A 72,089-nucleotide genomic window follows, 5' to 3' on the forward strand; every position below is an offset into this window, starting at 1 on the left:
TTGCTCATGGACCCCAGTCTAAGACATATGACGATACGTCATGCTGTCATGTCATTTATACACAAATCTGACCCGCAGACATACATACATACTTTACATACATACATACAAACATACATACATAAGGCGATACGATACGTGAAAAGCTTTCCTTTAAAAAAAAAAAAAAATCATCAACCACCTCCTGCCGACATGGTACGACAACAATAGCTACAAACGACGCTAGAAGGCAAATTACAAACACGGTTAAATACTATCATTAATATAAGCATGCTATGCACAGTTTAAAATATAACATGCAGCAATGTGTTGATAATATTAAATAATTCTTTAGTGTTCTCTCTTAGCTGACCTTCTGCTACATTCACATATGAAAAAAGAGGGGGCTCTTTACCTTTCTACCTCTAATGTAAAAAGGGGCGTGGTGTTTCGATACAAAGGGGGAAAAACACACTCAGCAGAAAAATCCCTTCACAGGGAGGGTGTCTACCCTGAGATTGGAAAAACCCCATAAAAATAGATAATGGAGTGCACACATGAACAAGAATCTTGCAGTTTGTAGGTGGGAGGACACCTCTTATTTGGAAGGGTATAACATCCCAATAATTTCATGATTTTTTTTTTTTAAAGGCAAAGATTTGATTTAGCATTTAAGCGAAGTATTTCATTTTATGACAATCATGGCTGTTGTATGACTCATTGAACACAAAATGTTAGAGTTTATATTTCATTTTTCACTCTTTACAAAAATTCATTACTGGTATTAATTTACTTTATTCTCCTTTGCTCAGTGTATTCCGGATGAAGCATATGACAAGAAAACAAGCTAGCACTTCAGTGGACATACATGTACTTATTTCCTGAAATGATATAGCCCACTTTTTCTCTTCCTTTATCCATAAAGAAACTGGGAATTTTAGGGGGGGGGGGGGGGGGTTAAAACAAACATAATGTAAACTTAGCATAGATTTGATACAGGGCTGATATTTTCTCTCACACATGAATTTCATTTTTTCATAATAAGTTATTAAATTATCTGTTATACATATACCTCATTTATGGTTAAAAAAAGATGATAATAATAATAAAATCTTTGTTATAGCATCTAACTAGTTCAATTTTGCATTGGTATTCATACATTAACAGTTCCTTTTGTAGCAAGAATCATATCACATATATGCAACTCTACAGCCAGGGCCTGAAATACTGCACACAATAGAAAATGCAAATAGCTCCTTATGTCTTCAATTTTCAGGAAAAGTGAAGCTTCAAAGGTCTATCTTTTAGCACCTGTGAAAATAGATTGTTTCAGGTGGGTTTCCTCATCACTTTTCTCTTCCAAGCAAATCCACCGTTTCATTTCAGCTAAACCTCACCTTTAATTCAATCCTTCATTAAAAAGAAAAAAAAAATACTATACATTCTTTAGGAACAAATGTAATCATCTGATGTTTAAATGCCATATACTCGAGCAAATGTCTGCAAAATCTTGATGGTTTATACACGGTTATGTAAATGACTGAACATTAGAAATATCAAATATAAAATGACAAAAAGCTATCTGTAAAATAAGCTGATGAATACGACATTCACGCACTGACAGAAATACAACTCGAGTATCTTACAGCACATGACGGTGAATCTGCGATCCTTCTAAGCCAACAGAGAAGAGTAGATAAACAGGCAAGGTCCTCTAAAACAATGCCAGGTACATAGCTCAGTAAAATATTGATATCTCTTGTCAGAATCAAATAAATAACCAACAAACGGAAGCATAACTATCTACACCTGCTGCAAGATCGACAATCTTGCCTGAAATAGAACACATAGTTGTACACTTAGAAGTTTACTGAATCCAGCCATCGAGAGATTACCATTGCTTGCTATAAATATTCATATCATTTGTACAAATCAGTAAAGAAATTTCACATAATTTGTTACAGACCTTTTTTTTTTTAACATACACATCAACATAATGTATAGGCTCAAGTAACAAAGTTAATCTTGCTTTCTGTCAAATTGAAATTTTACATTGAATTTCAGTCATTTACAGTTTTCTTGTTTCTCTATCAGCTACCAAATTCCTCTGTGTTTTCTTTCCACGCAAGCACATCTTCATGAGACAAAAAGCGCAACACACAAATAAGAGACAAATGTATCAATCGACCGACTTGGGGACACAAAAGCAACAACACAAAATATGCTGATTGTGGCAAAAAAAAAAAGAGAAGAAGTTTAACTGAGGTAGTCCCAAAGAATTCTCCTTTTATCATTACATTAAAAAAAAGAAATATGACATTAGGTAAAACTACCGGACTTATGGAAACATAGATGAAGAAAATTCTTTTTACTTGACTTTTTCATTCTTCGTGCTTGACACCACCAGTACATAATACGTTGATGGGAAGCCATTTCTTAATTGGAAGGGTTCAAAAGCCGGCATAAATATTCCATCTCCATTTTTATAAGCAGCATGTATAAGAAATGGAACCAAAAAAAAAAATGAGAGCAAAAACCAAAAATGTTTGCTGTGATTGATCAAACATATGACTAAGCCTGAGAATGTAATGTTTATTTCCAAGTAACCTACTTACTGTAAACCTTACCCAACTAGGTGCACTAGTGCGAAGCACAACTCGCATATGGAGAAAAAAAAAACAGAAGAAAGAACCATGAATATATAAATATATATTTCATATGGAAAATACTGAACCTGGGCAATCCACTAAAAACCACTTTGAATATCAGGATATGATTTATCTCCATGCCCTATAAAAGCCCATTTTGGTAGATACTGTTTGCATTTTACATTGCATATCAGAGCATACCAAAGGAAAAGAATGTAACCTGAACTATTTTAGCCGGATGATCAGAAAGCTACGAGAAAGAACAGGATATTCCATTGTCCGGTATTTATGACAGCTGACTCTCATTGAAGCCATTTATCATTTAACATTGTGTATCAGTATAATGAAACATACAGTATGTTCTTCGAAAGTCAACATTAGGCATAAAATATTCTTCTTATATAACCAACACAACTTACAGTGCTTGACTGATCAAAAAGACGTACATGAGAAAGCACATTATGTTGCAAAAGACAACCGCAGTCAATTCCCTAGTCTGCTGAATTTCACCTACATGCTGTACCTGTGTCAAAAAAACTTTATTAGCTTGGAGGAAACACCTTCTTTTTCATATTTACATTTGTCATGCACCAGATAAAATTTCAGTCGATAGTTACCGCTTATTTCTAAATCACCGTCAGCTCTTTACAAGCATCAGAACAGATGCTTTGCTTGATCTAGATTTCATCTATACTAGCTCATTTCATTAAAAGCACTATATAGAATGCCAAATATTTCTCGGTGACTTGGAGTCACTTGCCAAAGACTATCTAGCTAGTGACACCTGCTTGAACATTCTTTACTACGGGATAGATTGGTGTACATCGGGCAAATGAGATCTATATCGAGTAAAGTTTTTATAGGCGAGGGCCACTGTCTCGTAAGATATACTATGTGTGAATGAACATTTTGAGGTTAGATGTGACTTTTTCACTACATCCTACTTTAGCACACACAGAAGATGATGGGTTTCTCTAACCACAGTATTCTATCTAACCAGTCCACATGCCATGCATGGCATTTTGCATGCAAATTATAAGCACAACTTTGTAAATGGCAGTGCACTGACCTTTGTATTGAAAATGGGGTGCAAATTTTGCCTCAAAAACCCCCCAAGAGGAGGGACAGTTGTTGTTAAACCGTTTACATGTTGCTTGTGTATTTCTGCCCATGCGTACTCTGATAGCCATTAAAACCACCAGTACAAAGTGATGGTGTTTGGCTCTACATGATCTAGTGCGAGAGCCATCACACGTCGTGAAGAAGAACACAAGTGTGTTGTATCTGATAGTCATAAAGACAAACCATCAACGTATGTGTGGTGGTCTTGTATTCATAGTGGAAGCATTTCATTTCATGCATCTTTTGTCAAAATTTGATTTCAAGCAAGTCCTGGAGATGCAAATACTCTAGCAGCCAACAGTATCGCATTTCCTACTGACCTTACGATTTGGCACTTTTTTATTTCACAACACGAGTGCGGGAAAACAAACATAAGAATCTTATGTGCATTTACATAATTATGTAAATGTTTATATGGATGTGTGGAGTGTAATCCTGCACAACTCAAGAGGAATGGTAAAATAAAAACCCAAACAACTTGCACACAAAATATGATCATGGGTGAACGGAGAAGTAATCTCCTTTTATGATTATCATAAAATTTAATGCTGAGGATGAAACTGGCAACTTAATGCCACAAATTTTAACATTTTGCAACATGTTACAAAAAGCACACAATTCACGTTGCTATGGCCTATTGGCATCAGCTATTAAAGCTACGCAAGAGTGTAACACACCTGCGTAATTACTTATATGCACTAAATGATTATTTATATATATATATATATATGTGTGTGTGTGTGTGTGTGTGTGTGTGTGTGTGTAATACTTCAAAATGTTATAAGTGAAGCTGCTTAGAAATCCCATGATGTTTTTATAACAGAGTACACGGGCAACGAGTCTGTCCTGACAACACACGGGCAGGAAATTTGTGCGCAGACGTTTAAGCAGCTTTCTCGATACCTATTGCTTGCTACCTTTAGTTCTGCCCGATGAGCTGTTGGATACTTCGTTGATAAAATGCTACCACCTTCCTGATTCAGCTCTCATGCGCACAGAGCTCACACCGCTAGCGTTTGTTACACGGCCAGCTACCACAAACCGTTTGAAGCATCGATACAATATAACTGTACTTTTAACCTTGTTTTTTGTTTAATTCTCTTTACAGAGACATACAAAACAAAAATTATTTTTCATTCGTGAGGAGGACGACGTTCTGCAATGGTTTGAGATCATCAACTCTGTTGTTTCTTTTCTTTTTTCTTTAAACCCCGGATCAAGATTCTCACGATCACGTCTCTTCGCTGCCTTTTTGCTGTGGGTTGCTGTCGGCATTTGGCACGCCGTTGTCCTGGCAACCGTTCTCTCCGAGCTCTTGCTCCGAGGGTCCGTTCTCCCCCTCCGTGCTGCGGCCACAGTCCGAGTTCCGCTCCTCGGAATCCTCCCGAATCGGGGCCATCGATTTCACGGACTGCTCCACGAGAAACAAAGAGAGACAAGAAAATGTGGAAATGTACATCAGTTTTTGTATAAACCAAAGGCAAGGTGGCATACTGTTTCTTCAGCAAACCCCACAGAATTTTCATTCAAGCTTGGATATGGATGACCAGTGTCGAATTTAAGACTATGAATGAGTTTAGCTGCAATATATGAGAGTTTGCTCCTCAAAAGTCTGCCTATACATTCAGACTGCTTTCTGGTTGCCTAACTGTGTATTACACTTTGTAATGAATGACGATATAAATGGGATTCTGCCTAAAATATGAATGCCTTGAGACTTCTGTACATGCTGCGGTGAATTGATTTCTGTTATAAATCCTCCCTTCATGATATTTCAGGACATAAAATCTACCATCTCCAAGAAACCATATGTTCATATTCGTGTAGGTGGCAGAAAAAAAATTGTACTTTCACGCTATTCAGATTTTTACCAAGTATAGTTTATACAAAGTCTTATAATAAAGTTTTGATACTGAGAGTACATGTGATATAGTGTTATTGAAACCCACGTAACTTCCACCACCTCTATAAGAACAGATTTTTGTACCTGAGTTTGGTATAACTATGACTTTGAATTAATACAGTGGCATGATATGAAAGTGAATCTAAAGCTTCAAGATCATTAATGTGGCAGTACATTTGTATATGGCATAGTATACTGGCTAAGCAGATGATTTGATGGGTGATTACTTTCAAAATATATACATATGGTATGGGCTACTGGTTATTTGATAAGGCACCATCACACACACAGACCCCATCACCAGTGTAAATCACAGTCAGTAGAATGATATCATGAAATGCCTGTAAACACTATCTGTTCCAATTCGCATGCTTCAAACTAGTCTAGAATGTGAAATTTATGATAATGACCTGAATTACATATCAGCATCAAGTTAATGTCATTGCAAATGTTTGATCATACAAGAGGCTGAAATATGCTTTCAGTGAAAATTCAACAAACTTCTCACATACCAACCCAACCCCCCCCCCCCCACCAAAAAAAAAAAAGGAAAAGAAAAAGAAAAGGAGGGTGTTACATGTTGTTGGGGTATTAAAGTACACTGTTAACTGTTATGCAGTAGATATAAATCACACTATAAAGTACACATCTAAACTCCACAGTATTACTTGATGAGACCAATGTCTCCATGTCGACTACGACACACAGTAAGGCTTCACAACACACCAGAGCAAGAAATTGAAAAACAGGAGTAAACTTAGAATATCCACAACAACAAAAAACTACATGTTTGCAAGCATGCACAATAGACTTCATCTGTCTTTGAATAGTGTGAAATTGTAGTTCATGATGTATTTCAATTTACTACCAGTGTTACAGATGACAAGAAGAAGAAGAAGAAAAAAGAAGTAAATGTGAAACTTATATTTCATTGCAAACTTTATGCAGCTTCAAAACTGACACCAGAATGATTTTTACAAACATTTCATTTCTCTGAAGGCAAATTATGACTCATATTCGATAAAGATAAAAAGTTTACTGTAATTTATGAAAAAAATCACAAGAGGCACAAACCCACACGAACCACATCATAATTAATGAAACATACTCTTACAATCAAATCTGATAAGTATTATCAAAGATAATAGGATAAACAGGTCCTTTTCATGCACATTAAATGTAAAATGACTTCACCCATTATTTTGTTAAAATGGCTTTTAAAAGAGTTAGTGAAATTCATTAAGTAAATGTACATTGTACCATGTACAAGCAAGGTCAGAAATAGGTACACAAAGAAACTAAATATAAAACCACAAAACACAGAGGAAAGATTAGGAAGTATAACAGTGTTTTGTAAGAAACATATTCTGAGATAATCAAAGATAACATAGATCCCCAAGTATAATTAAGATAATGTGGAATCTGCTAGGAAGAAAATTCTTAACACTTGACAAAGACTACTATGGATTATACTACAATCTTGATACACATGTATTATGAAAGCGTTACTATTCTTTACAGATGAGGATCAGCAAAAATGTGGTATGTGAGCCTCAACATCAAAATGCATTTTCTCAAGTCTTCATTACAAAAAGAACACAAGAATCATATCTTGTACATGATGTTATTGTAATTGGCCTGAAGTTTGTGAGATACTTCAAAATTTCGCCCAATGATACAAACTTGGAGTGTAGATACCATGTTCCAGATGCCCTGATTTTGATGATAAATTGACATTTCCTGGCAAAACTGTGACTAACAATAGATACACGTATGAAACAAACAGAAAAGGGGCATTGAAGTAGATGGGGATGTAGAAAATATCGCACCACATCGGTGACATGATTGAAAACAGCGTGAGAATGAGTTTCCTGAGAAAATACACAACACATACCATGAAATCAAACAGAACAAAGACTCCAAGAGAGATGAAAAAAAGCTAGAATTGAATAGTCTTTGAACAACATGCTCAGGTTTCACGTCAATCTGCACAAGGAGACCCCCCAATTTAATCATGATCAGAAGGTTTGGAACAGTTTTGAGTACACAACAACGAGTCAATGCCACCGAAATGTCATTTTTAAAATAAAAAGTCCACAATAGTCTTTCCATTAGACGAAATTGATGTCAAGACATGTTTTAAAATCAGGAATGGGATATTGCATTTGGATCAACTTGAATGGAAAGACAAAGAATTAATCCAACGGTTAGAAAGGAGTGACAGTTGGTTGTTAAGATTAGAAACCCAAACGTCACTGCAAGTCGGTACAGCAAAGGTATCACAAACCACGGATAAAGAAACGGTGTAGTGTACTTTTTTTTTTTTTTGGCTTGGCTGTAGATGGGATTCTATGACTCGGCATCCATTGAGTGTCTCCTTCTTCTCGTCCGAGATTCCTCTTCTTCCTCCGCCTCCTCCTCTTCCTTCTCCATAGTTGTGTCCAGTTTGTGCTCCCCTATAGGTTCCTCTGCTGTTGCAGACTCGCACCGCACAGCCTTATTGGCAAAATGCGTCAAGTACGGTGCAAACGAAATCATGATATTCAAAATTAGGTACAGTCTGGAACTTGACTTTCATGAGCAGCAAACTTGACAACAGTTCAGGCTTTTTCTATTATCACAGACAAAGACACAGTCTAGAGACACATGCCTCATGTTGTAAACATACTGACTTTAAAGGAAATGTACAAATTCTAAACAACAAAACATGCACTAGACCAACTTGTATTATTAACATTGGGCCATATTTGGCAGTCCTGCACAGGTGGTAACTTGAATGATAAAAACTGTGCACAAGTAACAACTACATGAAGGAGAAAATTTGGAATGCCAAGAAAAAGAGCAATCAAGCCAGAGAACTATAATGGCAATTGCTACAAACAAAACACAATTATTCATTCTATCATCCCCAAAAGATAACCACCCAACTTCCTTTGTTCTTACATTTTTGCACATTTAACCATTGAGAGTACTTACAAGATTAATGAAATGTGTATGACCACATAATTTTATCAAAATCACAGCAATAGTTTTACCACATAATGATGTCTTATTATAAACACACTTTACATTGTTATTCAGTTTCAAACAGAAGTACATTTCAAATATAGTTCTTCAGGGAGCCATTGGATTTTGAAAGCATTTTTCCCCATGAATGGATTTTCATCAAGAATTTGACAAAGCCAAAAGATAGAATACAAGCCTACATCGAATAGATAAGCTGAAACTGCTTGGTTTGACTTGATCATTGACAGTGATTAATTTATGCAGACCTTTTTCTGAAATTACGGCATCTTTCTGTGAAAAATGTCACAGTAGCACTCTAAAACTGAATATGAACAAGTCCTTGACTTCCTTTTCTTAGATCCAATGTTCCATGGCCCGTCTCTGCTCTATACTTCCAAAATGGCTGGCAATACGATGAGTAATTGTCAATTCATGAGTCATTCAAGTTTGCATTGAATTAATTGGCAAGTTTCAAGCAATGCTCTAAATTCTATCAAATGACCATCATACATATGTCTTCAATGGCACTTCCTTTATAAATAGTTTGATACAGACATCACATATGAAGGCCTCGTTTGCACTACGTCACAACAAGCACCTCACATGCACAAAATGCATGGCTGGATTAGCTCCCTCTCAGTTGGCTCATCACGGTATATAAAATGCTGGCAAGATTTCTGACTTATCTCAAGAGCTTTTATAACTTCAAGCTTTAACTTCAAGCCTCTTCATCTTCCATCATCACATCACATCAAACCAAGGCAAACACCATTCCGGCCCCTGCTTTCGAACCAAAATGCTCAAAACACAAAATATACTGGTAGTCAGATTTGAATAAATACATGTGTGACATGCCAATGCTGACCACAATGTCCGCTACTGGGAAATATTTTGAGGAAATCAAAACCTATCTGTGAATCTGAAGCAAAAGCATTTGGGTCACTGCGCCATCTAAGTTTATTTGGAATTCTCCTGGATTCAGACGTGCCAATTTAGTGTACAGTGATACTGGGTACCACTCCCTGCAACTTCTGTAACTCATCGGCTCTAAATCGAATGGGTTAAATGCATGTTCAAGAATGCACAATACTTGAATTTGTGGTTTGGGGGTATCTAGTGGTAGAAGGTTAGGTTTATCTTGTGACAAAATCTTAGAACAAAACTTGATATAACTTTAGAGAAAAGTGGCTTCTCCCATTCGCAAGTACCATAAATCGTTCATTACATGAAACTTCAAATGCGTTTTTCTCGGAAGTAACTTCTGCACTCTCCATGGAGGACTTGGCTGGTTTGATATATCGCCAACGATTTGTGAGTCTAACATAGGCTAAACTGCCATACTTCGTAATAATGACCAAACTTCTTGTAGTACGGTCACCTAGTTAGAATTTGAACCGAGTCATGTTGACTGATAATAACATAAAAACAATCACATGAGAAAAGACGAATATTAATTTTTCTTTATAGTTCAATTTTGTTTTGTTACTACCTGTACAACAAAAATGTGTCAGAGCTTTCTGAAATTAATGATGCATGGTGACTGTCATACTGCAGCTTTGAATGAATTGTATGAACAGAGTATGTGGCTATTAAGTTCCATGAAGCATAAGCTATTCAAGCGACAGGACTACATTCGCTAAGGATGAAAATTGATGAATGCTACACGAAACTAATATGTCTTTACAAATCTGGAAGAGTAGTAGGTAAAGAAGAAAAGTGATTTTGTATCACTATATGGGTATGAAACAAAAATTATGATATTACGTAGTTTCCATGAGATTCTAGTGGCTAAGGTCAAGCACATAAGTGACTGCGAATGTAGGATGTGTCTTTTCTTGATTTGTTTGCAACACGCATCATTCACACATTTAAGGTTCTACCACTACATATGTAACAAATGACCCCTGAGTACTAACAGTGACTGGGAATGTGGCATTCCACACATTTTATAACTGATTGTGTATTACATTTGGAGGCTTATTACACACTGGCAAGAAAGTGTAGTTGCATTTGCAATGTTGGCGTTACCTTTACCGTGCAGGAAGCCAGTCCACATCAAAGTGGAGTTTCAACTACTATGGCACACTTCAATTAAAATTAAGCATTGTTGACAGACGCAAGGCTCGACATATAGTAAGCAGTGGGCCGGAGCCATTGAATATTTATGTTGGGCCACCAAATTTCCCAAAAGGCTGTCTGTTGGTGGTGCAATCGGGCAGCTAAAATCTAATATGAATGTTTATATTTCCTTACATTTTGGCCACTACATTTCTTTTTTGGGCCACCAAAATTTCAAAGTGAAATATTTCAGCGGTCCTAATGGGCCACCAGAAAAAACCGTTAAGTGTCGAACCCTGCAGATGGAAATAGCTGTAACACAATAATTTTGAGCTGCTTTGATCATTGCTGACTGCAAGACTTTTCCTCCAACAATCAACCCATGAACAAGTATCTCATTAACTTTCTAGAAGGTTAAAGTACAGTTTTGGCGAGCTGGGAAAGAAGAATAGAAAATAAAACATGCAAACCTGCTCCTACTGAATATTTACGACAACAGAAATCCTGTTTCATGTAATCATGTTCGTATTGTTTATGTAGGAAAAACTGCTTTCAGACGTGAGATAAAAAATTTCAATTACTGCCACATCACTTGAAGACAAAATCAAACTGAGCTCATCTTTGCAACGCATATATATTCATCCTTCATGATCAACAGCAAGTTTTTATATCAATCATTATGGCAAAATACCTACTTCCTGAAAGAGGAGTATCCAATTGTGTTTCATCTGTGAAATATCAAACCATTACAGGGTCCAAAACACTCAGATTTCATATTGGAGAGGCTAGCAGCCATGTAACTTAAAGGACAAGTTCACCTTCATAAACATAAGGATTGAGAGAATGCAACAATATTAGTAGAACACATCAGTGAAAGTTTGAGGAAAATTGGACAATCGATGCAAAAGTTATGAATTTTTAAAATTTTTGTGTTGGAACCGCTGGATGAGGAGACTACTACAGCTTGTGAGTTATATGCGTACAACAGTATAAAGAAAATGTAAAAGAAAATTCAACATATTTTCACTTTTTTCGCATAATAAAAGAGCTCTTGACTTGCCTATTTCTAAAGGCAGGGGGAATAATATTACCCATAACATTTGTCGGTAACGAGTCGGGGGAATGTGTACTTTTTTCAAAAGATGGCATTTGGTGAAATTCTCTTTATATTTTCCTTATATTGTTGTACGCATGTGACATCTAAGTTATTCTTACACTGCAGTAGTCTTCTCATCCAGCGGTTACTACACAAAAACTTTAAAAATTCATAACTTTTGAACGGATTGTCTGATTTTCCTCAAACTTTCAATGATGTGTTCTACTAATATTGCTACATTCTCTCAATCCTTATGTTTATGAAGGTGAACTTGTCCTTTAAATCATACTTCCCACACAAACTCCCATTATTAATACTTTTCCCCATGCCTTTCTTACCAAACTTGTCAGTCAACCACAAACCAGGTTTAGTTATATCTAAGAACTTTCAGTGCTACCGTTTGCCCCCGATGATTGAGGGAGACGCCCCCTCATGTAAAGACGTGTAAGGTGACGCAGCAACCAGCAAACTCGGTTAAAATGTCAGTCAGCATGGTTTAAAGGCAAAAACCAATCCCATTTTAAAGCCAAAGCATGGTTCTCAGAAGGGCTCAAAATTCATCTTCCATCATTTGGACTTTGGTTACAATACATCGAAAGGGTCTACCAAGATACTTGTCGGGGTGACACAATTTGCCTGGATAATGAGTTGCCTTGGAGTACCTTGAGATTGAAAGTGTAAAAAAATTTCAATCATATGCATATGACTTTTATTCCTAAAGCACTCTCCCAATTCAGCAACGGGTCGGTAGAATGTTACGTGATGATTGATCATGCCCAAGTAATTCTACTCTCCAACAAGCTGCATGTGATTTACTCAAGCGCAGAAGATTGGAGGATACTGCTGTGGCCTAATATGTCGATTATCGATAATCAATCCTAAAAACTTACATAGCAACCACGATTGGGTATGCTCTCAGACTGGAGCACTTCCAGTGAACCTTTGTGGTTGATACATGTATTTCACATTTTTGTCGTAACCCAAATGAAATCGTGTTATCGTATGGCGTTCTTTCACTCTTGTTTTAAGCATAAGTGTACATTTTAGAGCAAAAATCAACAGTTCTGCAGGCACATGAGAACTATGGTTTCTTTAAAGGACAAGTTCACCTTTACAAACATAAGGATTGAGAGAATGTAGCAATATTAGTAGAACACATCATTGAAAGTTTGAGGAAAATCAGGCAATCCGTTCAAAAGTTATGATTTTTAAAAATTTTTGTGCAGCAACCGCTGGATGAGAAGACTACTGCAGTGTATGAATAACTTGCGTACAACAATATAAGGAAAATATAAAGAGAATTTCACAAAATTCCATCTTTTGAAAAAAGTACACATTCCCCTGACTCGTTACCGACAAATATTATGGGCAATAGTATTCCCCCTGCCTTTAGAAAGAGGAAAGTCAAGAGCTCTTTTATTATGCGAAAAAAGTGAAAATATGTTGAATTTTCTTTTACATTTTCTTTATACTGTTGTACGCATATGACTCACAAGCTGTAGTAGTCTCCTCATCCAGCGGTTCCAACACAAAAATTTTAAAAATTCATAACTTTTGCATCGATTGTCCAATTTTCCTCAAACTTTCACTGATGTGTTCTACTAATATTGTTGCATTCTCTCAATCCTTATGTTTATGAAGGTGAACTTGTCCTTTAAGCAGTTACCATCTCAATTTGATGCCACTAATATAACCACTGCTGTCTGAGCCCTTAAATGTATTGATTCAGCTGTACCCTAAATGTCACTTTCATATCACCAGACACTTGGCGGTGCAATGCATTTTTTGTGTGAGTTTAGTCACAAAGCATCTCTTATGGTTAATTTCAAAAGCTTAATCCACTGCAAATGCTTTCTTTCTCTTTGTTTCTTTTTTTTTGGTTGAAATTCTTTTCTTTGAGAAAAAGGGGCCTTTATCGTGCTTTAGTGGTGCACAATATCATATTGCTTCTTTGTCTCATAAATCACACAGGTAAATTTGTTTCAACTATTTGAAATCTAATGGTCATGCCACGGCAAGAAAAATTTGCAGTACGCATGAATTGGAACGGCACACTAAATTCTGCAGACACAATACCTATAATGCATTGCACACTTTGGGTTTGTGCTACATGCTTTCTCCTATGCCAATTATTATACAACTTTATTTTCACACCTTTGCTTTATTAAACCAGCTCACACCTACTGAACGACTGTTTATATTAAAAAAACAAAAACAAAACAAAACAAGAAAATTCCACGCATTTTTCCACTTCCTCAATCACATGACAAGAAATCATGAGACAGAAATATTACGCAACTTTGCAAATTTATCTAATGGCTATTACCCAAGCCCAAATACAAAAGTGTATACTACTGATACATTCCTGACCAAAAATTTCGACAATGATGAACTGTTAACATACAAATAATGGGAGAAGAGTTATGCAGATATCTGAATGCAGTTGCTTTGCGTGTCATTAAGGAAACTTCTATGGAAATTATAGAAAACCTGATAGTAGATGGCACAGCATTTATTTTGTCATAAAAATGATTATACATACATATAGGATTATATAGAAAGCATGGAGACACTGCCACAAATTGGAAATGTTGGCTTGTTTTGGCTTGGTGAAGACTGAGCAAAATGAAATATACAAATGGCAAAAATCAGGATTTTACTTGGCTCTTTTGCATGGCAGAAGCTGATTATGAACAAACATAACCTTGCATTATTTGTTCTCTTCCCCATTTGTTAGATGTCCCAAGCATTACAATGTTAAAAAAAAAAAATTAAAAATTTTTAAAAAATGGCCAAAATTTACAATTAGCCAATAACCATTCTCCAAAAGATTTAAAAAAAAAGAAAGAAAAGATCTCAGCACATATCTAACTCAAGTAAGCACTGCAACTCTCTTGCTTCAAGGCTGAACCTAGTAGAACTCTTCTCCATTGCAAATATTCACACCATCGCAAGCCAAGCTGGAACTGAAAGGGAAGTTTGCCCAAACATCCATGCGGATTCAGCGAATGTGGCAAAATTAGGGTAGCAGCAGGTGAAAGTCTGAGATAAAATCTGACAATCCCTTCTAGAGTTTTGAGTTCTTAAAGTTTTGGTCAATTCCATGAACAACTCTCTCTAAACGAGAACTGTACAACAAGATGTAATGCCACAGTTGAACAATGACATGAAAAACAAGAATTTCACCCCCCCCCCCCATTCTTATTTTCTTCTAGGATATCCAAAGAGCATATGACCTAGGTCCTATATAAGGCACAGAGAATGATATTTGCCATAACACAATATAATCTCAGTCACAGGTTGAAGTGAAGGTGAACTTTTCATACTATACCAGTATCATTTTACTAGCTGTGACAGCAGGTAAGGTTTCATCTACAGAGGGAAGCACATAGAATTGACCCAAACTTATTGGTTAATTTCTACCAGCTCTCACCGAGTGTATCAATATTCCTTCTGTAATCACACTGAATCCGCATACACGTTCAGGGAAACTTCCCCATTCATATGAAACGAAGATATGATGATATTTTGTTCTGCTTTGAAGTTTTGGCAAACTTTGATGATGATAAGGGAAAAATTGCGAAAACGAAAAACAAACCAAATCGTTAGACGTTGACTCTACCTGGAACCGGGGGAAGAAAACTTGCTGAATGATCTCCGGTTTTTGTGAAACCACACCTTTCTTTTGAAAGTGAAATAAATAACAAATGAATAAATTAAAAAGCAAAATCAAATAAATCAATATAGAAAAAAAAAAGGATCGACTAATATGATGAATAGAAATATCTACAATGAATGTGCAGATATGTAAAACATTCTATGTGACTTTTTTCTTACTATGATGTTGAAATCATGAGGAAATACTCAAACCTATTTTTAACCTAGAGATAAAATAACTTGTCCTCATGATCGAAATGAAAATAACAATAATAAAAAGGGCCAGTGTCACAATGACATTTGCTTTAGATCAACCATAAATCACACGTACTGGTCTGTCTTCATAATTACACTTATATTTCATTTTTTTAAATCCAACTTTGCTGCTTACAAAAGCACCGACAGCACTTTGACAGATGTGACCAACACTGGCAGGTAGCTTGTTTGAGTGTGTGCGTGAGTGTATGTGTCTGGAGTTTGCATCTTTTACATCTTGCAAGATCTTGCAGTTTGCAATTTGATTCCGCAGAGAGAGAGAGAGAGAAAAAAAACCAACTTAATTTCCAAGAGTGACACATAGATTTATTTTGAGCGGAAATTTTACCTAAAGACGAGGAGTCCAGTATCCGAAGTGCATAATTTGGCAGAGGGGCTATTAGCAAGCAACTCAAAGAAAATGTTACTTTGGAAAGTCAAAAGCAATCCTGGGAAAATGGGTGATCACACTTTTTTGATCTCTACGGTATTCTTCTACTTCAAGCACCATCGCAAGTTGTGCTCTCGCACAGAGAATGGTGTTTTGCAGGCTTTTTTCCCCACAGAAGTGAGACATTTTTCTACACCTGCCTGACTTTGCACAAAACTGTCATTACAGTTCCAGAAATACCAGAACACAGGTACTGACAATGTGTATCACAGACAGAAAGTCACATAAAGTGAGATGACAAATGGTACAAAACAAATAAACCATATATTGTAGGCATAGGTGCGAAACAACACTTAAGAATGGCTTTTCTTCTTCTTTTCTTGGTTTGTGATACAATCTCTGCTTTTCGCGGATCTTAGTTCCATCAGCATGAGCAAAGCCTGCGTCACTAAGAGTTCCTGTGAATACAAAACTCATAGTATTCTTAAAACATATCGGCTCAATCACTCTGCGACAGGTGAATGCCAATCATTTGCAAGATACCATGAGGATACTGGTAGAGGAAAGATACAGAGCACTCCCGTTACAACGAACACAGATATGCGGAATACTTTTTACATCAAAGTGGAAATTCACGTCCCAAAATTATCATCTATATACAACCTGTAAATGCTTTACTGTTCGGCTAAAACGAAATGTCGATATGGGGAAAGAAAACTGGCAGTCCTGAAGACTTCATTATAACGAGAGTCGCCTGTAAAGGGGAATAGAAAGGAATAGCCAACTCTCAAGGGACTCTCACCGTGGCGTCCTCCTTCTCCTTGGAGGTCGGCGATGGGGGCAGTCCGTCGGGGTTCTCCGCCCGTCGTTTCTCCTCCTCCTCCTCCTTGAGCACCTTCAGCCACATCTCATGGTTCTCCTTCAGGTGCTTGGTCAGGATGCTCACCATCTTCCTAGTCTTCTGCTGGCCGGCACTCTTCAGCCGCAGCTTGGTGTCACCTGCAGGGGGATTACGTGGAAAGTCACGTGACAAGATCTTAAAGGGATGGTACAGTTTTGTTTTGATGATTTTTTTTTTCAGGTAATGAGAAACCTCTTATGAAATATGAAAGAGCACATAATTCTAAGAGAATTCACAGTTTATTAAATGAAAATTGGTTTTGAAATGGCTGAGATATCCAAAACAAAGGGATCCTAATAAAAGGTGGGACCCACCTTTTATTAGGATCCCTTTGTTTTACTGTTTTTGAAGTTTTTGTTTTTAATCTTGGAAGTCCTCTTAGAATTGCAGGCTTCTTAACATTTCATCACATGGTTTCTAAATATTTAAAAGTTAAACACTGAATTCTAACCTCAACCAATACCATACCATCCCTTTAACGCATCCATTCGGAGGGTCTAAAAATTGGCCCTATCTCAACGTTAACCCGTTGAGGACGAGACCCGAGTATACTCGCGGAAGTGTCTATGGGAAATGCATGTTGTAGCAAGATCAGTCCGTCCTCAACGGGTTAATGGCCATCTCTTTCATTCCCCCCCCCCCACCCCCACGCCCCTGCCACAATCTCATTTGCCCAAGCCATTCACAAAAAACTATCTACAATGTGTTGTTTGAAGGTATCTACAATCTTTTTAAATTTCCTGCCCTGATTAACTCTACTTCATCATGTTTGTAAAGTGTGCATATTCTTGCACTGAACACAAACTCTTAAGCTTGGAAAATTCTCGGTCAGGAAAGAAGTCTGCATTTTTTATATGAATAAAATGTCTTTAGAAAAGCTCATAATCATAATTTTTCAGGAAAAAAAAAACCATCCTGCTGTGCATTCCTGTTAATTTCTCATTTTATCACAAAGTTATTCGCAAGTTTATCCATAGACATTGAAGAGAGGAACACTCCTTTGGTTTTAAGGTCGTTGACTAATTATCTCAAGGTTTGTGGTTTGAGGCCCATGCATGAGCACATCCACAGATTTGCACTGACTTCAAAAGTTAAGAAAATGGCGGTTGCCATGGCAATGACCTAAATACTCCCAGCTGACTAGTTATTGGCTGGCCGCCAGCACTCTAAACATCAATATCATCACATGACGCAATTCTGGGAAACTGCTGGGTGAACCGAGACCTAGATATCTAAATTCGTTCACGAAGGTTGCCACCCACTCTGATTCATACCATCATTGGATGTGTCATCATTGTCGTTGTCGTCATCCTCGTCGTCTTCCTGCTCCTTGTCGCTGAAGTTGTTTTCACTCTTAGTCTCCGGCTTGGGTGTTCCTGTAAGCAGGGGAAATGATACCGAGATATTAGGCAAGCTGTTCCCATGAAGTGCCACAGAATACAAAGTCTTAGAGTAGCCTGAAACTTCAATTTCTACAGTTTCAAACTTGTTGCATCTGTTTGTAGAGATTCCTTGTGTAAACTAAAGCAAAGTGTACTGACAGGATACACTACATAATGGATTATCCTATTTTTTTCCCCCTACACTATTTGATACTGTCCAATACGTGCAACCTTACACTACAAAAAAAAGGAGGTTTTAAATACTAAGTGTCAAGAAAGTCACCCTTCGATATGAAGAAGAAATATGTATGGTCTACAATAGGAGGTCATCCACCTTTTCCTCCCATAAACTCTCTCTCCTCTCCAAGAAATGATTTCCAAATTTCTTCTCTTTCCCATTCTCGTCTCTCTTCCATCCCTTTCTCAACATGCCCTTTCAATCTTGAGTGTTCCTTTTCTTCTTTCCTCCTTTCTTTCCGTCCACCTTTTTGTTACACTCTGCCTTTGTCATCTGTCTATCTATCTATCTATCTATCTATCTATCTATCTATCTATCTATCTATCTATCTAGGTATCTAGCTATTTCTCCATATGTGTCTGATTTCAACAATCCCTCTATCACAAATCATAACTGCAGTCTGGAGTCTTTCTTTCTTCTTTCCTTCTTTCTTTCTTTCTTTCCATCTTTTTGTTTTTGTTCTTTCTCTGTAATCTATTTATCTACACTGTACCTATCTAGCTAGCTAGCTACATATATGTCTCCATATATCTCTGATATTACCCATCCCTCTATCCACTTGGGCATCCACCCCATGCCAGACAGTCTACAGTCTGCCTGTCAACTCATTATCCTCCTCCTTGTCTATCTATCTATCTATCTATCTATCTATCTATCTATCTATCTATTCATGCTTTTCTGATTTTAACCCTTCCTCTATCCCTTTGAACATTCATCCCATGCCAGACAGTCCAGTCCGCCTGTCAACTCACAATCTTCCTCCTTGTCTATCTATCTATCTATCTATCTATCTATCTATCTATCTATCTATCTATCTATCTATCTATCTGTCTGTCTGTCTATCTATCTATATTTCCATATATCTCTGCATTTGAACCATTCATCCCATGCCAGACAGTCTGCCTTATTTATCTACTGTAAACGTGGAAATTTTCGCGGTACATTAATTTTCGCGGATTTCGCGCTATGTTCGGCTAGCGCGAATTCAAAAACGCGCGAATATATCTTCACAATTTTCTATGCACATTTTGAACGGGAAGAATTGTGTGCGCTTCATCGATGATACTGCTACGTAGTACAATGTACAGGCATGTTTACGCTACTACAGGTTGTAGTACTGTGCGAAGAGACGATAGATTGCTGTGTACTGTAGCATGCATGACTTTTGTGTGCACCGCACGCACCGATGCTACATTCCCCCGTGACTACGGTACTACAGTCACAGCTGTACTACATATTTGAGTGCTTTACTCGCAGTCGAGCCGCTCGCTATGTCGCTTATCGTACGCTGGCATAGCAAGCTATGTAGCAGAGGCTTTGGATGAAAGCAGTGAATGTGTACTACAGTAAAGTAACCTGCTGCGGAGCGCGAATTTAAGAACCCGCGAATACGTTTTCGAGCTGCTCAGCGCGAAAAATTAATCGCGCGAAAATATTGACGTTTACAGTATCTGTTTATCTATCCATTTATACATTTCTGATTTAAAACCCTCCCTCTACCGCCTTGGACATTCATCCCATGCCAGCCAGTCCAGTCTGCCTGTCCACCTACCATCCTCCTCCTCGTCCAGCCACCTGCCGGGCAGTAGCCCCGCCGAGCCGTACGCGTTGCAGAGCGGCGCCACCAGGTGGTTAATGAAGCCCTCCTGGAGTTTGGCCAGCTGGGGGGCGGCCCGGTCCATGTAGGGGGACACCGGCAGACCCAGCTGCCTCTCCTCATCACCCTGGCGATGGGATGGAGGGAGGTAAGAGAAGACATCAGATGCGTGTCAGGAGAAGAACACATATGCATGCACACACACACACACACACATTTTGAAAATCAGTTGCACTAAAATGATTGAGTGAATGAGTTATTGTAAGGCCGTGTATTTAGCAATTCTAATTTTTTGTGAATCGGGACTTCATGACAATTTCACAAGTAGTTAAATTAGTGATCGTGAAGAAAAGGAGATATGTACACATGCAAGTTACATTCATGAGAAGGTAAGAGATAATAATTTTGAGTGGTTTTAAATTGGCAAATAGTACCGAACTCACAAAATATGTGACAATAAAAACCTTGTAAAATATAAGACGTATACAGTATTGAGGGTGAAGGAACATAGTTGTGAGAAAGGTTCAAGAGTGTAGCCAATGGAAAACACATAGTCAGGTTAGGTGTCTGTCTTATTTTTTTTGACATACACATTTTTTTTTTGACATACACATATGCAGTGCTGTGGGTTGCGCAGCACACTCACCACACTATCACTGGCAAACCTGACCTCATTGTACAAATTGAATAAAACTTTTACATAGGACGGTGCTATAACTAAATCTCCCACATAGCCTGTGGATATGCACATTATATGCTTTGTGTGTGCAATTTGCACATGATCAAAATTTGGCCCTTGGCATCAAAGTGGGTTTATTTTAGACTCGATTTGTACAATATTTGATATTGGTATGCAGTATACCATTGATAGTGAGCTGACAGAATATGTTTACAAGGTACACTTGTAATGCAAATACCGAACGAAGTACAAGTGAAGCTATGGCAAAATAACTTTGACACACATTCAAGCAAAAAAAAAATGACTCTGATGCAAACACACAAATGTAAATTCCTGTACACGTGTGCCTCATGGCCCCATCACACTCTTGACTGTACACTGTTCGTATAACCACCACCATCGTGTACCTGCTCATAGAACTCCTCCGAGATCCGGTAGGTCCAGTTGCAGTGGAGGTCCTTGACCTTGGTGGGGCCAGAGATGTCCGCCAGCTTGATACACATCTGGCAGACCAGCAACCTGTCGCTCTCCGACGCCCAGTTGATGCCCGGCGCATCCACGTCATTCACCTGAAGGGGCGGAGGCAGAGAAGGTCACAGCTTACTAAAAGAGATTACTCTTTGAGGTCAAAGGTCATAAGGCAAGACAGATGACACCTGCAGGATACCAATGATGGAATCCTTATCAACTTTTAGAACTGGCACTCATTACATGTTTGGATTTAAGAAATGTGAACACTGTTAAGTAAAAAGGACACAGTAGGAGCCCTTTACATACAGCATCAGTGCTTCCCACTTTTCATTTGAGAAGTTTAGAATGGGGTGAGATCCTCGACAGATGACATTTATCGAGGCTCTAGTGTTGCTCTTGGCATATCCTCTGTCGCATCAATTCAATGAATGCTTGCTGAAACTCTATGAGCTTACTTCACTTTATTTCTGTCTGGGCATTGTCGAGGTATTCATTTTTAATATAAATGTCACGTCAGGCAACTGCAGTTCTGATGATTAAGATGAGATGGCGGTTTAGCAGGAATAACCACAAGGCTTCAGAATATTGTTCGTGTGTTTTTCTCAAATGTCGCTGATGGTGGCAGGATGAACAAATATTGGCACAGTCATTATCATCGAGTCTCTGTAAAGTTCCTCTTCCACAAGGCCGGTGATTTTGAAATTCACTTATCTCTTTCCCCTCGCTCTATCCTTCATCAAAATCGTTGTCTCCGCGTCTCTTTAATCAGGAACTTGTCTGCGCTCTACTGTGATGTTGAGAGCTGCCCCGCCCCAAGGTATTCTGCTGACTACTGTTGATGAAAATGACTGTGCCAATATTTGTTCATCCTGCCACCATCAGCTACATTTTGTTGGGGGGGGGGGGGGGAGGGAGAAGCCCAAAACATATGAATGCACTGAACCCCTCTGGTTATTCCTGTTAAGGTCGTGCATCCTTACTTTATATACACACACAAGAGACTTAACCCAACACATTCCCCTCAACCCAGATGAAAACATCGGTACCTACATAGTAATACACTGCTGGTGAATTGCTAATGGCAGGACCCTCTACCGGAATGGTATTGTAAGCACTGTAAATGTTATCATGAATACAATTAGACACTATACCATTGACAGAACACTCTTACATAATATGTTTTCTGAGTGGTGTGCTTATGACTGACAATTAAAGACATCATATGACCCCTCCCCTACCCCACCCCCCTTGAAAAAGTCTGGTGACTGCGCAAATGCTGTTACACCATGTACCCTCCAGGTATTCATCATAGATTGAGCCTAAAGACATGACATGACCTCTATAAACTTGAAAATATTTCTCTTTTTGTAGGTGAAATCATTTCAACAGGTGTAGCCATTCCTTCCTTGGCCCTCATGTGACCTTTTCCTCAAACAAAGCTACGAACATCCATCTTGCACTCAGCAAGAGCGCCGCAAATTGGAAAATTCCACAGCAGGCATAGCAGCTGATTGTAAAAGGTTGAGGGGGTAGGACACTATGTTCCATCATGCTACTGTTCGACCTCCAGAAAAACAACAGATGACATGCTCAAGGAGAATGACTTATGTGTTCTCTTTCTCTCTTGAGGACCGATGGACAATGCATGACCGCACAGCAGTAGACTGGCCTCACTAGCCTTTGGCAAGCTTTGAGGTGAGGTGCTGTGTCCACTAAGTATGGCCTGTCCTTTGCTCATGGCTAGCCTCAATTCAAGCATTTTTCTCTCCAACATTATTGGTGATAGCTGTAACAAGCCAATAGGGCCTCCCAAAGGTACACTTAATTTCAATGTTTTCCCATCACTTATATTCAAAGACAATATCTATCTTTGATATTTCCCTTCAAACTAGTTCCCTTCTCCTGAAACGTTTCATTATATCATACTTAGACCATGCATTTCATGAAAGAATACGGCTAATCTGTTGTCTCACAAAGCGAGGTAGGCCTTTGCCAGACGAAGGTCAGCAGATTTTCTGGTAGAAATGTCATAACCATTTTCGTGTTTACCTTGCTTGTGAGACAGAAGATTAGCCTTATTCTTTCAGTTACTACTACGATAATGAACATCTTCCATACTAATGCATTTAATATTGCAACAACATGTGCAATATTTCAGCTCTAAAATCCTCTGGGTTTTGTATTGGGAAGTAACATCCATTATTTGAGTATAACCCCTCCCCCCCCCCCCATTCTATACACTTTTCTTAAAGCTGTCAGGTTTATGTTTACCTTTAATATCAATTGATAAGTCTGCCATGAAACAAGAAAATACTTCAGTTCTCGAAGGACATGCACAGAAAAGATAAACCACGCCAAATAATAAAGCACTATTTCACATATAAATTTAAAAAATTTACTTGAAGATCCATCCTGGAATCCTAGTCTTTTGTAATTTAACAGATATTGCCGTCTCACATCGGAAAACAAAAAATATGAACAACAACCAAATAAGAAATCTACGTAAAAAGAAAAATAGTGCATGTTAGTCTTGATCCAGACTAGCCCACGGCACACATTCATGTGTGCACAAGTCTTGCATTCCCTTTAGCAGCGCCTTGCCGCATTCCTGGCCCAGCAGCTGTGGCCCCAAAGACTAATTCACCTGCAAGGTTTTCTCGTCTTACTGAGGACCCTCGTCTCTTGATATAACCAGGTGTCAGAGGGGGAGAGATAGAGTGGGGGAGGGGGAGGAGGGAGGGAGGAGGGAGGGAGAAGGGAGGGGGGGAGGGAGGGGGAGGGGGAGGGAGGGGAGAGGTTGGCACAGAGAGGGAAGGGGGAGGATGAGGTAGATGAGGGATGAGGTAGATAAGGCAGATAGAGCAAAACAGACAAATGAAGAGGGGGGGGGGGGGGGGGGGGGAGGGGGACGGGTAAACGGACAGGTGGACAAATACAGGTGGACATTTGGACAGCCATATATAAAGGAAAGAAAACCAGACAGGGTGACCCACGTATAACATTAGGCCTGTATCTCAAAGAGCACAGTGCTATTCTATGCAGGCCAGATACATCAGATACATCAGGCTCTGTTTCAGGACCATCAAGAGAATCGGCCGCTCTCTACTTAAAGGACAAGTTCACCTTCATAAACATGAGGATTGAGAGAATGTAGCAATATTAGTAGAACACATCATTGAAAGTTTGAGAAAAATCAGACAATCCGTTCAAAAGTTATGAATTTTTGAAGTTTTTTTGCAGTACCCGCTGGATGAGAAGACTACTGCAGTGTATGAATAACTTAGATGTCACATGCGTACAACAATATAAGGAAAATATAAAGAGAATTTCACAAAATTCCATCTTTTGAAAAAAGTACACATTCCCCTGACTCGTTACCGATAAATGTTATGGGTAATATTATTCCCCCTGCCTTTAGAAAGAGGCAAGTCAATTGCTCTTTTATTATGCGAAAAAAGTGAAAATATGTTGAATTTTCTTTTATATTTTCTTTATACTGTTGTACGCATATGACTCACAAGCTGTAGTAGTCTCCTCATCCAGCGGTTCCAACACAAAAATTTAAAAAATTCATAACTTTTGCATCGATTGTCCAATTTTCCTCAAACTTTCACTGATGTGTTCTACTAATATTGTTGCATTTTCTCAATCCTTATGTTTATGAAGGTGAACTTGTCCTTTAATGCACTGCAGTTTTCATAGGGAATGCTATCAATGGGTATGGGGGATATGAAATGAATCTGATAAGAATGACAGACAGAAATGCAACGCAAAGTGTTAACACGAGAAAGCTTGAGAGATCCGACATATGCTATGAACAGTGTTCAGAAAGGTGATATGAATGAGCCTATATCACTTCCTTGAACACTTGCTCAAATCTTTTGAACTTGGAGGTCAAGTGTCGCATTTCATACTACAGTATGAACAATGCATCATATATGACATTCATAAAACAGCTAGAAAAATAAAATGGCCTTGTTTTTGCGACAACATTTAGGGTAGGCATACGTCTAATCTGGAGCTGTGAAACCATCTGTGCATTTCCTGTGATTGGATTTCGGCCCACAAGAAAACCAACCTTGGCGTTGAACTCGACCAGGAAGTCAAAGTGCCTCTTGAGGTCGGTGGCGAGGATGAACTCGACGACGAGGAAGCGGAAGCGTTTGAACTCAGCCACGTCCAGCGAGGTGAGGAAGTTGTACTCCGGCTTGGAGAGGAAGAGTGACCACGATGCGGCCGCATGATGGTTCTCCAGAACTGACCGGTCATTGTAGAGGATGGCCTGGTATCAGATTAGGGTTGGGAGAAGTGGGGGTAGACAGATAAGACGGAGTGGCTGTGACTCAGAAATATTTTGGCGATGAAATATTCTCACATTGTTAGTAGATATCCTTTAAATGATGCTAAAATGCATTACATTTTAAAACGCGCCTGAACCTCATGGGACAATCTTGCCTCATTTGGATCATGCCCGACATGTCTGACACTGACCTGGTAGTCGACCAATACAAATTAGATTCATCAGACTGCAGTCAGATACACTTTGGTTGGTGGACAGAAGCCACAAACTTTGCTTCCAATGAGTGACAAATGAGAAAATATCTCTGTGGAAGGGAGGTATTAGCTTTAATCCACATTACCACATAATGCCTGCCAGTGCAGTCCTTTTGAATAACCATGCCAACACAAGTAGGCTGAGTTATACTCTGATTTACTAAATCCCATGAGTTCAGATGTGTTTTGGAACCCAGTGAAACCCAGTGGTAAATTTTACAGGAATGAATAAAGGTAAAAATGAAAAGGCATAAGCTTCTAAAAAGGATTTGGTTGTCCATTGCTATGTTTATTGCAGTTCTCAGGGACTCAGCAAGTGGATGAAAGCGTGGAGATGGTGGGGTAGAGATTTGGCCACCGTTGTAATACCTGCGGAGCGTTCGTGGCCACCAGGAATGCGTTTGTCCTCGCCGGGTGGTCGTAGTCGTGCATGGCCGCCGCCGTGTACAGCGCCATCAGCTCCAGGGCGGGGAGATTGCCGGCGAGGATTCCGTAGCTGGAGTCGGATGAGAGGCTCGCTCGCGGGGTGACAGTCGGTGTGTGGAAACTGTCGGGATCATCTAAGAGCAGAGTCATGCAGGATTGGGGAAAATAATAAGAAGTGTCAAAAAATGGTGCCATCCCAAAGACATGCAGCTTGGATGAAGTAATTTGAAGCATGATGAAAGATACAAATGCATCTCACATACAAACAAAACTCACACACAAATACACACAAACACAAACACAAACTACGGCTCAGTAAGGTGCAGCACATTTCATCTTATACTTTCACTATCACAGGAATTTATTCTACTTTTGCTTTCGCTTGTAAACCTAAGAATAAAAAAAAGAAAAACAGCCAAAAAAAAAAAAAAGATAAAATTAATGGGCATCTTTCTCTTTCTATAGAAAGGATATAGTACGAGCAACAACTGATTCATATTGTTGTCTGAACAGATGTTCATATGCTACAACGCATTAAAGCAAAACACATACAAACAAACTGAACGATGAAAGCAAGAGATTATTTTAGCAGAGGGGTGAAGATGTGAGGAGTGAGTTTCCTTTAATTTGTCTGCCCTCTGTACAAATGAAATTTGTAAGGCTGCAACTCGCTGCTCTACATTTTTACCCAACATGTTGGGAAAAAAAAGGAACCAGTGGGAATCGAACCTGTCATCTACTGCCATTTCACTTGTGCAGGGGGAAGACAAATTAAAAGAAAACTCATACCTCAAACCAAAAGATGGTGGACAATAATGCATAAAAAAAAAGAGGCTAGTTTTGATATCATCGTACAAAGAATCACGTTGGGACATGTCTTGTGCTTTCTCATTGAGTCATACCATTGTTCTTCTCTCCATATCGTATCTGACAGAGATTTCATAATCTGTTCACGCACGCGCCTTGCCTTCCCCTCCTTTGTGGCGCGCCATGCTGATTGACACCAAGACAGGTGAAAGGGACCGCGAAAAAGAGGCGGCAGCGGCTGTGACTTTGTGTGACAGATCACCTCCAGGTGGAACAGGGGGCAATTTCGTTATTTTTTTTTCCCCCTTGATCTTGAAGGAAGGGGTATGATCTGATCCTAGGGAGATTAAAAGTGTGTGTGAGTGGGGGGGGGGGGAGCTGGACTTAGTCTTCTTGCCTGTTGACTCTGCTCACATTGTGACAGAATGCTTATTATTCCTATTAAAGAGAACAACTGCGATCACAGGGAGTGCCTCTTCGGGTTGAATCTGCTGTATTCTGACAATCATTGTCTAACACTTGGAAAACAGTCATCTAACATTGACAAAATTTGCCTTTCCCCTTACCTCCACCCCTCCTTTACCCCTTCCCAATGGTAGTCATCACCAACTGAAACATCCTACGAAAATAACCAGGCCCTGTATCAACATACAGTGACCACTCAGTGTTCCTCGGTGTACACACAATCATGCCAGCTACATTACACAGAGAGCATGGGCAGAGTACCTCCCTGTTGGGCATTTCACAGATTTGGTGCTAAAAATTACCATTCCCTTTAACCATATTTGCGGCTGTCTCTTCCGTGAGTCAGTCCCTGTGTCACTACACGTCACTGCCTGCACAGACGCTGTCACCTCTACGGTTTGTCTCGCGCATTGCCGATCTCTCTCCCCCCCCCCCCCCACCTCTTTTTTTTTTTTTTTTCACTTTCCTTGGGCCTCTCGGCGGGGTGGTCGTGTGCATGAGGATAAAACGTGTAACTGACAAGTGTTTGCGCAGCTCCGTGCCTGGCAATCATGGACTGCGTGTACAACCAATGAAGCATTTCCTGTAATTGTCGGCGCAAAGGGTGAAAAGCTGTGGGGTGGGGAGGGGGTTGAGATTCAGATGCAGTAACATTAGAAGCCAATAGCAGAAAAAAACAACAACAAACAAACGAATGACCTTACCTCTACATTTCAGCTTTCATGCAAAGGAAATAAGATTTTGTGATGCAGACTGCGAATAGAATGTTATTAGAAGTCCTTGCATTCCCTATTTTGAAGAGCAGCGGCTGGGGTAAACTTTATCTGAAAGCCTCTGTGTAAATGTCAAAGGAACTCTTAATTTTGCCTTGGATATTCTATAGTTTTCTCGGAAATCTCCATTCTTGCTACACACAAATCACAGATATTCTTTGCCATGATAAACGACATAGATCACTATCACTGCTGGAACATTATTCTTCCTTATTACCACATACACCAAATATAATGAAATATTCATTCCCGTCTTACCCCCCCCCCCTTTTTTTTCTTTTTTATCATTCTTCATATATCTGAGATAAATGCAGGGGACAGAGTTGCCCAAAGCACAAACAAACATTAAGTTCAGGGGGAAAAAAATCTCAAAGTATTGAAATACGATACAAATACTTTTCACTGTATAATCCCCTTCCCACCCCCCTTTTGAATATGCATATGCACAATGGTATGCACAATTTGCATATATTTTGATTACGTGATTACATTGGGTACTGTATGTCACAGATCAAGAAGAACAGGAAATGCCAAATGATGCTCCCCTCCTATTTTTTTGTCGTACGTTTCATTTATATACATCAACTTTGTGTTTGTTTGTTTGTTTTGTTTTGTTTTTGTTTTGTTTTTTGCTGAATGGGTTCAGTAAGAATATCATCTCCAAAGAAATGCTGCGAAATCAGAATCTGCCTGCAAAACATCCTCAGCACTGTAAACTGAGGGAGTGGTTTCAAGAGATGACTAGTGCCGTACCGAAATATCAATATCAAGTGGCAGCCTAAATACGATAACATTTCATGGATATTTGAGAGAAATTCTCAAAATCCAGGGTTCCTACTGTAGCTCTTTTTTTTCTTTGCCATTGCCTTCTGTCAGCTCCATGAGTGTGTGTGTGTGGGGGGGGGGGGGGGAGAAGGAGAGGGCAGGGGTTGACGGGAGGGAAGAATATGTACCCAAAGGAAACTACTGCCAGTCACTTTTCATGTATCTCATTAATGGCGCAAGTCATATAGCAGTACACATGGGACAGCAATATCCTGCTTTTTTTCTTCTTCTGACCAAATTCTTGCGTTATTCACTCTTTTTTGGGGGGGTGTTTTTTTGAGGGGGTGGGGTATTTTGTATTTACTGGAATGAGTAATGATGTCTCTCCCCCCCCCCCTAACTCTCTATATCTATCTCTCTACCCTAAAATCACTATTTCCAGCATGTCTTTCCACATGCATCCATGACTTTGCATTATGCATGATAACCATCACCAATTTGTGTTTGGTTGTTGCTTTTTTTCCCCCTAGTTGACTTGGTAAGTGAATTTATTAGCTTTTCTCATAGCAATAACAAAAAAATAAGGATACTACTTCTATTACTACTGCTACCACTGCTGCTTATTTTCATTATCACTATTCTCATAATCATTTTGATTACGAATTACAAGAACAATAATAATAATAATAATGCTACTTCTACTTTTATTACTAGCAGTAGTTTTAAAAGTAATCATAACAATAATAACAATATCCCTATTATGGTGTTGGGTGCTCATGATCACAGTTTGATGTCCTATTCCCTTACACAAATAGTCAACATTGGTCATTCAGTGACAATTAATCTTCCTACTACTGAGTACCTGTAACTTTTGACCTCACTAGTCCAAGACTGTTTCAGTGCTTGTTAGGTTTCAACCATTTTCAACATTTGGTTTAGAAACAGCCCGACAAATATGCAACCATATATCAATCTTTTAATAAAACCAGGCTGCCTGATGCCTAAATGCACTATCAAGCAAGCTGAACACAAATCGTTTGATGTTATTATACCTACAAGTGTATGGCTTCTCCTTGAAGTTTACCTCATAGGAGTCAGGCTATAATCTTAATCCCGAAACCCCCCAATCATGGGATTGGATTACCGGTATCATCACAGCTGGTGAATTGAAAGTCTTGGAAGTTCCATATATCAGTTTACTCCTAACTACACGAGCCTTGCCAATGCAGCTACTTGTATGCTTTCTATTACCTATATAAAGCAGGTAAATTGACTATGCTTAGGAGATGTACCAACAAGAAGTGAACGCAGGGAAAAGCACTTTCTAAGGTTAATGAAGTAAACTTTCGCAAGACCCACAGAATAGCAACATCCCAACATGCACTACTGAATCAACAATGAAGCCAGTAAGGCGAGCCTTGTTTAAGGGTGCCTAGAGAGTGTTAAAACAGGTGCTACTTTGTCTCGGCACTTCAAGACAATATATGCGTGGTATGCCTGGATGTGATGAGATCATGTTACACAACCGAAACATTCAACGCGTATCCCGGAGGCACCTTCATGGATTAATTCTATTTTGTTCACCAAGCTGTGCTGTTCTCAAGACAATAAAAGAGTCTAGTTGAGGGAGACTACTACCCATAACACTGACTCAATTTTACATGTAGACCTCCCTCCCTCCCCTTCCCCGTCCCCTCCCCCCCCCCCCCTTCCCCGACCCCACCCTACTTGCTTCATTTCTGCGGTTTTCCTCTCCGTCTTGTAAAATTATATTTTACAGGGGGGTGCAGAGGGGGCATAACTCTGTGAACATTTAAGTTTCCAGGAGGAAAGAATGAGAAAATTGATCTGTTGGGGGATTCGATGTGACTTGCCTCCAATCTGGGCTATTTTTCTCCTTTTTTTTCCCCCACTTGTTTCTCTCTTGTTTTAACTGCCTGTCTAGACCGGCTGTGCAGACAATGTGTAGTTAAGGATGCCTCACAGTACATACACAGACTAACACACACAAAAATGTATGTTCAGACACCACTGTAGGAATACATGCCCTTGGTAATGACAACACAGCCATTGTGATGTTTGCAGTATTTACATCTTGTACACTGAAAGAGCAGCATACAAAGGCAAAGACCAGTACAAAGAGTACATCAATCTTTGTTTACCTAAGTGAGGGTTATTACTTAGCAGTGTACCGATAGTCCAGAGTATGGAATAATAACCTTTAATCTTAATTCTATGGTTGCTGCCTAAGTTGCCCACATGTAAAACAGGCTACTTGTACAGACCGTGCTGCATAATAAATGGCATACAAAAGTCATACTGATGCTAAAAGATACAACAAAGAGGTTTATTTGATGATGGGTATGTGCTGATGATGAAGGGAGAACATAAACAGCAACATCAACTTGGAGCAAAAGCAGCGAACGTGCCATCACTGCATTGGGCGATGACACTGCTGATGATGACAGTGACAAAGATTATGATTATGATGATGATAATGACGATGATAATGACAATGATGATGATGATTATGGTGGTGGTGGTGATGATGATGGTGATGGTGATGGTGATGGTGATGGTGATGGTGATGGTGATGGCGATGGCGATGGCGATGGCGATGGCGATGGCGATGGCGATGGCGATGGCGATGGCGATGGCGATGGCGATGGTGATTGTATTGGTGATGGTGATGGTGATGATGATGATGATGATGTTCACAATTATGACACTACTGATGATTATAATGATAACGAAGATTAGGGCAATGATGATGATGATGATGATGGTAACACTGATGATGATAAGAGTAATGATGATAACAGTGATGTTGATGAAGATTAAAACAATGATGAAGATGGGGGCAATGATAAAAATGATAATGATGATGATGACAATTATGATGAAGATTAAGGCAATGATAACAATGGCGATGATGCTGTCAATAACTAGTATGAAAACGATTAAAGTGATGATGATGATGGAGATTGCATTCATCGTCACGAGAGGAGTAGGTAGACAAGGAAGAGAAGATGGAGTAGGATTGAGGAGGAGGGGGAGGAGAAAGAAGAAATACCAGCAGAAGAAGATAAAAGGGAGGAAGATGAATATACAAAAGTCAGGTTTATATTTCAAAGGGGCTAGGAGTAATGCAGAGAAGCAAGAGATGAAAGAGATGGCATGTATTAGATAGGCTGTAGCAATACAGTCACCACAGCATCTCATCTCACCGTCTTGTCTGCCCATTGGATCCAAGTCTTCCGGACTGACTTGCGTGAATCCCGGGATCTGCTGGGTGGACATGTAGTAGCATCCGTGGAGGACATCTGCAGCATGGATGCGATTGTGATCTGGGGGAGAAGCAGGTAGGAAATTCAAACCATCCATCCTCCAGCTGGTTAGTGGATTCAGTTTTTCAGTCCCATGGGTGACATATTTATATACAACGTCTATGGGATTTTAGGATGGAGATCTAACAGAGTTAAAAAATTTTCTTGCCGATGACTATGGAAGATGTGAACACAGATCATCTGCTTCCAGGAACGTATAAATGTGGACAAAATCAATACTTCAAGCCTGTCTTTGCCAAAACCAATACACAACTCAACATTAGCAGTGGCCCAGTGACCCAGGGGCCACCGGAAGCAGATGCTTGGCCACCACTTTTTAAAGAAAAAATATGTGTTGAGCCTTGTGATAGTGGATTAGAATAGCGCTAAGCTGTAAATAAATTGTATGTTTGCAGAGTTCTCCAGAATGGAATATGAATCCATTCCTTCTGGAGTATTCCATAACAGTTTGTTAACCAGTGTCTTCTCCACAAATGGACTTTAATAGTATCAAACAGATGCTTTGTGAAGACTTTTAGCTGTGTAAACAAACAAGTTTACAGACATGAAATTGCCAGCAATTAAATATAGATGTCTATGCCAGCAGTAGTGATTACATGTCATTGGCCTTTTGACTAAGATCACTGCATAGCATAATATGCCTGGGAATGACCTACGAAATACTCACAAGGTTTATGCCTGTAGCCGTTTTCTAGTGCTCTGAAGTAGTTCATGAATTCTGGGATTGTGATTCGGAATGTTTCAAAGATGCCAGCATCAGAAAACAATCGGTAAGCAACCTGATGGATGGAAGAAAGAAAGATGTGTGATGAGGTTATTTCTGCTTACTTCATAGGAAGAAACACACTCCATGAATAGAAGCATCTCATCCATTTTCCTTCATATAGGCAAGAGAATATAATCTGGCAGTGATTAAGTGTTTCTCAACATTTTGGGTCATATGTTAGGGTTAGAGTTAAGAATGTGTCTGTATTTCATTTCATGTAATGACAACTTGAAAACTGTGAAATCCTCAGGATAAATAAAAGCGCACAAGTCATCACTAAACAAGCTCCACCGACATCATGAGTTTCAAAATTCATGATCCTTGACATCATCATCATCATCGTCATCATTATCATTATCATTATCATTATTATCATTATTATCATTATCATCATCTTCATCATCATCATCATCATCATCATCATCATCATCATCATCATCATCATCATCATCATCATCATCATCATCATCAAGATTGTAATTGCTGTGACCCTGAAAAGAGAAATCATCAGTATCAAAATCAATCCTGGAATCACTTTATTCCTCCCCACCCCTTCCATATCATCACTATCACTGACATCATCATTTCATCAGCACCAGCACTGTTTTCTTCATCACTATCATCTATTCCATCTCCTCCTCCTCCTCTTCCTCTTCTTCAACGCAATCATTATCATCACCTTATGAGTCATGTCTGCATCATTGCCCTTCTTATCATCCCCGTCTCTTTGTGACCATCTATCCTCACTATCATCAGCAAGAAACCATCAGACAACCACTGTCATCATCACCATCAATGTGTTATCTGAACACTGATGCCTTCTTTCCTCTAAAATCAATGTCATCTATCAACCATCAATACCACCACCACAACATCCCTGGCAACTGATCCGGACCTCGAGGGGGTGCTCATCCCAGCCTATCCCTGACTCACTTGACTGAGTACTTGGTTGTCTGATAGCTCTGATAAGGTGAAGATCGGGTAGTCCCACTCGTCCAGCTGGGACAGGAGCTCCCTGCATTCCTCCTTGACTGGATCCATCTCTTCCAGGTTCACCTCCGTCTCCAAGGCCTCCTCCTGGGCGTGGCACAAATTGAGATGTGAGATGGGGCAGGGAGAGGGGAAGAGTTCTTCAAAGTCTGAGTCTTACTGACTAATAGTATCAGCAATGAGGGCAATTACATACACAAATTACAAAAATACATATGTGTATCTTCTTCTGCAGATGTTAATTGATAAAGTGTATGACAAGAATGTTTCACTGGTCGCTCTGAAATGAGCTCAGTGTCATGGACTGCATTGATCTCTGTGGTCATTGAACACTGGCCATGATGGAATCTTAGAACCTTGGAACTGCTGCACCATGAATTGGAATTAAGATTAGATACAGCAATGAGCAAGTCTGTATTAGCATCTATCTTCCTGTGTCTGTATGAGTGGGGGGGGGGGGTGGGCTGGTCTTTTAGATTTAGATTAGTAAAGCCATTGATATTTGCAACCATAAGAATGCTGCCTTAAGGATAAGGTATAAATATGGTCCCATGTCCATGGCAGAAGATGAACTGGGGGGGGGGGGAGATTTGATACAATGTAAGTAGAGATTCACCTGTTCCTCTTCTCCTTCCTTGATGTCCACATCCTCTGTTGGGATTGTGCGCATCGAACCTTCTTCTATAATAGTGGCGTGTTCACTTATTGTCACGCTGCCCCGCTTCTTGCCACTTCCGCGTGGCTTCAACGATGACGTCATCGTGGCCGGCTCCGCCATCTTCTCGGCAGTGTTCGTATTGTTATTGTCTGCTGCCACGACGGTGGGGTCGGCTTCCTCCGCTCTCGGCACCGCCTCCTTTGCCGACTCGTCGGGAGTGATGGTCAGCGTGATGGGCTGGTTGGACAGCTCCTCCAGCCTGGTCGCCTCATCTTCACTGTCATCCGCCGTGTCCAGCGCCTCTCCCATCTCTGCGGACTGTCCGTTTTCAGTGCGGAGCAGTGTCGGGACAGAGCTGCCCCCGAGCGACGCACGCAACGACGACGACCGCAGGACCTTGCCTTCGGGCGGCAGGAGGTTCGGCGAGGGCGACCGCGGACTCAGTCCGCCCGTACCCATGGAGAAGGAGCGTGACTTGAGCGAGCCCTCGCCTCCATCGCGCCGCAGCGAGGGGGCAGGACTGCTCGAGCGACTGTTGCCCGGGCTTGGGGAGGAAGTGAGATCCCGGGAGTGGCGGAAACTTGAGCTGCGGGTTCTGAGCGGTTGAGGTTCTAAGGTTGGCATACCTGAGAATTTCAGCAAAACAAAACAAAAAAATTTTTTTAATTAAAAAAAATAAAGGATGAGCACAATAATATAATTTTATCTTCTTTACAAATCATAAACATACTATAGACATATCTTGCCTTTCATTTTTATTCGCGATTCATCTCCAAAATCTCACAGAGATCAAATGAAAAATGAAGTACATGCACTTGAAACAAATTTCTTCTTTATCCATACTGATATGTTAGATTTTCGTGAAGACAAATTTGTACATACAATAAGGAACTGAAGCTCAGTTCTGTTCAAGGAAATCACAAAGCATCACTGTGCCCTTCAGACACTCAACCAACTAAGTGTACTGTGACATTTCTGAGAGCTGTTAGAGAGGTCATGGGACAGTGTGTCTTTGTTTCTTTGAAGAGTCCATCACAACTGGATGCTCACTGCACATGCATGTCATATTGTGACCGATCACTCCATAGTTTAAAGTAAAACATAACACTGCAAATAATTTAACACCACACCTATGACCAAAATAAAAGAAATGACCTCATCAACAACATGCACTAAGATCAGCACAATTTGTAAATGTGAGGATACGTTTATGGAACAGTCCCAAATGCACTTAACAAATCTAATTTCCTTCCCACATTTGTCAGAAAACCTGGCAAATACAATTTCCTTATTAAGAACAGTTTTAAAAAAAGAAAATGCCCTGTGTTTTTTTAATCTTATTTTCAAAATATCAGACAAATGTTTACCAGTGACATTTGAAGGAGGAAAAAGAAAAAGAAAATCTCTGGAAAAATCTTGCTTTCCCATCCCTGCTCTAAGTAAACATGTAGTGTGATACAACATTTTCAAACAAATACAGAAAAGCCATGTGGCATCTACATTTATGTTGTACATCCAAAATAGCATGGAAACGGGGTTAGCCTAAGGTGGGAATCACTGCTCATCAGTGACAATATTTTAACCACACAAAACAGTCATGTTGGGAATTCACATTAGAAACAAGAGGGGGAACAGGTTTTTATTATCTATTCTGGTAGAAATGTACAGAACAAAGAGTAGGTATTTCGTAGAAAAACCCCGGTGCACGACATTGAAACTCCGTCCCATATGACATCACAATGTGCGTAAGAGCAGATTTCTGCCACTAAACGCTGCCCCGTTCTCTGGCGAGTTGCTGTTTACACCCATAAACACAGCATCGTGACGTACGCACTGGCTTTATCCAGCAGGAAATGACATAATTGAGTGCACGGTCGCGGGTAATTGTCGCTGGAAAATCAAGTTAATTCGGCCAATTCCTAATTTTGAGGACATGGGCGGCGATGCTGCGATAGCGCATATCTGGCAAAAACACTGGAAAGTATTGGAAAAGAAAAAAAAAAGTTTAGTGGCCGAGTTTTGAGGGCATGAAACTGATGTTCGGGGGGGGGGGGGGTCTCTACACCCCAGGAATGTAGTACAACTTCTGAGGACATGACGAAGAAATACCAAGACAGCGCTATGGCATAGAAGTCTTCGCGCTTGCACATTCCACTAAGTGTCATCCAAATGCCCATCTGTTTGAAAAGACAAGCCAATTAAAGACACTGAGCATTCTGTACTATTCAGAAAAGAATTGTTGCCAAAGTGTAAGCATATATTTATTCATTTATCTATTTATTCGTAGCTAATGACAACACACAGCATTGGAGCCATTAAGTCTATATGGCCTTGTGGGTGACACACAGCTGTTCTGAGCATTAATTTTATTTTCTCTTATTTCTGGATGGAACAAACATCAAGTTGCCAGTAGACACTGTGTACACACATATACACAAACAAACAAGATTAGAAAACAAAGATAACTCAGACTTCTCTGTGGTATTATTCATGAGCTTCTTGTATCAACTCATTTGAGTCATGAACAGGGAGCTTTGTTAGCAATGGAAAAATATGCCAAAACTGCATCAGCGAAATCAAATAATAGTAAATCACAGCTAGATGTGATCTCATGCAATAGGCTCTGTTTTGCAGCTCTCTGTCACGCTATGGAAACAGCGATGTTCCCGAGGCAAAACTTCTGACAAACCTGACTCCATGCCAGCTACCTCGCTCCGCATGAATCATAAGTGTCAATCTTCCCCTTACATATTATCAGTTGGACAGAGTCTACAAAGCCGTGAAGGACTTTCTTTTTTCTTTTGCTTCTTTCTTGTGCTGAATATATTTACTCATTTTGTCCATATTCCTCTCTTCTGAGCTTTAAATGCAAAGTTCATCCGAATATGTATGGATTGAATGAATGCAGCAATGTTTGTAGAACACATGAGTAAAAGTTTGAGGAAAATTAAACGATCCATTTTAAAGTTATGAATCTTTTAAAGTTTTGGTGAAGCCATCCCTGGATGAGACGACTAGTACAGTTTGTGATGCCACATACAAAGAACGAAAAAAAGATAAAGAAAATTCAGCATGTTTTCACTTTTTCTACCATAATAAGAGCTCTTGACTCGTCTCTTTCAGACAGCAGGGAGAATAATACTACCCTTAACATATGTTAGCGACAAGTCGAGGGAATGTGCACTTTTCATAAACTAATGACATTTTGTGGAATTCTCTTTATATTTTCCTATATATCATTCTATATAATTACGTGACAGTACAAACTGCAGTAGTCTTCTCAGCCAGCGATGGTAGCACTGATTCATAACTTTTGAATGGATTGTCCAATTTTCCTCATTCTTTCACTGATGTGTTCTCCTAATATTGCTGTATTCACCCATTCCACACACATATTTGGGTGAATTTGGACTTCAAGCTGAATACTCTGATAATGTGAATATCTATCATTCCTAGCAGCATATTCTGTTCTGCTGTCTTTCAAAAATTGAAAGTGTTGAAATAGAGACATTACGTGACAAAGAAAAGAGGGAAAGAGAGAGAGAGAAATGGAGAGAGAGAATAGGAAAAGGGAAACGTTCCTCTCTATTTCTTTCTGTTACAGGAGGCAACCAAATAATACAGGTCCTGTGGGGAAGTATATACAGCAGCAAAATCAGATTGCTTTATTTGAGGATCAGTCTGAAAAACAAGGGGACTCAGGTTTCCCCAGGAATTGAATTATCTCATGGTGATGACGCCATCCAACTCCACAAGATGGCAAGGACAACCTTTGGGCACGTTCTGCTTCCCGAGCACACAGAGAGAGGGAGAGGGAGAGCTTGAGCTGTATCACACAAGGTGTCCTGATTTTCTTTTTCCTTTGCACTAGCTAGTATAGCCACCTACAAAATCAAAAGTGATCCCATATCATAGCTCCAAGGCAGCTTTATCTACGTAAATTTACCTCAAAGGGAATTTTTACGAATGCAAAACAAGAAGACAATGTTTTTTCAGCAGATGCGGTGAACGGGTCCTAGAGAAGTTGGGATGGTTTGAATGCTGGTAGAACTGTTTGCACTCATATTTTTCTTGAGATGTCCACATGTTTGAATTTGTGTCAAGATCCCCAGATTCCCTGACACTTGGCAGCAATATTGCATCAACTCACCTGTAGCTGAAGTTGTGGTAGTCCATGTTGTCGACATGCGCCGTATCAAACTTGGAGGCAGGCTCCTTCGTAACCTCTGTGGGGAGGCAAAGGAGGGAATGGGACTCATCATTAAATTTAACCTAAAAAATGATTGCACAGAAAGACCGAGGGTGCGTTTATTTAAAAGTTTTCTGGGGCAGAATCACAATCTTAAAACGCATTTAGAAATGCCAATTTGAAACAGCATTCAAAGGGCGATTTGTAAAATGTTTGAGACCACGATCACCTTTCTATGAGTAGACAAATTAACTGCCATTTTGAAATGCGTCATATCTCCGAGCAGCCAAGGTCAACTTCCATGCAGCATACACCCCGCAGGTTACAACATGGGCCTCAATTGACCTCTGCTTTCCTGGTCAAATGGCGCAAAGCAGCTGTACCATGACAATACTCGAATCGCGATGATGATGATAGTTAGTGAATCGCATTTAAAACCGTGTTCTTAAACACCATTCGAAATGCATTTTGAAAAGCGATTCTCTCTCAGGTTAGATAAAACAGCCAAAGACACATGTATCCATTCAAACTGCTGTTTAACCTGATCTAGACACAGAACATGCCAAGACTGCAGGGAATGCAACTGATGGGGAATGATTTGTTGGGCTTATGTAATAATGTAACATTGGCCCTTGAGAAAAATGTGGGGACTCTGTACCACAGGTTGCTACTTCTGCACAGCAATCATCCCATTAAAACTACAATCGAATTGTATGTATTGCATGTGGTACACAAATGAAAATCATATTGCAGATTCCCAGGGTGAAAATCCAATTGAATATAGTATCCCATCTTAAAATTAATGTCCCTGGCACCACTCCGTAGGGGGTAGAAGGGTAGAGGCACAAAATAAAAAACAACAACAAAAGTTTCACCTTTGGTAATGAGAGAGGGCGATCTCCAACATACGGCGAGTCGTCGATGTCCGACGTGTAGCTGCTCTCGCTGAGGGCCACCAGCGGGCTGATCTTGGGCCGCTGGAGGGTGTTGTAGTTGGTCGGCGGACTGAGCAGCGTGCTGACTGCCTTCAGGCCACTGACCACATTTGGTGGCAACGTCGAGTCGGCCAGCATGTCCATAATCAGGCCATGGGCCTCCTGCATGACAGCGACGTCGACCACGGATGTACATACCTGTAGCGTTCCAAAGAAAGAAAAAAAAAGAAAATTAAAAAGGACGAGTTTTGCCATAGCAGAAGATACTTAATTTCATTTTCTTAAATAAATACCCTTTTCCTTTTTGCACAAAACTAAAACTGCTTTCTCAAGGGTATTCAAACAGATGTGAATTTCTTCGTAATCCTTAATGAAAGAGGAGGATGAGGATACTGCTACAATAAAGACTGGCAGCCTTCACTTGTCAATCAGTGTGGGTGGGCTGAATTGACTGGAAATAAACTGGTGGTACCTACAAAAGTAAATGACTTTGCAAACAAGAACACTAGTTCATGTGATTCATATTTCACAATACACTTATATTATATTAATTATCTTAGCCCTGAGATGACAGCAAGATACTGTTAGGATTCAATGAAAATCACAAGGATAATTAGTTCTTCATTACTATTATTTAATCAGAAACTTGAAGTGTAGGAGGGAGGAAGAGTGTGTAGAGGGCAAGTATCTGTAGTTACTGCCCTGAAATAGTTTTGTCTTCATAAGAGTGCACTAATTTCCACAAATTAAATCTGTTTGTGGAATATCGACAGAATAGCATCCCTCCTTTAATTTGACACTGCACGGCCTCACAGATTGGAAGTGTGGCGCGACAGTGGCCTACAGGCCTTTTCGGCCGGGGTCTTCTTTGTGCTTCAATAAACGCAAATCGGTCCGTCGGTCAATTCATCAATGAAGCGTGGGAGGAGACATGCTTTTTTTTCATGGTAACATTCCATTTATGGCTACAAATCAAGGATCCTTTATTGCTTAATGAGTTATCTGTTCCCATCATCTGCAAACACTCCCAGGGCATAACTCCAGCTGATATTATATGATAGCAACACACTCTCTCTCTTATGCTGAAAATGCATCAAAGAAGATAACATTGTATTGCTTCTGGTTTTGAGCGCATTAAGAATACCATAAAAGAATTGCCAATTTTCAATATCTACTTGTAGTAACAACAATCAAACAATTCCTTATATTCCCCCCCCCCCCCCCCCCCCCCCCCCCCCCCCCCCCCCCCGGCTAAATACTGGTTAGTGGTAAGGTTAGAGTAAAGATTAGGGTTACGTTTATTTCAATTCAATTTAGCCACTGTTTATTTGCCCTTAATCTGTCAGAAAATTTGTCAGTGCAGATCGACCTTACAATTAGTCCTTACATATCACTATGAATCTCATCTTGGGGACTACATTGGCATGGAATTTAGGAAAATCCAGATGTTTGCATTCTCTGGATCTTGTTTTAATTGTTGTGTTTGTATTTTTTTCCCAGGGGGAGAGTCTTGTAGGAAGACTGTGGAACCCCTGCAGGTATTTGTGCACACCTCACAAATTCAGTTTTGTGTGTAAGCTTGTACAATCTAGGACAAGGTGTGGATTCTGCAGGATTCTCATTAGCACTGCTTGGACATGGCTGCCCGACGCTCTGCATGGCTTGACATTGTACACTCAAAGTGAATCACATTTTGGTCCACTCAAACGGAACTCTGTATTCACCAATTTCTCTGGACTGATCTTCAAAGAAAAAATTTGGTTTGACTGAAAGCAGTGAGAAAATAAAAATATATAATAAAGTGAAAGTTTGAGTGAAATCATGTCAAGAAAGTAATGATCGCTTGAAAGATTGAATAAATTTCGCATGATATAAACATTGCAATGGACAGGTCTTTTGCAAACTCAAACAAGTCAGGTGACTGTGTCATACCATGCCTAATAATGGCTTAATCTGATTGGCTCATGTAAATGTCACTGATTTTTTTTTCTTTCCTTTCCTACGGTAGGAGGATTCTTCTACGTGACTGTGCTCAAAATATACCGAGGTCGCTATGTTCTCACGTCTCCTCTGAGACTGAGGAAGCGAAGTTGTTCTGACAAACAAAATTGAAGCGGCACATTTCTGGAGGAGCGCTCTGCCGGTTGACGACAAGTCACATGGTTATTTTCAGGTGCGGGGTGGGATGCCATACTAACAACGACACGATATACTGACATTCAAACAGTTGTGGCAATTTTCCTAGTTTGCTAATTTTGCTCACAGTGTTGATTCTTACTTGGAAAAGCTCTCACTATTTCGCTAGCTTTCTCTTCCTGGCATAAAATTTTTGCTCAACTTTGCCCCCCCAACACATGCAAACCCTCCCACTCACCTGAAAAAAAAAAGAAACTAAAAGGAACGAAACAAAGAGAATGACAGACCTATCTTGTAAGTGTCAATGTAAATTTCACATCAGTGGTTAAGGGAAGTTTATCACAAAATAAAACAGAACAAATCATAAAAAGCACCTTAAGGTAGTTTTTCTTTGGATAACTACAAACATCAACAGAATTTCTGTCCGTCAGGACAATTGAGGACCTGGGGAAAGTATATTTGATTACTTTTTTTTTCGTTTACACAAGTGTAAGGTGCCGCAGAGTTAGTATTAGACTCTCAAGCACCTCAAAGAGAGGCACTGCCTCAAATTTGGGTTGGAAAAGGTTGCCGTCGCTATTAGTGGCACTGTCGTTGAGAAATTGCTCGACTCATTAAGACTTGCTCAAGCTGATTAGGAATAGCATAATACTAGTGTATTTCAATGACGTGACATGCAATGAAAAAGGGACGTCGATACAAGAGAGCAGGAGGACGAGACCTTGAGGTGGGTCCAAAGATGTAAAGAGGGAACCCCTGCCAGCCATTTGACAAATGTTGCAAGATGACTGGATAAGTTGGCGTCTAGGGTCACAATCACCCATACATGTGTTCCCATAATACTTTTACTACTGCCACTACTACTATTACTGCTAATGCTAATACTAATGCTACTTCTACTACTTCTGCTACTCCTACTGCTACTCCTACTGCTACTTCATACTAAAACTACTACTAATCACATGGTCATTGATATGGCATTCTCACGTACACGTTGGTTCTACACTGCTTCACATGGACAATACAGAGAGAATGAAGTACTGTAAGGTGTTGATCACATCTCGTATGAGATGACCTCACCACATTTGGAACATCACTTATACCGGTACTTAACTTCTTTTAAATCTCCATGTATTGCAACAGCCCCCACCCCATCCCACCCCCAAATGTCAAGTCTATATCTCTCAGGATGAATAACAACTTATACTGCATGATTGAGACTTTGACAAACTAAAATGATTGCAAGGTGGGGGAGGGGTGGAGGGTAGTGGGAGGCACCTCATCTAAGACATGTCAATACTAATTAGCAGCCACACATCTGTAGACAGAGTGTCTACACCACTCGCTGGCCATCTGCCAATGGGTGAGTATCAGGGGAGAGTTTGACGGCGATCTCACACGGCGTCGTTTGTGGGAGGACAGAATTGCAAGTAATCCTAATTACGGTACAATGGAGCTTTTGTCACGGGGCTCTTTCCCTGTTCATAGGTACACCCACTGAGTATATGGAGCAGTAATCTGCATGAAATCAGTGAATCACAAGTAACGGACCAGCAAGAAATGATTGTGAACTCAGAGAATGACTAGAGAAAGTTGGTATCACTTTTGAATGTACGATCAAATCAATCCACATCTAGCGTCATACTCGCACCTCAAAATACATGTAGCTATCTGGGTCATGTGATCAGACATCAAATGCACATCACGCTCCTCCACATATCTTCATCTCTACTGCAGATTTATAAATTGACCAATTTCCTCTAGTTTGCTAAGACATGCAAGATAGTGCTGCCCTTCATAATTACTGAGAGGAGTAACTACGAAAGCCTTTCCTTCAAGAACATGCAGAAAACCCACAAAGGAACAGTTGCCCCAAGTTGCCCATCCCTAACCACCTTCAACCATTTATTGGCATCTAAGTGAATTTTTGTCCAGTTTTGTTGCATTCTTTATCTATGAAGCAACATACAATTTGTTGTAATTTTTCCTGGCAATCAAGTGCAGCTAAGACATGGATCTTTATTGAAGATATCAAGCATTCAGTGCTTTCCTATTAAAGAGACCATGCAAATCATCTTCCCTTTGATTGGCATCTTGTATTCAACTCTGTCAGAAATCAGGATCCATTTTTTTCTTCTTTTTTTTCTTTTTGAGAAAGGACATCCTCAATTAAAATGTACATTTCTAATGCTCAGAATTGCTTTGAACAGAAAGTACAGGTAGGAAAATCATAACTACTAAAAAAAAACTGTCACAATATGTCAGGAATGTCTTGGCACGACTGCACAAATGGCAAGAAAGTTTCCGCTGCTCGGATGTCAACAAAGTGTTTGTTTTCTCTTTGCACATCTCTGTAAACAACTGCCAAACAGTTTCACTTTTCCTCTGTTTCACAGAGTCACAAGAACATAATCATGTGGAAATTCACTCAAACCATACAATTTTGTTAGCTCCCTTCAAAATGCAACAGCACGGTGTTTGGCAGATCCCTAAACTCACATGTGGATGATTAAACAAGCAGATGGATGAATGCATCAATAAATGAGGGATTACACACATGACTACTTGGATGAAAAGGGAACTAAATGAGAGCAAAGAAGCACAAGAATGCCAAGTTGCATCTCTTCTTCCTTTCATCACCATATGTTGTTGTGTTTATTAAAAAAAAAAGAATTATATCTCCATATCATATAATAGGACAAAACCAAAATCAAACATGCCCTCTTTGAAGGAAAGAAAGGTTGGGACATGGCAACTTTTGGAAATTGAATATTTGGAAAAAACAATAATTGTAAAGCAGTCTAATGTACCCATTTCCTAGCCTGTCTGAATCATTTCAATTAAAAAAAGAAAAAATTGCACATCCGCACAGTCAAGTACAACAGAAATTGCTTTATTTCATTCCATCTTTTAGAGCCCTGGTAAACCATTACCTGGTTTCTCTCACAATTAACATAAATTTGTTCCTCAGTACAGTGGCATTTTAGTTCTACACTTAATCCACCTCAATAATGAAAAATGATGCTGTTGGCCTTTTTTCATCCTTCCTTTTATCATCAATTTCAAAAGTATCACATCACTAGTTTGTCATATCTGTGTCTGCTAATTTACTGTCAGTGTACACTGGGACTAAGATATCACCCAGATCAATTCAAAAAGTGAGCACATCCCCAACAGCAGTGGAACAAGTTGTTTCTAAGTTAGGTGTTACTAGGGTCAATGTTATTCCGTTTACTCGGCAACAGCATAAATATTGTCTGCTCTTAAAGAAAATGAAATACGAGAGCTTTGATATGAAGTAAGGAAGGAGGAAAGATTGGTTATGTCCTGTATTTCCAGATCATATTCACTATTTAACTTGGAAATCTGTACTCAGGAAAAAAAAATACTAGTTTGAAAAATAATCCAGATAGAAATGTGCACATGAACCTTGTAAGAAATGAGGCTACTTGTGTTAGAGAGCATTTAAGATACTAGTATTCATAGATTGACCTTAAATCCTGACAAAGAGCAGCAATAACGTACCCTTCTGTGGAAACATTGAGACTTTAAAAACTGAAAACAAATGTTTATTTGTTTAATTTAATGTATTCATTTTATTTTTTGCATGTGACGCATGCCAGGTTTTCATTATGCTCTCATTTTTAGCACTGATTAATTTTCAGTTTATCTTTCTTGTGCTCCACTGAGCTTTAGCAAGAAGTAAGTTCACAGTAATTTGGATTTAGTGACACTGCTCTTGCAGTGAACCAAAATCTCTCTCTTCTGGCAGTCAAAAAAAAAACCCAATCAAAATATGTATAAGCAGGAAAAATCAGTTGAAGTGCTGAAGATCTTATATATCTAATACAGTAGCTGCTGACATTAATGCAGATACATGGGACCACACATTCTGAGAAATATTCTTTCCCTTTTAATAATTCTATTCAACCACACAAAGAGTATTTGTCTTCTTCAATGACAAAAATGTACATTTTGTTTCAGCAGTTAACAAGAACCTATATTTGACAAATAATATCTGGTGTATCTGATCATCAAACCCTTTGGTCTTGTGCAAGTCTTGTAGACTATTGACTATCACAAATGTCTTTACTACACTATTGAAACAAAAGTAACAATTTTTAGAATATTCAAAAGTGATTTTAAGCACCATGTTTAGGGTATAGTCAATCTCATTATGCCCTGTGAAAGTCAAGTATCATATAAGCATGACATTTAAATGATCACACAACGGTCACTTATAATTATTTTGCAAAAACAACTGTTCTGTAAAAATATAACAATGATGCTATGATAAAAGGATATACATTAAGTCTCATCATTGCCAATATAACATTGGTTAAAACTGCTGCTGTATAAAACATGTCTTTAAACACTTTGTCGTCACAATGACTTTTACTATAATGATTATAATGATGACTGAAAAACATTCTTGCAATTGAAAAGATCACTGTAATCATTACATACCCAATTGATGACAAATTCTTCAGTTCTCACAATTGCTACTTGCCATTTTCTATCATTACTCCTGCTGCAACTATTCCCTAAGTGGATTTATGCAAGCGAACCCTCCAATTACTCCCCCAATAGCAGCTTTGCAAAAAAAAAAAATAATAATAATCATATTAAAAATGTTTACAAAATTCTTGACAAGAATGATATACAAATCTCTATCTGTCTGTATTCCAAAACACAAAATGTCTATAATACCATAAGATCATCATTTTGATTTAATCTTAATCTTTGTTAAATCTGTTTTGGCTCTCCCATGAAACCACAACATGCCTGCTTCCCCAACATATCAACAACAACAACATAAAACCTTCTTCCTGACCAATGTCAACCACTTGGTCAAACGGCGGGCAGAGGATGTGTGGTTGCCGCGCGTGTTTACGCGGCGGGCAACAAAATCCAATCCCATCCAGACATCCTCCACGGCACAGAAAACATTTTCTGAAAAAATACATATCTATGACATCAGCAGTGACATTGAGATATCAAATCTTGCGTGAATTGCAAAAATTAAAAAAGAAAAATGCTAACTTTTACTCAAATATCAACTGAAATGTTTTAATTCTGTAAGGCCACAGAATCAACAGTGAGATTGCAAGTTTTGAGTGTAATATGTGGTGACAGTGATGAAGCAATATTGCAGTATTTGTACATAATCTTATCCACAGAAGCAGAAAAGATGAGAGAAAAAAAAATACTTCAAAATCTACTCCATGTACTGTTTGATCAGATTGCCTCACTCTTGACCCCACCCCCACAAAGACTGTCCCATTCTGCCTTGTGATGTCCAGGAAGAGAGGTTACAAACCAACTACCTGACTTTAATCTGGTCATCATAACTTGCATGAGATGAAACTTATCACACTCCACAGAGCATGATGCCTCTAAGAATACAAGCGAGAGAAAAAAATAAAATGATCCTTCAGTATGGAGAAATACTTTGTTTTTTGCTCTTTTTCAGTTATTGTTCTCTACTTTTTGCAGGAAATACTATTTTGATGGACTGGATTGCAAATCTGATGAAACTGAAGCAGTCATGAAATAATAAAAATAAAATACCAAGCTATGCTTATTATAGCAACATCATATGATGACCCATTCAGTTTAATTAACAAATATTTTTTTTCTTTCCACTATTAATAACCAGACGAGAAATACACATGACTACCACAGTATCATTGAGTGTGTGTGTATGCGTGTGTGTGTGTGTGTGTGTGTGTGTGTAGCAAGTGAGAGTCAGTGATCTGCTATCTTTTTCTCTCTCTTGTGGAGTTGGCCAGCACAGGTACTTTGTTTGGGAAATGGAACACATTTGATGAAACATGCAGACATCCTTTACTTTTACAGTCCTTCTCTTGGGCCTGCTCCGATCTATACAGTCACAAGGAAACATCAATTAGAGACAGCTGAGCTTGCCATTGGAATGCCCCCCCCCCCCCCACCCTTGCTCTTTTTTTTCTTTCTGCGTTTTTTTGTTTTTGTTTTTTTGTCCTCTTTTTTTTTCCCTATAAAGGAATATTCTGGAGCTCAGTGGCAGGGGACTACATGTTTGTGCAAGCATAAAGGTTAAAGAACAGTTATATGAAAAATAATAATAATAAAAAAAACTATGAGTTATCATAACAATAATGCTAAGCAGTTCAAGCAATGAAATGCAAGGTTTCCTTGCAGAAGGAAGGCAACATTATGATACACAGGTTTTGTTTTCTTAAATAGAGGATGCAGTAGATTAGCTTCTGGGTCCTGGACATATGAAGCTCAATGGGGTTGCAGTACTAAGTCCATGCAAAAGCAGTGAATAAAACTGTAATTCATGGGCACAATGTATATTGGGGCAATAACTTATGAAGCCTGTAACGCAACTCACAAAAAACAAAGCCTGGCGAGCAATGAAAGAGGGATGCTTATAGAACTGATGTTAACCATTCAACACCACTACATACAGACCTTGTGGACTGGACACTCGCTCCAGTTCTCAGAGCATCCAACAGCCCCATCACAAGGAGTCCAGGATTTGGTGTGCTTCTGCCTCAGTGTCCTACGGGTCATGGAACTCCTGCTAAGGGATCCGCTGCACATGGAGGTGGCCCGGCTAACCACCTGACGCGCCTTGTTGGTGTAACCCGGCATGGATGCCGAGCGATAGACACCAAGGTGTCCACCAACCATCCCACCTCCCAGAAATCTGTCATCCAAGTTACTGGGAAGAGTTGGTAGGCGCCGGTCACTGTCAATCAGATCCAGGAGGTCCACCTGGCTCTTGTCCTCATCACAGTTGCCTACGCTAATCTTCACAGATTCTTTCTGGTACTCTGCTTTTTGACGAGGAGAATCTACCTGGGTCATTGTGGTGGCCTGATCAACCAGTACAGGTTTAACTTGGTTGACTGGCTTGCTGGGAGGATCCTCCTTGTGGCTTTTTCTGCCTTCAGGTTTTCGTTGGGGTGGGTCTTCCAGTGATGCAGGGGTGCTCTTTAAAGAGGGCATACTGCTGTGAGGATGTCCCTTTGTATCAATACCTCTTCTATGATTATCAAAGTGGTCATTCAGGGAGTGGCTCACTGCACCCAAGGGCTGCTTTTCCACACAGCTTTCACTAGACGACCGCTTTTTCCTATGCGATCGAAGAGGGAGTTCTGGTGATTCCTGCGGGGCTGATTTTCCAACTTTACCATGCTTCCTGTGATTCTTCTTCAGTGGAAGTTCTGGAGAACTCTGTCCAGCAGAGTTCCCACTGGAGTCAAGTAAAGAGCCTTTGGTTTGTGCAAGTTTTGGGCTGTGCATTTTCCTGGGGATATCAGGTGAACTCTTTGCTTGGTGGGTTTTGTCCTCATTGCTGACATGTCTTCTGCGAGAAAATTTTGCAGGCAGGTCTGGAGAAGGTGGGTGATGACAAGGGTCATCTTCACGTGATTTGGTGCCATTAAAGTGCTTATGATGAGAAGGGTGAGACATGGCTCCTGTTCTGCGACGATGTGCATATGCCTCCCTCAGGGGAATGTGCCCATTGACCTCGAATGACTTAAACACTGGTGGTGAGCCAGAGTATGTTCGGTTGATTTCTCGCTCATGCCTTGTCGAGGACTCGTCCACAGACTTGGAATGGCGTAACTCTTTTGGGTGGTGGGAAATAGGTCCATCCGTACACTGGAAGTCTTTTGCTGTCACAATGTGGAAACCATGCTCCTCCTCATCCAAATCTAAATCTTTAATACTGGGGATATGGGCTCTCTCGATGTGCTTGTGCGAGTCCTTACATCTTGATGACTTATTCCCATCTGCATGATGTATGTAAGATTCCTTGGTTTTAGGGGATTGAGGTCCATGGCTGAAGGATGAGAATGTCTCCTTGGTTTTAGGGGATTGAGGTCCATGGCTAAAGGATGAGAATGTCTCCTTGGTTTTAGGGGATTGAGGTCCATGGCTAAAGGATGAGAATGTCTCCTTGGATTTAGGGGACTTTGGGGAGCATGGCCTGTATGCATTGTGTATATATGTTTCCTTTGTTCTTGGTGAATGGGAACCTGCTGGGTATTGCATGCTGGCCTCTTTGGACTTCGGAGAGGAGGGTGCCTCCGAAGATCGATGCCTCTCCCTGCTCAGCCTCAGGCCGTCCCTGCTGAAGTGTGAGGACTTGCCATCCTGGAAGTTTGGGTGTGCATCCGCATACTGCGTGTGTTGTAGAGGAGTGCTTTCACCCGTGGGTGAAGAGCTTGGGTCTTTGAAAGCCCCTGCGCCACTCAGATTTGGGTGGTCCTTGCTCTCGTGAGAGTGGTTCCTAAGATGGTCATGGGACAGCGAACGGCCCGTCTTCATTCCCTTCATGCCTCGGAAGTGGCTGCTCTTTGCGCTGTGGGCGTGCATGGCTGAAAATCTAACACAGATTGATTCAGCTCAGTCTCAACATTATTTACACTGCTCTAACTGCTGATAATAAGAGAGTTTGCATGGAAGTAGTTTATTGGGTTACTTGGTTTTAAACATCATAAAGGTACAACCTTCGTTATCTTCACGAAAGTGGATTAGGGGATCTATTCTTTATACAGAAGTGGTCAGGCATATAAGTATGACATCAACCAGGCCAACAGATGCTTCTAACATACAAGTATGATCAACAACACAGCTGAAGCACTTTCCTTTTGTCTTTGTGTCTTTCTGCCTTTGTAGTGTTTAAGGTTGATCCAGAGGAAGTTTCACTTTCTGCTTTCCTTGCTGTGTTGGCAATACAAATGTCACTGAATAGTCACGGAATATGGAAAACTGACTTTAATGAAATGCTGCAGCAGTCCAGCAACAATGCCAGGATCACAATTATTCAGCGAATCCAGTGTGGTTTTGAGTCTTACAGGCCAAAGACAAGCAAATATTTAAGTCTGTCCATCACAAACAAAGAAAAAACAAGATAAATGTTCCAAGATTATTTCGCTTGCTTATTTTGGAGATGGCACTCCAGCACTATTTGCATCTAATGTCGGCTTCCAAACTTCACAGATATTGATCATATAAATCCAGGAAAAACAAGGAACTAGAACTCTGTCACATACTTATGCACAACTGTACTTCCTTTTGCTTGTAGATTCAAGATGACACCAAAAAATATCCCTGTAAAAATGTCTCCTCAGAGGCACAAGGGTAGTGAAAACCAATAAAAAGATCCAAAGGTTGGTGAAGTTATGAAACAGATATCAAGCGTAGCCGTCTGGATCTTTCTGAGTGCGCTGGCATTCCTGTGGCACAGCCCAGGCTGAGGCACGTCATTGAGGGAAGGAGATTCTGAACTGCACAGAAAACTGTTTCTATTCCGTTGGCGTATATACAAAACTAGCGGCCACAAAAAAAAGTTTGCAAGAGGGGAGAGACAGCCAACAGACTGAGAGGGACACAGAGAGAGAGAGAGAGAGAGAGAGAGAGAGATGGAGAGAGCGTACTTGACAGGACTCTTCCATTAGCTGCAAAAGGGGGTTGCTTCCTGCCTCAGGAAGCTGGGGTGAGTTTTGAAGGAAATGGATATCCAGTCATTGATGATCTGAATCATACCAATGCTCTGCTGGATTGGCTTCTCTACCCCCTCCTCATTCCCTGTATATCTGAGGGGAGTCCCATAGAAAAAAAGGTTAACTGCCAGAGATGTTTACAACGGCGAAAGTTCTTATACAAGGACTCTATCAGAAACAAGTTACCAGAAACGTAAGGAGAATGATGGTACAGTTTGACATGATTCCTAACATTGAGTAGCATGACGACTCTTCCTGGAAGTAAGAAGCAGAGATGGATCTAAAACAAGAGGCATCATTAAAAAAAAAAATACTCACTAGATGGATTATATCAACACACAGAAAGAAATTTATACTACTTAGTTTTGTATGTTTCTAACATTTTTTTTAAGATAGGGAAATTGTGGATGCGGTATAAATTTGGTGCTTCAGACTAATTGCACATGGGTGATATCATGCAATTTCTACAAATTCAATATCATCATTGATGACGATGCTTTTTAACTTCACCACTCATGATATCATAGAGAAGACATCGATCATTCATGTTGCTCTTCAAGGCTCTCTCCCAGAATGTCTGGAATACTAAATACCCTGAATTAATACAAATATTACAAAAATATACTAGAAATATCACTTAAGGTGATTAATACCCCCGCCCCGTGACGACAGTCTTACCCAAGGAATGATCTTTCCTTGATCTTCTGCCATTTAAATGCCGTTACCATGGCAACGCAGCTTCCGACACGTCCGAAAAATATGTCTTGCACATCTTCCCACCAAGACTATTGTGTGTGCCACATTTCATAAGCTTTTGTCAAAAACTGAGGAAGTAGTTCAATCCACAAGATCTTTCCTTGATCTTCCACCATTAATATGCCGTTACCATGGCAACGCAGCTTCCGACATGTCCAAAAAATGTGTCTTGCACATCTTCCCACCAAGACCAATGTGTGTGCCACATTTCATGAGCTTCAGTCGAATACAGAGGAAGTAGTTCAATCCGCAAGATCTTTCCTTGATCTTCTGCCATTTATATGCCGTTACCATGGCAACGCAGCTTCCGACACATCCGAAAAATATGTCTTCCAAATCTTCCCACCAAGATCAAGGTGTGTGCCACATTTCATAAGCTTTGGTCAAAAAACTGAGGAAGTAGTTAAATCCGCAAGATCTTTCCTTGATCTTCTGCCATTAATATGCCGTTACCATGGCAACGTACTTTCGGGTACTGTCGAAAAATGCGTCTTGCACATCTACAACCAAAGGCACACATCTGTACCAAGTTTCATGGAAATTGGGCAAAAACTGAGGAAGTAGTTTGCAACACAAAATTTTCCATCATTTTGGCTCATAATATGTGAGCTGTTACCATGGCAACATACTTTTTGTCACTGTCAAGAAATGTGTCATGCTGACCTATATCCTAAGACAAACATTCAATATGGATTCCATGAGAATTGGAAGAACACTGATGAAGCAGTTTTGCCATTAAGCATTTTGCCCTATATTTTACCAATAACATGCCGTTACCATGGCAACGCACTTTTTGCCACTGCGGAAATATGTGTCTTGCACATTTACATATTCAGATGAACATCTGTACCTAATTTCATAAAAATTGATCAAAAACTGTGGGAGGAGTTCGCGACGCAAGATTTGTACCCATTTTTGCCCATAATATGCCGTTACCATGGCAACGTACTTTTGGGTACTGTCAAAAAATACGTCTTGCACATCTACAACCTAAGGCACACATCTGTGCCAAGTTTTATGGGAATTGGTTGAAAACTGAGGAAGTAGTTCGCGACGCAAGATTTGCAACGGACCGACCGCCCGACCGCCCGACCGCCCGACCGACCGCCCGACCGACCGCCCGACCGCCCGACCGCCCGACCGACCGCCCGACCGTCCGCTGATTCCTACATACCCCCTTCAAACTTCGTTTGGCGGGGGTATAATAATGAAACCATCTGCACATTATCTACTGACAAGCAGTGTAAGTGATGAATCTTTGTCAGCTTTTTATTTACACAGAAGAACTTACTGACACTTAAAAATCAGAATTAATTGGCAAATCTCTAAAACAGAACCTACAAACTTTCAGTGATGGACTTGGGCATTGTTTCTGTATTTATCAAGAACCAATAGTTGTGCAAGGGAACTTCATTTGGAATGTTCATTGAAGTGAGATGTGAAACATGCATTAATGTTATTATGCAAGACAAATTTCTTGAAAATCACTGTGTCACAAAATTAACAATTAAGTTACTCAGTTTATTTGCCAATTTCATTCAGTATCTGCTTATGATGCTATAATGTGGACTAACTTAATGCATAACTTTTGGATGTGAAAGCACCCTGCACTCTTGTTTCATTTGTGAATATGAGGGCGTAGTTACATGATTCAGGACATAGCATATATGCCTGGCAGCGTGTAAAATAAGGGCAGACAAATGAACAGTTGGGATGGGGAGGGGTATGGTTTAGAGGGGAAAAAGCTTGCTTAGTCAGACAATGTCCGCAGGCATTACACTGTCATATTTAATGGATGACATTTTCTCGTCAGTCTGAAGTGATACAACCATATCACTTTATTATGTGCCTATTTTGACATCTTTTAATACTTATTTATTTTATTTTCTTTGTTACATTTTGTGAATGTCCAAAGCCTACCAATATTTGTGAAACTAACAAAATACAAAACTGCTGCCTCCCATAACACCTATGCTCTTGAAATGGTCATGCAAGGTGGGAAATCACTACTAAAGTTTTTGTTATTTGTTTGTTTTTCCAGAAAAGGAATATTTATATCTCCTTTCTTTGCGGTTCTTGAAAACAATTTCATTTTTTTCCTGAAAAGGAACAACACATATATTCAACATTTTCTCTAAAATATAGTCACTTTGTGAAATTGTCTTATGAGTCCCAATTTGTAAATTACCATTCATAGATATGGTACTCTCACAGCATTCTAGCCTCTACAGCACTCTACTGTGGCATATCACTGAGACACATGACTGCACAATCCTTTAGCTTTTTGCTTTTAAAGTTTTACGTCCGTTTAGATCTCAGGCAAATATCACCTATCCTATCCTAAAGTGATGAAAAAGAGCAAGTTTTTAGAATCAAGGGCATTTTGAAATTATGGGGGATAGGCCATGTGGACAAGATATCGAGGAGCATAAGACTTTTGGGGCTCTCAATACAGGTTCAGTCGGTGGCCAGCTCTAAGAGTGAAACACGGTCACCTCCGACATTGAGGACAAGTTCATTAAGATCTAAGGCCATTTGCCGGACTTCCTATTTTTCACGCTGACCACCGATTATGAGTCCAGCTTGTTAGTAGCAGGATGGGCAGTTTATTCACCTGCATAGACCGGGTGATAATGCCAGTTCAAGGCTCTTCAATCCTCCATAACCCTGCCCTACTTGAACTTGGAAAACCTGAAGAAAGGGGAAGGGGAGGGGGGTCAGGGATGTTCATAACGTGATACTAATTGAGATGTAATCTTGGTTTAATTGTTGTTGTTTTTTCTTTTATAAATGAAATAATTTAAGAGTTTTTTGATGATGAAAAAAAGGGGTATGAGGATTATAAAACATAGACGTAATCTGCCTTTTGTTCCTTCCTCTCACCTCACCCCCCCCCCCCCCCCCCCTTTGCAGAAAAGTGTCTCAAAATTCCAGCTGTTACAATGGCAGTCAAATAGTCTACAGTGTGAAGTCTCATATCCCTCTTCCTTGTTGTGTGTTTTCTCATCTCATATTCTATATCTCTTGATATTTCTGGTCCAGTATTTACTTTTGTTTTAAAATACCTGATGCAAAACAGTCATAATAAAAAACATTGCATTAATTTCATTTATAAAATGATTACTAGTTGCACTGTAAAACATGACGTATTCGCGGCATGAAATTTTCAGGAATTGGAGCCGATGAAACTTTTTCGCGAATTGCCAGTGGCATTTAATGCATATAGTGTAGACAAGAACTTTTGCGTGCATTTCAAATTCTCAAATCTTGGCACTCGTGAAATTTGCACAATTGAAATGTACACGAACACTTCTTGTTTTACAGTATCTACTTCATGTGGAGATGTGTGTATGTGTGTGTGAATCAAACTTTGAACATGTTTCATATGTGCAGTTTAATAGAAAGGTGATGATACATCTATTCCTTCATCTTTTCCAGTTTTTCATCATTACCATGCCATTCATCTTGACTTGTCAGGAAAACATCCAGATGTGATACTGTATTTATTAATATTCATTGAAAGTGGGTTCTTTTCATAAGTGCTTAAAATTTTCACCACATATTAATATCATAAGCATGTGACAACTTGTGGCTGAAATTGATCACATATTCAGTAACAGAAGATGTTTTTCTTGTCAATTAAGCCATCCACTTGAAACTTTGTAAGATCATGTACGAAGAATCAGACCATTCATGATTGAAAAGAATTGATAAATGATAGGGAAAGAATTTACACGATGCAATCAGAACTTGGAAAGAACATTCCAATAATAAGTTGAGAAGATAAACTGAAAACTATGATACGAGAGACAGTGCTTCAAGATTTCAAAATAAGCATGAAAGTAGGATGAGTCAAGTTTCTCCTCTTTTCTCTTGATACACACACCTCATAGCTCTTAACTCAGTTCAGAGGTTCTATACCAATTTGGATATCACAAGCCAAGTAGTAGTTTCAACTCATGATGCCAATCCACCACTTGATGCATTTCATGTCAAAGTCGTGACACGTAACGGTGCCATCACTCTTACTCCAGAGGATGTGACTGATTTGGTTTTCTTTTAAACAAGTATGAGCAGGACACATCAAAGTCATCGAGAGTCACTCATCAGATTCATGTTCCCCAAGCACTTATCAGACTTGAATGGTTTAAAGGTGGGTATATACGCATTGGATCAGCCACAGCAACGAAGTGGAAGAGTGATCCTAGGATTATAGGATACAATGGAATCTGCATAATTCACAGTAAAATATTTCTAGCCCCATTTCTTTATGTTATTTTGTTTTTCACAATGCATTTATAAGTTGAATGTTCTCTACGCCGACATTTTTTTTCTTCCCTTCAGTCGTGAGAGATTCAACTTGGGCAGAATTAACTGTATACAACAAAATAAAAGTAATCAGATTACGGTCTGAAGCGGGGAGACTGGTACATCACCGAGACACTAGGGAAAGGGATGTATTCATTTAAGTGTTTGTCTCAAGGTGCCGCACGGTGATTAATTGTCACTTACTCCAGCGACTGGAGTCACAAGACTGACCGGGCCCAGCGGATCAGTCACAGCTGGGGGAGGAAACGAATACAAAAACAAAGCAGGCGCAAGGACATGACTGCTACACACAAAAAAAAAACAAAAACCAGAAAGCAAAGCTGTATAGCCGGGACAATATTGTCACTGAGTCAAGAAATCAAGAAATTAACCACCTCGTTGAAGCTAGCAAAACCTAAGAGATGACTTGGAAAGGAGATACTCATATCTTGCTTGAAACAGTGCATCATGTCGAGACTGGTGAAAGATACGAACATGTTACAATTTAACAAAGAGCAACCAAGTTGGGTTTTTGCTGCCTGTCCAAATATAATAACCATAAACATAGATTTTGAGGCCTAAGTGGCATCTCAAAAATAATGATAATGTACTTCACATATCTTAACACCACATTTCTATCTCATCTCCTTCATAGTAACCTATATCCAAATTTCAGGAATACACCCTGTCACTAGTTTGCACATATAATGTCGGCCCATAAAACATTTATCAAGTCATAGCTCTCCAAAAAACAGGAATGCTGCATCCTTTGTCCAAAAGCAACATAAATAAAAATTCCTCTTTATTCAAATAGTCCCCTTTTTTTCATAATTTCAACTGTCTGTTTTAAATGATGGGAAATATACCTGGTGTTTATCTTTAATTTCTTTCATTCATGATACTCTTTTCTTATGTGATGAGATTCTTTCCTTCTTTCACAAGCGAGTACAGTGGTTAGTAAGAAGACTTCTGAATCAAAATTGTCATGCTGATCTAATTGAACTGACTGAGTACTGCATACGCCAAATATTTCGTGACGCTTTTATTTTCACAAATTTCCCAAGTCAGGTGCTATTCGCAAAATTGAAGACACACACAAATAATGACTCTGATCCCGATATGAATGCAACGTTAAGGGCCACATTTGAGCACTCAAAAGTGAAGCGAACCATGCCGTACTGTACCGTACCATGCCAGATTCTGAGCATTCGAATGCTCTGTGCAGAGAGCATGTACACGTACCTCATTTAGATAATATATTATTTTGGGGCTCTAGCTGAAGCGTCAAAGGTTTTGTAGCAATGGGTACTTTTACCTCGCATGCTTACGCTACCTGCAGGTGTCCCTAACAAAGAGAATTAACACTTTGTATTATGACACATTTGCATCATGCACATTCTTCTCATGTCAACTTCTGGTACAGTATTTTTGGACCACTTTGCATTTGACTGCTCTCTGGCATGGTTTGGTATGGTATGCTTTTGGAGCAAGTTGGGAAGTGGTCCATTCTTGGCATGGAACATTACAAGCATTCTTCTGGCAAAGGTAAAGTATGTTTATGGTATGCTCTAGGAGAGCGCTCGAGCACAGCCATGGATGCAAAGGGGTAGAACAGGTGGTATCTATTCAAAAGATGATGATGGTTCCTCATATGACATGGTTTTGACAACCTGAGCAGTTGGTGTGGGGTGGTAGTGTCAATACATGTAGGTCTGACTCTGCTCTTGTTAATTTTCATGGGGGGGGGGGTGGGGGGTCTGGGGATGGCAAATCCATAAAGGAATTGGCAGAAATGCTTTTCAGTATCTAAAATGTGTGTCGCAAGTACTTTTCACTAAATTCAGCAACAGAAAACAAAAAATGTGGTCAAACCGTGACCCCATATAGAAAAGTTCTCGTGACAGGGCTGCGGTAGCGAACACCAGGAGCTATCTGCGGCAGTGACCTTCCTACTGACTCAGGGTCATTTATAGAGTCCCAAATTGCTCTCAGCCAGCAGCTGGTCAGGTAGGAAGTTCCATGATGTTTGATTGAAGGGGAAGGGGGAAAGAACAGATTATCTCTACCTTTACTTGTATCTGAACCAAGCTTCCGCTTTAAAAGCACAATTCCTCAATGCTTTTCTACTTTCTTTTTTTTTTCATTTTCTTGGACCCCATCTTCCAAATATTGTCCGGTAGTCAGCAAACCTATTGTTACCCATGCTAACCACATCTTTAATATGATTTCTTCAAATTATCCAAGAATAGTCATCCGTTGCTGGAAATGATTTCTTCATGTGGACAGAAAAGCAAAGACAAATATTCAAGTCAACAGCAAATCATTTTCTCAGATCGGTGAGAAAAAACAAATGCAGAACAATTTTCTGGTATTAAAATGTGTCCTATTCAAGCAAAGACCAATCAAACTTTGTAACAGCAAACACTGTCACCAGAAGTTTGCATAATGCAGCTCAAACTCAATTCAGGCATGATAAGTATGAGCAGCTAAAATCATTACTTCTGCGTAAGTTAACTGACGTGCTTGTGCAGACCAGTTTCTGCTGAAACAAACACCTGACTAATTCCGGGGGATTACAATTGAATTCAGCCACTTTACTGATGGCCCCATTGAGGTTATTCACGCCAAATCCCAGTGTGTAATTGGCTATTCAAGTACTCAGGGGCTGGGAGGGGGGGGGGGGGTAACAAAGGGTCAATACGTTTAGCTGGATGTTCACTTTTGTTTTCAACAAAGTTCTAGGTCTGTTTTAACCTCAGCAACACAATGCTTACAGCTGTCAGCTAAGCCTTTGCATTTTATACACCTACATGCAAATTGCATTGGTAATGGATTCACTTCCCTAAACATACCAAACGGGCTACATGAAAGTTCAAAATGGTTTTGTATCATTCTCTTGCTGCACAAGATTGCAAGGCACGACTGTCCTCCTAGCCACTGAGAGATTCTGAATTTAAGGAGAGCTTGCACGGAGAAGGAAAACTCAGATTTCAACCGAGGAGTGAGACCCCGTTTACAGTGCGGGGCTGGGCCGAGCCGTGGCCGAGCCGCGGCCGAGCCCAGCCTCAATTGTGGGGCCAAGCCCCGCATATTTTGTCCGTTTACACTGCCGGGCTTGGCCGCGCTTTTAATTCAAACCTTTCAATATTTTGTCGTAGTGGTGCTCTGCTTGTAAACAAACGCAATTTGGTATTGTCTGGTTTTCAGACCCTTTGCCAACTGAATTCCTTGGCGACGAAGTCGCCGTTGGGGCAAAGGCCTTTGCCGAAGGAAAAATCCTTTACAGGACAAATCCACCTTAAATTATACTAGTTTTCGACGTTGAGGGGGTTAATATCCTGAATAGCGAAATAGTACGGGCAGAGGGTTTGGAAGCCAGACTAATATTGGCCGCGCATTTGGCCCAGTTTGCGTTTACACTGAGAAAAGGCCGGAGACCACCTCCAGAGTGAGGCCAAATGCGAGGCCAATTTTGGCCCAGCATAATTGGCCAAGCCTCGCACTGTAAACAGGGTCTTAGTGAACTCACCTTCTTGAATGATTTCACCAACGTAGTGTGTGGATACCACCTTGATCTCAAGTAGCCATGGACCACTAAAGTCTGCTATAATTCAACTTGGCTTACAATAACCCACATGTTTGGCAGCTGGGAGGCAAGAGTAGAGTTTGAAAATCTTTGTAACTTTCTCTGCATGCCTCAGGCCTCCAGTTCATCTTCACGTAGTCAACGGGTCCCACTTCACAAGGTCAATGTACAGGCTCATTCCCACTATGATGCAATCCGTTATGAACACCACAATTGGCCATTAGTAGCTGATCATAGAATATTGTGTATGTCTATTACATTTGCGACGATTTTGAAATCATGGTCTTAGTCATGGAGGAGTCGTGGGAATCATATCAGATCTTATCGAATCTTCTCAGATCTTGTGGTCAGTCCTGGCAATCGCATTGATCGTATTGAAACAATGTTTGAACTGTCTAAAATTTGTCTACGATCAGTGCGATTGCCATGACTGACCTCAAGATCTGATAAGATTTGACAAGATCTGATACAATCAATGAGACTACTCCGATACTACTACGATGTCAATAGTGGCGCAAACTGTGGCAGACATACACAACAATTCTACGATCAGCTACTTTAGCTGGTCGATCGTGATGTTCGTAACGGATCGCAAGATAGTGGGAACATAGCATTACACCAGCAGCATCAACGAGATGCTGAAATGTCACTTCCATAAGTGGAAGATTTCCTTTCTGACAAGACTTTACCCTTTTGTTTGGGACCTACCATGACACAAATACATTTAATTAATGAAGGATACTGCCTCTGAGGTGTCAACACAGTGCAGATCACACAGACCTTTGCATAACGTTCAGGGTATCGCATTATAATTCAATGAAATCATCACCGAAAATGCAACCAAAGGGTGGAGCTTAGCTACATTTTGATATTTTGCTTGATGAGTCTGCCAACAGAGGAGGGAGAAAATAGCAAAGTAAGACGGGCAGGAGATACCACTCTTACAATTCCACTGTCGCGTCCTCGTGGATCAAAAATAGAATCCTTTCAATATATCATCATTATTCACGGAGCTGGTAATGGATAAAACTGATATATCAATCAGAGTATACAGAGATATATGCACTGTTGTATATAGTATTGTCTCAAATGCTGCACCATACTCTAAATGTATGTACTGTATAAGCTATTATTTTTGTGTACAGATATTTTCATGAATGAGGAAAATTTTCGCGAGATGTTGTTTTCGCGAATTGACACCAATATTGTAAATGCACAATTGCCTTTGTGCAAGGGCGACGCAACATTTTTTGTGTGTTGTTAAGTTTGTGATTCAACTGTGATTCACGAAATTCATGAAAATCAAACACTTGTGAAAAAAAAAAACAGATTATACAGTTTATTATCAAAAACAGTTATACAACAAAATCAAATTACATTGCAATGCAAACAGAAGGAAGCCCAGATATGAATCAGACCTGGGCCCCGTTGCTAGAAACTTTGCGTTTAAACGCAACTTGCAACTGATTGTCACTGGCCAATCAAAATCATTGTTGCATGCATGTCTTCTTAATAGGGTAGACCCTGAGCCAATCAGAATGGTTGTTTCAAAATTAGCAATTATTTGCAATTGATTGCAACTTTCTTGCAACGGGGCCCAGTATAGCTATAGGCAGTGGACAGGCAGCATGAAAAAGAACCGCACATGAACGGGTGGGTATCAAACACAGAGCAGTAGACTTTGTTGACAGGGTTGTCTTTTTTTATTCCTGCTCAGATACAATGCATGACACATCATGCAACACATCTACACGAGTGCATATCGTACGTGATCCTCCAACTTTTAAGCCAGTTTGCCGGGTGAACGTAATTTGTTCCAAGTCACATTACAGGAGAGCGAGAAACTTCGCTTTTGTGTCACGCCAGTTGCACACACGAGTGTTTAATAGCGTGTTTTGTATGGGCTCTGCCTCCCTAATGTGTCTTTATATTGGGAAGGATATCATGTGTAGATAGCCATCTCATCTGTACCATTCATCACATTTCATTGCCGTCTGGTCTATGGCAAATTTTCACACAGATTTCTGATTCTTTTGAAATGTAATAAATGCAAACAAATCGAAAGTGACCAGAAATATACAAGTCAAAAATGAGGAGAGAAAATGGAATTCCATTACCAGCATTCTGAGCACATGGTAACTAATATAAATAATCTTGTGAAACGCAAAGCAAGTAAGGGAAAACGAAAGCTAGGACATATTACAAATTTTGATGGAAGTCAGCAAAAACAGCATTCTTCTTCTGTTGACTGCAGTGCTTCTTGTGTAGTTCTACTCCCTGGCTTCTGTGCACATAAGAAGACCAGAAAACATTTTTGTACACACAATGCATTTTTGTTGTCCAATATGTGTGATCAAGGTACAGTATAAATACCGACACTGTGAGGCTGATGTGATGGAAGCCACATTTCACACACGAAAACATACAGAATGTTATTGGAAGTGAGTCAGCTATTCTCTTGTATTGTACATTGTGTCACAGGACTTGCCAATTAACCTAACACGTGGAAGAGTATTCACCTGATTTCATCCAAACCATCACTGTCTTTCTCAAACTAATTTTCTGTTCACAGTAGATTCTCATGTCAAACATGGATTTCGTTATGATGCCAAAACACACTTTCATGTAGCTCATGATCAAAGATTTTCCAAAATAAGCAAGAATATAGAAAATAAAGAAGAAATATTTCGTGGAAACGAAGAAAACGTGCCAAATGGTAATGATCACTGCTACTATTTCTTGTTTTTTATGCTTCCTTCTTAGTCCTATAGGCCACACTGTTCGTCTTGAGAGTGGTTTTACTTGGAAACAAGAATATCCATATGCCTCAAAGGGTTGCGTTATGACTATGTATGTGCCATCTTGAGACAATTTCAGAGAAAGCAGGCCATGAAAGGTCACACGCACACATAGCAAAAGTGTGCGGCTAATTTCGTGAGCAAAAAAAAAAGAAGTTGCAAATTTCACGGAGGCATATGAGTAAGAACGCAAAGAGCCACCTGGGTGCTCGTCGGAAACCACCCACGATCCTCTGCCATCAAACAGCCCCCCCCCCTCAAAAAAAAAACAAGAGCGTCTTCTCCCCAACTCAGGGAGGAAGCAACGTCTAGTCACACGGTGAACTAAAAAGACCGAGAGACTCCCTCTAACGACCATCCATCACAAAAAAAAAAATTGACTAAATTTGATTAAGTGCTTGCACAAACAACACTGGTATGAGTTGGATGACATTATCTAATCAGTACCAAGGTCAGTCTTTGTTCCCCATATTGTGGAAGCTATAATCAGATTCTGGCTGAAACTCCTGAAAATACTGCTATATTTAGTGTGCACTGGCCATGAAAAGCACACATATTCATGATTGGGGTTTATCCTTCTTTTAAAACTGAATCATCATGGCGGCGGGGGGGGGGGGGGGGGGGATGGGGGTAAGAAAAGCACAAATCAGAGTTTTCATACCTTGGCTTCCTTTGCAACAGACAAATATACAATTTTTTCTCTCATTTTACATTTTCAAATCACCTGGAACAACTCCTTTTTATGTGAAACATTTCAAATAAAAAAGTAACAAGTTTCACCAACTTGCTTGGAAAAGAGGACGTGTCGCCTTGAAAAGTGATAATGACGTGGTTGTTTTGTTGTTTTTCAACAGAAACGCAAGGTAGCAAGATCTGCTTTTGGGCTAGTCGCTTCTCTCGCTATCACAAATCTCCAGAGTGTGCCCAGAGAGGGCGCTTACCTGGTAATCTGATTTTCGCGCCATTTCCGGGGCTCACATACTTCCTGTGAGCCGGCAGCATTACGTGCACACAGACACTCATCACGCATTGAGCACTTGCTTTATATCAAGACCTCGCATGAGAGTGACGGTTGCCTATTTTCGTTATCATTTACCATCTTTTCTTTATTTTTATATCATGATTAAGACATCTGGGCTCCATTTCATAGAAAGTTGCTATGCTGGCAACTCTTGCTGCACCCAATCTTGTCGAGTATAAAGCAAGTTCTATTTTGCAAATATATTATCATAATCTCCCTCTTCCAATACAGACGATCATATGAAAGAGGAAATGATTATGTTTTGGAACAAATGTAGAAATGTCTACTTTTAATATTTGATCTTTACTGATTGATCAAAAGTTTTGAAAATTGATTGGAATCGTAAGTATTGAATAACAACAAAAGTGAGAACACATTCAAAGAGATGAAATGGGCATGTGGAATCAGTCTCCTTGTTACACACTACTCAACACTGCACATATAAACAGCACAAGTGCTGCAGCAAAATAAAAAGCAAACAAGCAACACAAACGAAAAACACTGACATTATTCTCACGATAATAATCAACAAATGGTGCATGGACTCTAAATGCATATAAAGGCCCAAAGTACACTAAATCTGGCATTTCATTTCAACATTTTGGCGACTATGAAAACTCAGAACCACATGAACTAAGATCATCTATGTCAAAACCCATTCTGTGGCAGAAAGACTAATCATAAAAGGTATGTGTACTCATATGCTCATGCAATGAGTGACTCACTCTAAAATCAAATCGCTCATTTGTTCTCTTTGTCTGAAGATCAAATGAGAAAATCACGATCTGTAGAATCACCCCCAACCATTCCCATGAAGATTCAGAGTTTTGGGTTGACCCACTTCTATCAAGAGATGGCGCTATTACACACAGCATTATCAGCACCATTAGATTTGTGGAAATCTAATACATGTACCCAGAGAACCCCCCACTCAACATGAATGTATATAAATGTCATGACAGCATTTCTCAAATACTTTTCCATCCTTTAAACTTTACTTATCCAAAAGAGATTGTTGACGGCAGTACATCATCTCTTTAATACCCTGAAAGCTCAATGGTGCTATCTAACAATGTTTCAAATTTGAGCCGTATGGTCCTACATGCTACTGATGTCTCTAACGCTGCGTGAATGATGCTAAAAAAAAAAAAAAAAAAACAGTAAGGTTTGAAAATACATACTAAATGCTTAAAAGTGTGAATATCTGTGAGTGACCATGTACATCATGCTCATTTTTTCCTATTTGCTATAGTATTGGAATAAACCTTTCAGTGAACAGTTTATTAGCACAGTGACATTTGTTCGTATTTGCGATGGCATAATTCTAAAAACTTTTGTATGCTGGGAGTGCTCTTGGGTGCAATTTATGCTCTTTATACAGCTCAGTCTGCACAGTTTGACAATTTCTAATACTGAGCTGCTACAATGACAAAACACTTCCTTCAATGTTACAGTAAATCTACATTTCTTTCCTTCCTTTCCAAATCTCATATCTATATCCTGGCCTCACAACCAGGCAGCCCTGGCTCGGATATGTCTTCATTTTATGGCGTGCCCAAATTTAGAACTCTAAAATATGGAAAAAAAAAAGACTAAATCATGTGGCATAGTAAAGCTGACAACCTCTTAAAGTAATCAGTGGTTGCAGTTTGCCAACATCTACCATCAAACCACTAATATCTGTTCTAAATATGGAATATGGTACAGGGCGGATGGTTGCTACTACATTTCGAAATATATCCCGACACTTGATAGTTTGGAAGACGACGGAGATATTCTGTGATTGATCTTCGGACTGGAATATATCTCGGAACGCAATCTTCTTCAACTATATTAGGGGGACTAGACAGTAATGTGACGAGACAATGATAAAAAGTTTCTAGCAGAATGTGCATTACTGACTCACCTGCAATTGTATCCACAAGACAGGAATGCATACATGGCAAGGAAAAAGAGAAAAGGGAAAAAGGAGAAAATTCATGTTAGGATACACAAAGTGAAATACAATTCATCGGGATTCTTTTCGATCGTGACATGTGAAGTCATGGGGTTTTTAAAATGGGATTTTTGCACAAATGCATCAATCACGCCATACATGGTAACTTGTAATGCAACATTTTTTTTTTCTTCCTTTGGATACAATTAGTGATTCTTACATAACGTCACTATCTTGACAGTGGAAGATTTTCACATAAAATCACTGTGGTCTAAATAACACACCTGTAAAATTTAGGAAGTGTGAGAGAACTATTGCTAATTAGTATGTACCTTTTGAGTCTTAGTGGCTCATCAGGCATGTGTGTTCTGAAAAAAAAAAACTGACTTCTTAAGGCGACTGTGATATTGCTAAATTTGAATCACAGGTACATTTGGCACAGGTAATATCACTGCTTCCAAAATGGTCACTCTAAATATTTTCCCTACTCACTCTACTGAAGATGAAATGTACATGCTGTACTTTATTGCATCACCAGGTAAGACCCAAAATTGTTCAATTTTCCCTACTCCATCGTGTGGCCTTGCATCATTTTGTTACTGAGAACTCCTTCACAATTATCTTATATGGTAACACTCGCCAACTCAAGACCACACTATACACAACGACAACAATTAAAGGGATCGTATAGTTTTGGTTGAGACCTAATTTCAGGTTTCTAACATTTTTTGGTGAGATAATGAGAAACCTCTTATGAAATATGAAAGAGCATGTAATTCCATGAGGAATTCAACGTTTATTTGATGAAAATTGGTTTTGAAATGGCTGAAATATCCAAAACGGAGCGATTCTAGTAAAGTGTGGGACCCACACTTTATTACGATTGCTTTGTTTTATTTGTTTTTGGATGTTTCAGTCATTCCAAACCCGATTTTCTTCAAATAAACTTTGAATTCCTCTTAAAATGGTATGCTCTGTACTATTTCGTAAGTGTTTTCTTGGTATCTCGCAAAAAGTTAAAAGCCCAATTCTCATCTCCACCAATACTGTACTATCCCTTTAAATAAGAGTGTTACAACCATTTACAGAGGATCTCAATACCTCGTACTGACACAAGATAGATCTTTTTTTTAATGATTGTGATTATGTATACACACACCAAAGTAAACCATGTTTTGATGTTAATTACAATGTAGGTGTGATATTAGATATTCACTGATATTGATAGAATTTCGATATCATCCCATTTAACCATCTCTGATTTTATGTGAATCTACAGTTTCTGGTTCATCCATTTCAAGATTTTTTTTTAAATCTTTTTTTTTTTTTTAATCCAGTCCTATCCAAAACAATGCTCTCTGCAAGGTATAGTCCCTATGAGATATCACCATGTTCAAGCATGCAAGGCTCCATGAAGCAGTGATTTTGTTGTTGTTGTTGCTGCCGCTGCTGCTGCTGCTGCTGCAATCATATCAAACATGGGGCAAGTGATTCTATTCATTCCATAGCAGTACCTAGGAGCAGTGTTGCCGGAGGGCCCGATGTCTTCAAAGACTTAAAAGTCTCACATTCTTCGGAGGCATCATGAGATGAATGCTTAACATGCTTTCCGGTCACATTCGATGTGAGCACAGCATGTCTTTTTTTCTTTTTTTTTTGACAGAAAGGCCCTGGCTGACAAAAATGCCAAGGGGCGTTCCAGAAGAAGAGGACAGCAAAACCTCATCTCACACATCCGTATCATCATCTGTGAGGGCAGTGTTGTCTCTGTCAAGGTCATATCGTCATAGCTAGAACTTCGCTTCATCATGCCCTGGAATCTTGATTGAACTTGAGCATTTGTATTCCTCAAATACCCCCCTCCCCCCCCCCCAAAAAAAAAAAAAACTTCTAACTTGCCCCCCCCCCCCCCCCTTCAACCTTTTTCCTCCTTCTCCCTTGTGATACATGGTAGAATTAAGGGGGAAAAAAAGATCAAAGAGCAAACAGACTACCTCAAAGATGACCTCATCAGCTAGTCAAACAGGAGGTGCATCTCTGCATACCAAGGAGGAGACAACATTGACTCCAATTCGTCAAAGACCGACGGCGAGGACCGCAACTGACGGTGAAGGTCAGCCAGAACTGCTGAATGTCACTCCTGCTGTGCCACATGGTGTTCCAAGAATCCAACCTTTGATGATCATAGCTGGGCAAATCATCACGGCAGCATTCATTTATCTCACACATTACATGACCCTTACAGTCTCTTGGCTAAAGTACCCCCCCCCCCCAAAAAAAAAAAAAAAAAAAAAAAAAAAAAGATATGAACTGTGAGTCTTCCTTTGTTAAGCCTGTATCATGCCTGATCACACTGTACTAACTTTCCCAGCTTTTTCATAAGTATTCAAAAATTCCTGTAAGCCTGACCTAATCGTTCATTAGCAAGCCTGTTCAGGCTGCTGATGTGCCTTTCTAAAACTGGAAAGGCCATGGTGACATAACCGAGATTAAGGGGATACGGTAATCTCTATTCACTGGCAATTACTTTTCAGACATCTGTGTCAAGTGGTGAAGAAAGCACTCCAACCCATGTGCCAGTTGGCAGAACAATGCACATGTAAGGGTCAAGAATATTAAATATATAAAATATAACTCCACTCATCAACTTCGGTTTTAATAGTCAAAAAGAATTTGAAAAAGTTTGAAAAGTTTCCCTGTGACTTTGTCATTGGGAACACTTTGGATGTATAAAAGCGCACTGATCAGTTTATTGGAAATGTGCTATACAAAAGACTATTATATCGTTATCATTATAAGTATTAAAGCTCTACTCCTGTTCACACTGGTGCCAAGAGGAAAACTAGAATGGGACTGAGCAAAATTCTTCTAACAAAGTTTCTCATTTCTTTAAAGGGCAATTCTGCATTGAATCAGAATACTGAATGAAGGACAGGCTTAGATGTGCGGACATGAACATGCAATCAAAATTCTGTTCTGTCAGTTTCACTTAGATTGTGTATATTCTTTCTTTCTTACACCAATTGATACATTCAAAGAACCTGTGATCAGTCATCATGTAGTTTAGAACTGGAATTGGGATAAAGAATATAACATGATATATATAAAAGTATAACACCAAAAAGAGTACATTCTTTCAAATATCGAAGTTATACAGTAATCACTGATATTATGTTTGATTTTATAACAACTTGAACAATTATTAATTTCTGCAGTGCCAACTGCTCTTTGGGGGGGAAAAAATACTGAAAACCCACAGATCTTATACAGCAATGAGCTTGGTACAGCATCCAGAAATGTCCTCTGCATATCATCAAAGTTTTTGCAGTCCAGCATGCGGCAGGAAAAGGAATCAAAAGTTCCCACACTTTTTTCACTCATAGAAGGTTATTTGGTTGTTTGTTTGTTTGTTCGTTTGTTTTGGGAGGTTTTCTTTTTGCCTTTTCTACTTGTGCCACTGCTGTCAATGAATATGATCACCTCCTCTTCTCAAAGTTGACGAACAGAGTTGGCGGAACTTACATCATATTGTGACACAAACACTGCAAAGACATACAATCTACGCATTCATCCCCCATTACAAACAGGATACCGTGGCCTCATGCCAGCAGGTACGCCAAGTTGAAAGAATGATACTGCAATGACTGCCATTTGAAGAAGTCACAGACAATCATGTACAAAAGTAAATATCTTTGTCAAATGTAACATGTGCTTATGGTAGATTCCTGATTGCCATGGCACTAGCAAAATGCATTTTTTTTTTTTTTAGGAAGTAAAAGGGAGGGGAAAAAATGAAATTGTGGATGTGTGCCAAAAATGCCTGAAACTTCAATTTGCATTTTTCCATTTCGCCCACTATCAACTCCTCTCTTGTCAGCACAACAGAACAACTGAGTTGAGACTGTCAGATTCTTGGCTAATTACCATCAATTACCCCTATGCTTGCCTTCAGGGGGGACATGGAATTACACACGGGCTGAAGCTGCTAATTGAATGAATGCTGCCCTCTGGTGGTCCATACAGTTCCACTCCCACATTTCCATGAGGGAGCAGGAAGAGGCATATTCTGGCTTGGTTCGTAAATATGGATTCCCGAGTTAACAGCACGGAAACTTCCATCGTGATGTACATGAATAGCACGTATGCCACAAGAGTGTTACAAAGTCTCTCACAATTTCAGTCCTCTACTGAGCAAATTAAAGTCTAGTTTCAATTTGTTTACAGTGTAAAAAAAAAATCACATGCCACTTCGCTACAAATTCAGTATAGGAGTGATGCAACTGATAACTTCATATATGAATAAGCAACAACACATAAGACACAAGAGGATGCAGTACTTCTGTATCAGCCCCTTCACTTGATTAGCTACAATGACCATGATGATCAAGCCTTTTCTGTTTCCAAACCTCAGCATCATGAATGCTGATAAACATTAGAAAATGATTGATAAGTTCACATACCATTTGAGAAAAAAAAAAAAGCCTACACTCACCCACAGAGATATATCAGTACGTGAGACTATATACATGTGAAAGATAAAAAAGGTTTTTATTTGTGTTTTGCTTTCTTGGTTGTGGTGAGTCATTGCACTTGGGGTTTTAAACATTGATCGCACATTTTCTGTTTGTTAAAAAATTCTGGTTAGTGCTTACTTAATATGCAACACACTGGTGTTTAGGCCTAGTTTTCACACTGTTAACCTTTACACCTGACAGATTTTGAGGCCTCCTTTCGTGCAGTTCTTAAATAAAAGCAGGTTTTCAAGTCTTTTTGTTTCTTTCTCAGGTGGTTTCCCACACCGACACACAACAGCATTAGACACTTTCAAGCACACCTCCATAGAGAGTTTGTGGAGATGTTCTAGAAATAAACCCATGCCGAAATAGGAGCTCGCAACGTCTTCACGTCCCCGACGAACTATGCCTTGCCCCTCACTCACAGTCTGACGAAGCGAATAAGTCGGTTGAGTGTCTGCTTGACGGGGGACGGTAAGTGGGGGCTGCCAGATGCAATTACAAACTTTGAAACAATCTCCCGGCAAAGGACAAGAATGGGGGGAAGGGGAAAAAGAGAGGAGATGAAGGAGGAAATAAAAGTTTTCCTTTTACCTACTGCAGAATCATTCACTTTGTATAAGAATCCAGCGGCTATCTCCACATTCATGAAGACATCAATCTTTTTTTACCTGTCCCTTGCTGACATCAAGGAATAAAAGAGTTCCTTTACTGTAAATATCATATCAATTTTTTCGCAAATCGGTACCTCCTGCCAATTTTGTGAGTGGCCAAATTCGCAAGCATGGAGAAGAGCAAAAAAAAATTGAGAAATGTATGCATGCAAATCGCATTTATTACGGGATCAGAGTAAATATTTGAGGGTGTTGCTAAATTCTTGACTAGTACGCGACCAGCGGAATTCATGAAAATAAATACCCACTGAGATAAATGGTGTATAACATACAGAACATAAAAACACACGCAGGTCTGCACATTTACTTAAATGATGCTCTGACTTGGTCTTTTCCAAAAGCATGGATCCTAGGAGTACTGTCAGAGTAGAAAATCTAATATGCACGATTGATTTCGTGTGTGTGGGCTCTAGTGAGTAATACAAAATTTACATGTTATGAATTTTGCCGGTGACACTCTACGCATAATATCAGGCAGACATTTTTTACATTCTTTTTCATTATACACCAGTGTGACATCATGCAAAATATGTGAAAAAGTCAACACCATGAAGTAGGTTGAAGTTGAATACCGTACACACACACATACACACACATACAAAGAAGCTTATTGCTTGGATTGCATATTTGGGAAAATTTTACGACTTCCAAACTGGAAACACTTTCTGCGATGATGTCATAAATGGCAAAATATGGATCAATTTTTCGTTCCCGCACCACTTTACAGAGAGATGGTCACGAAATGATGCCTGGAATAGGCACTGGATGAGGTCTAGGCTTTCCAATTGATTTTCTG

The 72,089-nt window shown here is 39.7% G+C and overlaps 1 protein-coding gene across 1 annotated transcript; it reads right to left on the reverse strand.

Moving 5' to 3' along the window:
* Positions 1-4,835: 4,835 nt before the first annotated feature.
* On the reverse strand, positions 4,836-50,570 carry LOC139725450 (uncharacterized). The gene is made up of 14 exons (XM_071636525.1): positions 48,654-50,570; positions 39,999-40,256; positions 39,085-39,160; positions 34,893-35,560; positions 34,220-34,363; positions 33,188-33,299; positions 32,401-32,520; positions 26,307-26,497; positions 25,462-25,665; positions 21,320-21,481; positions 20,189-20,360; positions 18,291-18,392; positions 16,918-17,114; positions 4,836-5,160 (listed from the first exon to the last, which is right to left on the reverse strand). The coding sequence occupies exons 1-14, from the start codon at positions 50,568-50,570 to the stop codon at positions 4,981-4,983; spliced, it is 4,503 nt and encodes a 1,500-aa protein (XP_071492626.1). The 3' UTR covers positions 4,836-4,980.
* Between the last annotated feature and the right edge of the window lie 21,519 nt (positions 50,571-72,089).

The sequence above is a fragment of the Diadema antillarum genome, unplaced genomic scaffold, assembly GCF_040938485.1.
Source record: "Diadema antillarum isolate AM-2024a unplaced genomic scaffold, OU_Dant_1.0 seq00000041_RagTag, whole genome shotgun sequence".
In the NCBI taxonomy this organism is placed as follows: Eukaryota; Metazoa; Echinodermata; class Echinoidea; order Diadematoida; family Diadematidae; genus Diadema; species Diadema antillarum.

Bases quoted from the DNA above. Each gene is read 5' to 3' on its own strand.
- LOC139725450 (XM_071636525.1), bottom strand. From the start codon at position 50,570: ATGCACGCCCACAGCGCAAAGAGCAGCCACTTCCGAGGCATGAAGGGA. The intron at 33,300-34,219 runs GTGAGTCAGGGA...TCCATCCATCAG, and splicing joins ACAACCAAGTACTCAGTCAA to GTTGCTTACCGATTGTTTTC. The intron at 18,393-20,188 runs GTAGGTGGACAG...CCCTGCTTACAG, and splicing joins GCTGGACGAGGAGGAGGATG to GAACACCCAAGCCGGAGACT.